The sequence below is a fragment of the Euleptes europaea genome, chromosome 1 (genome assembly GCF_029931775.1).
Source record: "Euleptes europaea isolate rEulEur1 chromosome 1, rEulEur1.hap1, whole genome shotgun sequence".
Classification (NCBI taxonomy): Eukaryota; Metazoa; Chordata; class Lepidosauria; order Squamata; family Sphaerodactylidae; genus Euleptes; species Euleptes europaea.
In genome coordinates, this window is record NC_079312.1 from 125,233,014 (window position 1) to 125,287,969 (window position 54,956).

At 45.1% G+C, this 54,956-nt stretch overlaps 3 protein-coding genes across 5 annotated transcripts; 2 read left to right on the plus strand and 1 right to left on the minus strand.

The window, feature by feature from the left end:
• Positions 1-3,243: 3,243 nt before the first annotated feature.
• On the plus strand, positions 3,244-6,291 carry SRSF2 (serine and arginine rich splicing factor 2). Of its 3 annotated transcripts, XR_008933412.1 has the most exons (4): positions 3,244-3,624; positions 4,088-4,406; positions 5,308-5,408; positions 5,871-6,291. XR_008933412.1 is itself a non-coding variant. In XM_056853518.1 (3 exons), exons 1-2 carry the CDS (start codon positions 3,263-3,265, stop codon positions 4,389-4,391), a joined length of 666 nt encoding a protein of 221 aa, XP_056709496.1. In that variant the 5' UTR covers positions 3,244-3,262; the 3' UTR covers positions 4,392-4,406; positions 5,308-5,714. The 3 variants fall into 3 exon arrangements, 2 of the variants coding, with proteins under 2 accessions (XP_056709496.1, XP_056709507.1); XM_056853518.1 differs by lacking the exon at positions 5,871-6,291 and having other exon boundaries at positions 5,308-5,714; XM_056853529.1 differs by lacking the exons at positions 5,308-5,408; positions 5,871-6,291 and adding an exon at positions 4,696-5,158 and having other exon boundaries at positions 4,088-4,398.
• A 635-nt stretch (positions 6,292-6,926) lies between these two features.
• METTL23 (methyltransferase 23, arginine) lies at positions 6,927-16,537 on the minus strand. Its single transcript, XM_056848331.1, has 6 exons — positions 16,412-16,537; positions 14,133-14,327; positions 10,563-10,667; positions 8,964-9,201; positions 7,521-7,605; positions 6,927-7,107 (listed from the first exon to the last, which is right to left on the minus strand). Exons 1-6 carry the CDS (start codon positions 16,535-16,537, stop codon positions 6,930-6,932), a joined length of 927 nt encoding a protein of 308 aa, XP_056704309.1. The 3' UTR covers positions 6,927-6,929.
• JMJD6 (jumonji domain containing 6, arginine demethylase and lysine hydroxylase) lies at positions 16,527-34,808 on the plus strand. The gene is made up of 7 exons (XM_056860883.1): positions 16,527-16,664; positions 21,708-22,096; positions 25,515-25,801; positions 29,636-29,771; positions 31,506-31,644; positions 32,718-32,845; positions 34,750-34,808. The coding sequence occupies exons 1-7, from the start codon at positions 16,536-16,538 to the stop codon at positions 34,784-34,786; spliced, it is 1,245 nt and encodes a 414-aa protein (XP_056716861.1). The 5' UTR covers positions 16,527-16,535; the 3' UTR covers positions 34,787-34,808.
• The last annotated feature ends 20,148 nt before the right edge of the window (positions 34,809-54,956 follow it).

Genomic DNA, 54,956 nt, shown 5'->3' on the forward strand with positions numbered 1-54,956 from the left:
TGCCAAAGGCTTCCTGGTAGGTGCATTAGGGATCCTCCAGGATGTTCAACCGGACCGGCACAAGTGGCACAGACACCAGCGTGGGAGTCAGGAATGGGCTGCTTGAGACTGCATGGCAGAGTGGAAGCAAATAAAAACAGGAATCAAATTCACTGATCCTACATGAGATTCTCAAAACAAGTGCAGCCCCTGTAGTCCACTCACCCCTCATTGTTTCTAGTGCAGCCCAACTCACAGATCTAACATTTTATTAACGTCTGATTCCAAATTCAGACTTGCTACAAACTGCCTTCATGCACCAACTGATAGCTTACATCAGTATCACAACCCAAAGGTGAGAAGAGATTCCTAGACCATTAAAGAAACATTGCTTTTCTTTTATCAAGTCCCAAAGTAAACCACTATACCAAGTGAAACTAAAGCAGTAGTCATGTTATTTACAAAAACATTCTTGCATTTCAGTAAATACTGTAACACAACAAAATTCATAACCATGTTCTCTTAACAATATGGGACTAATTAATGGCAGTTACATAAGATCCTTGGGGCAGGTGACATGTAGAGCAGAGATGATGCTTTAGGACTCTATAGATAGCACTGTCAAGTATTTGTCAAGTAGTACAAGCAGGTTTATTCATAAATCCCACTATGTTAAATGAGGCTCACTCCCAGTAAAGTAGTAGAAAAGAGCAAGAGTCCAGTAGCACCTTAAAGACTAACAAAAATATTTTCTGGCAGGGTATGAGCTTTATGCACAGTAAAGTGTGCATGTGATCAGCAGATGCAATTTTAAAATATATTTTATTTCAGGCTATTTGTATCCAATAAAAATATCAGTTTTGTATATCAGACTACCTAACTTCTGTCAGTGTTTACATCTGAAAATTTAAACTAGTTCTCCAGATTTTCTGAGGATGTGTATAGCATGCCCAGTACCTGTGGATTTAATGAGTGAGCCCAAGCAGTGTAGTCAGTGCCAGATTGGGATCTGGGAGAGCCAGTTTTGAATCACCACTCTTTCATGGAACTTCACTGGGTGATCTTGGGCTAGGCACTTTCTCAGTCTAACCTACCCCACAGGGTTGTTGTACATATAGATGTACATATGAAGCTGCCCTATACTGAACCAGACCTTTGGCCTATCAAGGTTGGTACTGTCAACTCAGACTAGCTGCAGCTCTCCAAGGTCTTTTATATCATCTACTACCTGATCATGTTATCTGAAAAACCCGGGATTAACCTAGGACCTTCTGCACGCCAAGCAGATACTCTAACACTGAGTCATGCCCACTCCTCTGTGTTGTTATAAAGATAAAATATTGGGAGGAAAATGTATTTGGATGGGAGACTACTGAGAAAGTTCAGGGTTGCTACACAGAGGCAGGCAAAGGCAAACCACCTCTGAACATCTCTTGCTTTGAAAACCCTAGAGGGACATCATAAGTCAGCTGCAACTTTACAGCAAAAAAACCTGAACAGGCCAATTGCTACAGCAATGTGAATTTTTCAAGGGTACACGCTTCGATTTCACAAGTACATAGGGTTCCCAGCTCCAGGTTGGGAAATACCTGGAGATTTTTAGGGCGGAGCCAGAGGAGGGCAGGGTTGGGCTTCAATGCCATAGAGTGCAGCTGGCAAAGCGTCCATTTTCTCTAGGGGAACTGATCTCTGTCGCCTGGAGATCAGTTGTAATAGCAGGAGATCTCCAGCTACTACCTGGAGGTTGGCAACCCCAACATTATCCAATGCATGTTTTGTGTCCATTTGGTTGGTACTAACAAATGGCACGACACAGATTTCATCCCTGTTTTGGGATTCTGTATTGCTCAACACTTCTCTTTTTCACATTATTGAAGAACTTGGTGTTATCCAGGACTTTTTTTGGGGTTTTTTGTATGTATCACTGCGAGATTTCAACCTGACAGGCCATTCAATTTTGTTCCTCGCCTTAGAATTTGGATGTAAATACACAGTATATTTGTTGTCTCATGTTAATCTGACTTTTGATGTTACAGTAAACTAACTTGAGTGACTATATTGTGAGCCCTACGTGCTGACACCATTGTCTAGAATCGCCAATTTCAGGATAGGTTTTTCTGTGAATATAGAGTAACTACCTGGAGGTTGGCAACCCCAACATTATCCAATGCATGTTTTGTGTCCATTTGGTTGGTACTAACAAATGGCACGACACAGATTCCATCCCTGTTGCGGGATTCTGTATGGCTCAACACTGCTCTTTATCATCCCCCCCCCATACTTAGAACTAAGTCCCACTGAGTTCAATGGGCCCCCCATACTTAGAACTAAGTCCCACTGAGTTCAATGGGGTGTACTCTGCAGCCAGTGCCAAGGATTGTAGAGCACAGGGTTGCCTCGTATCTTTTCAAAAGGTTCAGAAGAAGAAGGCCCGAAAGGCTAGGCCGCATTGGCATCCAAGGATAGCTTTATTGCAACCCCCCCTCCAGAGCAAGGCTTATCAGCCCACTGCACACCTCCCTCAGCCCGAAAGGCAGCGGCCGCATCACACAGCTCCAATGCGGCAGCTGGGGGGGGGGGGAAGTCGGCGCTCCGCCTGGCGCCTTTTCCACGCGGGCAACGTGCGCGCGTCAGACGTCGTGCGTGCCCGCCCTGTTCTCCCATTAGCTCTCTTTCCCCCCCCTCCTTCCTCGCGTCCTTCCTTGGCCGCCATTTTGAAGCCGCCGCCTCCATGTTCCGTTGCTTTCACGTCACACGACGCTGTCTAAAATAAAACACACATCCCGTATTTTAATAAACAAGGGCACGCGTTTCGAAGAATCGGGGACTATTCGAAACGAAACCGGCAGCTCCGCCGAGACGTGTGGCGAGGAAACGTGCCACACGATCGCTTCCGGGGTTTCGCGTAACGGTCTCCGGCTCTTCGAAGTCGACCGTTTATCTTTTCCACGGGCACCGGTTGCCGTTAGCGGCGCCTCTTGGTCTCAACCATTCTCTCGAGAACGCAAGCCTATTTTTCCTTCGACTTGGTTAAGAGGGGAGGGGGGGTCTCGCGGGTCACTTCCGGGTCAACGGGCGCCATTTTGTAGCGCTTTAAGAGGTTGGGGAAGGGCGGCGCCTCGTCCACTTGCTCGTGGCGGCGGTCGGAGGCGGCGGCGCTCCGGTGAGTCTCGGCCTCGCGCGTTAGACGCTCGCCCGGGGACGGGTCCGTGACCCGCAAGCGCCCAACCGCCGAGCTTCCCTTCGCGGCCCTGCTGCCCTCCGCCTCCTTTGGTGTCCCAGCATGAGTTACGGGCGGCCGCCGCCAGACGTGGAAGGCATGACCTCGCTGAAGGTGGACAACCTGACCTACCGCACCTCCCCGGACACGCTGCGCCGCGTCTTCGAGAAGTACGGCCGCGTGGGGGACGTGTACATCCCCCGGGACCGCTACACCAAGGAGAGCCGCGGCTTCGCCTTCGTGCGCTTCCACGACAAGCGCGACGCCGAGGACGCCATGGACGCCATGGACGGCGCCGTGCTCGACGGGCGGGAGCTCCGCGTGCAGATGGCCCGCTACGGCCGGCCCCCGGATTCCCACCACAGCCGCCGGGGGCCCCCGCCGCGCCGCTACGGGAGCGGGGGCTACGGGCGCCGCAGCAGGAGGTGAGCGCGGGCGGGGGGGGGGGCAGGCCTGGGCCGCAAGCCCCGCCGCCGTGTGAGAGGGAAGCCCGGGGGGGTGGGGTGGGGGGGCATGAAAGAGGCATAAAAGCGCATTTCGTGGCGAGGAGGCGGCGCGTGTCCCGTGACGGGAAGTTCAGAAGGGAAGGCGTGGGCCTCATTGCTAAACTTAAGGGGAAGGTCGGCGGGAAAGTAATTAGGCCACGTGATGCGGGAGAGGCAGGGGCCGAACGGGCCGCCTAAAGTTCCCTTTTTTTTTTTTGGCGCCTTAATTGAATCTCCGAAACACAATTGGAGTTTCTGGTTTATTTGTTATTCACCCCCCCCTTTTTTTTTGGCGCCTTAATTGAATCTCCGAAACGAAATTGGAGTTTCTGGTTTATTTGTTATTCACCCTTCTCTCTCTCTCTCTCTCTCTTTCCTCCCCCCCCCCCCAACCACCATGCAGCCCTAGAAGACGGCGCCGGAGCCGATCCCGAAGCAGGAGCCGATCCCGGTCCCGCAGCAGGTCGCGCTACAGCCGCTCCAAGTCCAGGTCCCGCACGCGGTCCCGGTCCCGCTCCACCTCCAAGTCCAGGTCTGCCAGGAGGTCGAAGTCCAAGTCCTCGTCGGTGTCGAGATCTCGCTCCCGGTCGAGGTCCCGGTCGAGGTCGAGAAGTCCCCCGCCTGTCTCAAAGAGGGAATCAAAGTCCAGGTCCCGTTCAAAGAGCCCCCCGAAGTCTCCAGAAGAAGAAGGAGCTGTGTCATCCTAGGAAAATGGTAATGTGGTTATTGGTCTACTATACTTGCATGCGTTGTTGTATTAGGTTAAGTGGGTATTAAATCCTCTTATGTAGTATCGTAGAGCAAGTAAATGGGCACTTGGTTAACTTCTCAAGAGGGCATTTAGTTTATGGCTACTAAAATAAATTTCCAAAGGGATTTTTGCCAAGGATATCTTTGTGTTTTGTTACAATTAATAGCTTGCTATTTAATAACTGTTTGAGACACAACCTATTTCTGAAAATGACTATTTCTTACTGTTCTTATCCAACATCTGCATTTTCCCCTTTAAAGCTGCGGTCTCCTGTTTGCTTAAAGAATATTGGCCAGTATTGCAGATTTTAACTGATTTGGCTGATTCTCCAGGGACCAGTTTCTGTGGGCGTGTATTGGAGCAGGTTTGTCTTTAAATGTTAAAGATACACTATCCTGTTAATGAAGTCCTGTGGTTACAATGTTCAACAGCGGCAACAAATAGTACGGAAGCCGGTATGCAAGTGATTATGGAAGCCAGTATCTTCTCCAGTGCAATTGTGGGCTTTTAAGGATATACAGGGTGGGGAAAATGGATAGTGTGTCTTTAACCTCAAATTGTTTGGTCCTGTTTTTTCAACGGAAGGGGGCCTAGAAGTCTTACAGATTGCGCAGCTACTAAGGACTCTAAAAAGCTTTGACTAAGAGCTAATGCGTAATCTAATCTGTATTGGGCTGGATTCAGATTAAGGGTGGTTTGATCATAGCCTGACATGGCGGGAGGTGGGACCTTGCACAATTGGTATAAAATTTTGTGAAAATAAGACCAGGCCAGTACTGCTAGGTATCTAAAAACAGCCACAAAGTACTGAAGACATGCAAGGTGTACCCTGGCTGAACTATTCCCTTTTCAAATCTAGATGCATCACATAGATGAAAACTCTACATAAAGGATGTCCTTGGAGGAGAAATGATCATAAGAACCACCAGTCCATTGGAGAGACACTTGGTACAAGCAACCAGCCATTGAAAAGGTTATTTTGTAACACTTTGTTTAACCTTTTTCTTTTCTTTGAGCCTCAGATGGCAGACTTTTACTTTTATGTGCCATTTTGTTGCTATTATTCAAATTTCTTGTAATTTAGTGAAGTGAGCGACTACAGATTTCATTATTGGCTTGGATATTTGAGGTAAAACTTTATTTTTGTTCATATAGTGCTGACTTGTTTGGAAATAAATTGGTAACTAACTTGCTGCCTCAAGTTTTAATATTAAGCAACCATGCAGCTATAATATGCTGATTAGCTTAATGCTGTCCAAATGTTCAATTTTTATCTTTTCTCAAAACTCTTGAAACTTTTAAATTCAAATGCATTTTGCAAACTTAGTTGAAATAGTGTCTTCAAGTCAAATATTAAACATTACAGGTTATTTTGAAAGATTTGCTTCATCAGACAAAATTCTAATCTCTTCTCTTATGTATTTTTGTGCACTAGGCGCAGTTGTGTAGCAGTTGAGTAATGCTGGTTAGCTGTTAAGGTGGCGTGTTGCAGTGCAGAGTGCTTGGCTGTTTCCTGTTTTCTCCTGATTGCTCCTGTAACGATGCCTTGTCGTGCAGAAACAAATGGCTGTCCAGTTAATTATAATTGCCTGACAACTGCACTTCCAGTCACCCGGGCCTTGCATAAAAATAACGGAGCATACAGTGAGCACATCTAGCTGGTGATATACACACCTTATTTTTTCCAGAATGGTAAATTAGACCATCTACATATGTGAACTTGCATATAAAAATGTAATGCTAAAGCATTTGATCCATTCCTCTGTAAGTACCAGTTTGGTGTTACCTTAAAACATTCTGTACTATAACCACTGTCTGTAGTTAATAAATCATTTTCTTGGTGTTCAGTTTTTGAACTTCAATGTCCTGTGTCAACTTACTTAGCTTCCACTTTCATGAATCTATCATGGCCCCAACCACTTAGTGATGCCTCTTGGTCAGTGAGTAAAGATTAAAAGTGGAAAATTAAAACTTCTAAACTGACTGAAAATGAATAAATATACTTTGTTCACAGAATTCACATTGTGGTAGGGACAGAGCCTTCAATTTTCAGGGGAGCGTCAACTGAAAAAAAGTCCTAATAAAACTACTTGTTAAGTGGACACTAGTCCACTTAACATTTGTTAAATGTTGGTGAGGTAGTTTTAATATGAGCACTTTAGTAGTAAGCCAATATTAAATAAGGTAAAGGTCCCCTGTGCAAGCACTGGGTCATTCCTGACCCATGGCGTGACGTCACATCGGTTTCCAAGGCAGACTTTGTTTACGGGGTGGTTTGCCAATGCCTTCCCCAGTCATCTTCCCTTTACCCCCAGCAAGCTGAGTAGTCCTTTTACTGACCTCAGAAGAGTGGAAGGCTGAGTCCATCTTGAGCCGGCTACCCGAACTCAGGTTGAGCAGAGCTTGAACTGCAGTACTGCAGCTTGCCATGAGGCTCTTCAAGCACATATTAAGCATACTCTTAATTCAAAGAAATACATGCAATTTTTATTTATCAAACTGTTACAGTGTGAGACATGGTGACTTTAGTAATAACCATCATTTCAATAGTGTGTCTTCCTGGAAGAAGAGAGAGTGCAAGTTGTTCCTTGTTGGCCTCAAATGACTGTAGTGGCACACAGCTGCTTTCCATTTCCCATTTGAAGAGTAATTCTTGGATAGACCAATCAGCACTGAAAAGACAATATTGTCAACAGTAGAGTACTTGTGTGTGTTTGCTTTTTATCGGCTAAAGCTTGGCTGCTGGTGAGCAAGTCTGCTTTAGACTGTCCTCTAAAAGATAAAAATCTAGAACCATGCCTTAGTCTAAGGGGAAAAATGTAACCTTGCAGTATCAGAGAGATGGAGAAAAAGTTGAAGTGATACAAATTTGCCCTTGGGGGCATGGCTCAGTGACAGAGCATCTAGTTGACATACATAAGGTTCCATGTTCAATCCCCTGGGGGAACCCAAACTGCTGCCAGTTAGAGAAAACAGTATTGACCTTGATAGGCCAATGATCCAACAATGCATAAGGCAGCTTCATGTCTGTTCATGTGATTGAAACAAGTTTCAATGAAAGGTGGGAAACTTGGCATAACCATACCTTCTAACTTGATAAGTAGTCCAGAATTGAGCATGTGGATTCTTTTCCATTAAGTAGTGCACAGTACTTATCACATCTTCAAAGTCTAAAATGCAAATTCATATTACATTTTTACTGCAATCAATGTAAAATTTTTGAAATACAATGGTCCTGCAAAGGAGAGGATACTTGCACAAATTTAGTACTCCACATCATGATTGTTATACCTTTTTATATGTTGTCCTGCTGTACTTAAACATCTATATATTGCAACTGTTGGGAGTTTTAGCCTATGCAGTTTTTTTGCCGTCAAGTCACAGCTGACTTACGGTAACCCCATAGGGTTTTCCAGGCAAGAGATGATCAGAGGTGGTTTGCCATTGCCTGAATCTGTGTAGTAACCCTGGTCTTCATAGAATCATAGTTGGAAGGTACCACCGGGGTCATCTAGTCCAACCCCCTGCACAATGCAGGAAATTCCAAACTACCTCCCCACACACCCCAAGTGATCCCTACTCCATGCCCAGAAGATGGCCAAGATGTCCTCCCTCTCATGAACTTCCTAAGGTCATAGAATCAGCATTGCTGACAGATGGCCATCTAGCCTCTACTTAAAAACCTCCAGGAAAGGAGCACATACCACCTCCAGAGGAAGCCTGTTCCACTGAGGAACCACTCTGTCAGAAAATTATTCCTAATGTCTAGATGGAAACTTTTGATTTCAACCCGTTGGTTCTGGTCCGACCTAGGGCAACACAAAGCAACTCGGCACCATCCTCTATATGACAGCCCTTCAAGTACTTGAAGATGGTTATCATATCCCCTCAGTCTTCTCTTCAGGCTAAACATACCCAGCTCCTTCAACCTTTCCTCATAGGACTTGGTCTTCAGAGGTCTCCCATCCAACTACTTGCCAGGGTCAAGGCTGAGTGGGTGACTGGCCCAAGGTCACCCAGCAAGTTTTGATGGCAGAGTGGGGATTCGAGCTGAGGTTTTTTCTGACCCCAGTCCAATACTTTTAGCTACTTGTAAAGCAGAACCAGAAACAAACTATGCAGACTTTGCAAACCATAACCTTTGAGAATGAAGCTGTGTTGAAGAGATACGTCTAGCACAGCATACACACAGCCAGCCTAAAAATGGATTGTCGTGGCTAGATGCTAGTGTTTGTATAACTAATGCCAATAAAGGCTTCATATTCGTTCAGATTGTCATGGCTTGGGAAGCCTTGGTTCAGACTTAGTATTAAATTCTATTTATCCAGGAGAGCAATCAAAATGTGCAATAGCTACATTTAATTCCTTGCAGGTCACTGGTATTAAAAACAATGCTACTTAACTCACTTTGGAAAGGAAGGGGAAAGAATATTTTCTATTCTTGCATTGCACTTCATATACATGGTTATCAGAAATACACGCAGCAGTAGATAAACACAAGCCCAATCAGTTCTAACTGCAACTATACCTTCTGGTTCAAAAAACACATCTGATGCCAAAATAATGTCTACTGGAGGCAAGGCCAATAGGGCAGGTGATACCTGACCCCAGGTGAGTCCTGTTACAAATACCCCAGAGAGATTATTCATCTCACAGCTTCGACGACAGTTGTCCAGACACTGAGGCAGCGCTGCATTATCTGACAGTATAATTTCAGCTCCACATTTTGCTGCCACTATTCCAGGAAGACTCACGCCTGCTCCAAGCTAAACAGAATAAAGTTGTTTTTAGCATACCATCTGTAATTTGCTTTAATTGAACCGAAGCATACAAAATTGAGTTTAATAAAGCGCCCAGTTTTTCTCTGGAGTACTACGGTAGATTAGCAGTTTGTTCATGGCATCTTAATGAAAGATCCATTGCATACCAGTTCTTAAGGCCTTCAGCATAAAGACCCTTTTTAACGATAGTTGTTCAATTTACAGTAATGGCTATGTTCTTAATTCAAAAAATAACTATAGACAGGTCTGTGCATTGTTTCAAGCTACTTCTAAGTATAGTTCTGCTGGAAAATTAGGGTGTGAAATAAATCACATGAGACATGTGCATCACACATATATAACACTCAAAAATACTCCTTAAAGTAGCTTACAGCATTTATTAACAATTATTAAGAAAATCAGAATTATAAAAATAACATGGTGATAAAATCGCAATAATAAAGAAGCAAGACTCCAGTAGTAAAATAACAATACAGCCAGAGAAACACGGCAGGAGAACTTAACCAAAAGTTTGGGAAAATAAAAGCTTTGCCTGGTACCCAGTACTACCAAGTTAGTCTCTGTGGAAACAGTTCCAAAACCACAGAAAAATAATTTCCCTAGTTCTCATGCCCCTTCTAAAAGTGATGATGAACTAAATATTGTCGAAGGCTTTCACGGTCAGAGTTCATTGGTTCTTGTAGGTTATCCGGGCTGTGTGACCGTGGTCTTGGTATTTTCTTTCCTGACGTTTCGCCAGCAGCTGTGGCAGGCATCTTCAGAGGAGTAACACTGAAAGACACTGTCCTTCAGTGTTACTCCTCTGAAGATGCCTGCCACAGCTGCTAGCGAAACGTCAGGAAAGAAAATACCAAGACCACGGTCACACAGCCCGGATAACCTACAAGAACCAACTGATGATGAACTGATCAGGGCCTATGAACTTGATCCTTATCAGGTAAATTCAAACTGGCCTGTAGGTTCGTACAGAACTCTATTTTCACCTTTATGGTGAAAGGTAAAGGTGCAAGCACCAGGTCATTACTGACCCATAGGGTGATGTCACATCACATTTACTAGGCAGACTATGTTTACGGGGTGGTTTGCCATTGGTAGGGTAGGGTTTATGTTCCCGCTTTTGTACTACAGGAAGACAGAATGACCTATAGATACCAGCTTTGTAATTCTCTGTGGAGCCTGACATTATCCAAAGTGCAAAATAGTAGTCTTAAAGATCTATCCCATAGTTACGAGCTTTGTCTTAAGTGCAGTTTTGCTGCAAAGTACTATGTGCAATTCTAAAGCCAACATGGTGTCATCAGGCCAATTAAAAAAAAAACTATTAGGGTAACTTCAAAAGTCCATACCTCCAAAATTCTCTTGTCACGGACTAATCTTCTGTGAAACCATACATACTGGGCCAGAACCACCGCACAAGGCCAAACATACATTCCATACTGGGGGTCAAGAACCTAAAGAAAGAAACTCTTGCTTTAAAACATGGTAGTGGTAAAAAATGTAATACATTTTCAAGTTTCTACCAGTTCCCTACCATTTTATATTGGGCTTACGGGCTGTAAGAAACCTAAATAACTTTAATGGTCCAGCTGGAGGTGTTTGTACTTTCTGCATAATACTGTAATTGAAAAGCAATAGCTTAACAGGTTAAGGAGACAAGGTGACTACAAAAGGCATTGTCCTTATTGCTCTCTGTACATTGGTGTGGGAGCAGGGGCATCTGTAGGTTCAGTGAGTCTTATTCCACAAGCCAGCTTTTCCTTCCGACTGGCCACCTTTAAGTCGATCGTGAAGTACCGGTGAATTTCATAGAACCTATAAAATGGGAATATATACAATAGAGCAGCCTTCCTATTTTATACTCTACTGTATATACTGTATTGTATATACTTCTTTTGTATATACTCCTATTGTATATACTCCTAACGCTGTTTAGGAAGGCTTTCATTTTGTTGAGATTGTGCTAGTTTTGCAGGATGGAAGAAGAAGAGTTGGTTTTTATATGCTGACTTTCTCTACCACTTAAGGAAGAATCAAACCTTCCCTTCCCCTCCCCACAACAGACACCCTGTGAGGTAGGTGGGGCTGAGAGAGCTCTAAGAGAGCTGTGACTAGCCCAAGGTCACCCAGCTGGCTTCATGTGCAGGGGTGGGGAAACAAATCCAGTTTACCAGATTAGCGTCCGCCGCTCATGTGCAGTGGGGAATCAAACCCAGTTCTCCACATGAGTCCACCACTCCAAACCACCGTTCTTAACCACGACACCCTACTGGAGTTATTCAGGTAGGCTTTTAACACTGTCAGCTAATGTTGAATTATCATTATTTGCTTCATTTGTACCCTGCCTTTCTTCCCAATGGGAAGAAAGTGGCTTACATCATTCTTCATTTTTATCCTCACAATGACAATCCCGCTAGGGGTGTTGAACCTGGCTCTCCCAGATCCTGATCCAAGACTCTAACCCAGGGGTGTCAAACATAAGGCCTGCGGGCCGGATCCAGCCCCTTGACAGTTCTTATCTAGCCCACAAGCCAGCCACTGGGTGGGGGGAGTCCCAATTTAGGCTGGCAAGGCATGGCCCAACCCAACCAAGTGACATTTATATCATACCCAACCCTCATAACAAATGAGTTTGACACCCCTGCTCTAACCACTACACCACACTGGTTCCAAGTAATTACATATTTTCTTATTTTTATGGATTTATAATTGTACATTGTTTTTATTATCACTGTGCTCGCTTCAGACTCCCTCAGCAGCAGGTCATAGTCCAGGGCTGCAGTACCCTTCAGTGTCTAGCCTGGCCTTAGTTAAGCCTCGATTACAGACAGGAGGAAGATTCTCAGCCACCTTTGAGTCACTTTTAAGAAGCTGTTCTGTCTGTCTGCACAGGTCTTAGGACAGGGGTGTCAAACATGCGGCCCGTGGGCGAAATCCGGCTCCTTGAGAGCTGTTCTACGGCCCATGAGCCAGCCTCGCCAACAGCCATCACCCCAGCCTTGATCCCTGAGTGTGTTAAGTGCCATCTAGTTGCTTCCGTCTCATGGTGACATCCTATTGTTAACAGCCTTGCTCCGGTCTTACAAACTGAGGGCAGTGGCTTCCTTTGTAGAGTCAATCCACCATAGGCAGATCATGAGAGGGTGGGCATCTTCTGGGCATGGAGTAGGGTTTGCTGGGGGCATGGGGGGGAAGGTAGTTGTGGGTTTCCTGCATTGTGCAAGGGCTTGGACTAGATGACCCTGGTGGTCCCTTCCAACTCTATGATTCTATGATCTCATGTTGGGTCTTCCTCTTTTTCTGCTGCCTTCCATTTTTCCTAGCATTATTGCCTTTTCCAGTGACTCTTGTCTTCTCGTAATGTGAGCAAAGTACAATAGCCTCAGTTTAGTAATTTACCTTCTAGGGATACTTCAGCCTTGATTTGATCTAGGACCCACTTATTTTTTTTGGCGGTCCACAATATCCGTAGCACTCTCTTCCAGAACCAGGAAGGAAGCCACAGCGGGCTCCGCAGCAGAGGCTGAAAGCCTTGCTGGGCCTGGGATCGGCAGCGATGGAGGGGGGGGAGTGACAGTGAGCTCCACAGCAGAGGCTGGGAACCACACTGGGCCTGGGATCTGCGGTAGCAATGGGTGGGAAGGAAGCCACAGCAGGCTCCACAGCAGAAGCTGGGAGCCTCGCTAGCCTGGGATCAGTGGCAATGGGGTGGGGGAGGAAGCTGAGGAGGAGGAAGCTGCAGCGGGCTCTGCAGCAGAGGCTGGGAGCCTCACTCTGCCAGGGATCATCATGGGCAGCAATGGGGGGGATATGGGCCCCCATTTGTCAATATATCTAATTCTCAACCTGGCCTGATCTGCGGTTACTTAAATCCACAGATCGGGGCCAGGTGGAGAGAATGAAGGTTTGCCTTTAAACTTGGGGGTCCCCAAGGTTTGCAGATAAATCTAAAATTCACCCTGCAAGTTCCTTGTGGGCCTCTGCTTTTACATAGCCAATTTTTGATGCTGATCATTTGGCCTTGATATAACACAACCAATGGTAGTGTTAACCATTGTTCATATAACTGCAATATTTCACTTCTAAGCAGATGTGGCAATTTTTGGTATTCTTTCTTGTGATCATACAGTCCTTGTTGAAATGTAATGAGTATTAACTCCAGCAACTGTATCCTACCTATACCTAATTTTAAAAGCAGAAAACAATTACTATGGAATTTTGTTTCTCTGCTAAATGTTGTACTTGCTGAACAAACCCATTTAAACAGGAAGAAACATTTGGGAGTGTGTGATCAGGAGAGGGGAACTCACATATGTATGCCTTATTTATGCAACTTGATCCAACATTTTTCTTTTATTGAAAAAAGAGTATATTTTTTTTAAATCAATTTATTTCTCAAATTAGTTGTTTAGTCAGTATTATGAAAATAAACTTTTTTGCTCATCAGAACATAATTAAAGGCTTTTTATTGAAGTTGAACACTAAAGCATCCCCATAACCCCAGGATGGTGTACTGGTTAAAGTGTTGGACTAGGATCTGGGAAAGCCAGGTTGGAATCTCCACACATGTGTCATGGAAGCTTGCTGGGCGACCTCAAGCTAATCACACGCTTTCAGCCTAGCCTACCTCACAGGGTTGTTGTAAGGATAAAACGGTGAGAATGATGGAAGCAGCTAAATAAAAAACAAAAATAAAAAAACGTATTCCTGTGTAATGTTCGAATATTTCTGTGAAAAGTTCAGACGTCCTCCATTTACTTTAAATCTATAGATCCCAGACCTCATTCCTTTTCCCTTGCACTGCACAATTCTAATTTCTGCTTATTTTAATTCCTTGCAGGGAAAGACCAACGCTAGGTTACAAACCAGAGCGAGAACACAAATAAATATTTTTTTAAAAAATAAAAACAGATCGGCACCTCAGGAATAAGCACCACCAGCTCTGGTTTCGGATGTTCTCTTTCGTGCTCCTCTTGCTCTTCCGCAAACCTGTATTTTCGTACAGTGAATTTGGGGGGCAACCCGCACATCAGAGCTCGTTTGGGGAAGGCTGCCGCTCCACACAGCTCCGCTGCGCTTCCTATGCGTTTGCATACCCTTTCGATGAAGCTTGACTGAGGTTGAACCGGACCATTCAAAGACGGGAACAGTTAGCGGCTTGTTCCCACCCACCCCCCGAACGCCCAACCACAGCCCGCTATAAAAACAGAGGCTGGGACTACAGCGAAGTGGTCTTTGACAAAGGCGCCGCGCTTGCTTTTTTTTTGGCACGCGCAACCCGTTTGCACAGTTCGGTGGGCGTTCCCTCTGCAGCTGAAAGCCATGTTGCTTAAAGGCGCCACGCGCTATTTAGCGGCTCAAAGAGAAAGACGGGGGGACAGGAAAAAAGCTGAAACCGCTAACAAAACAAACAAACAAACAAAAAACCACTCTCGTCACAACTATCCGCGATACGCGCATGCTCAGATTCTGTTTGGAAATCGCCCCACTTAAAACCCACTAGTAGAGAAGGGCAAGAGTCCAGTAGCACCTTAAAGACTGACACAAATATTTTCAGGCAGGGTGTAGGAGCTTTCGTGAGCCACAGCTCACTTCTTCAGATATGGCTAGAATGTGAATCCATCTGTCTTTAAGTAGAGGAGAGTGAATTCAGACAAGCATTAGTATGTAAATGTTAACAGTATGTAAATGATTTAAATATTAAAAACTGATTAGACACCGCTACGGAAGTCGGGTGAAGGGTCACTGTTATTGGTGGGTGGAGGGGGAAGGGTTTTTTTTTTTTTTAATATTAGAATTTTTATAACTAAGATTGTAATAAGATATATGGATACTCTTCCGAGTTTGTATTTTGTATTACATATTGATAATTTTTTTGTGTGTACTGTTTTTTGTTTATCTTTTTTTTCTTTGTTAGTTTTTTCTTTTTTTCTGTTAAATTTAATAAAAAATTATAATAAAAACAGTATGTAAATGTGAATAGAACACCTATTCACATTTACATACTGTTAACATTTACATACTAATGCTTGTCTGAATTCACTCTCCTCTACTTAAAGACAGATGGATTCACATTCCAGCTGTATCTGAAGAAGTGAGCTGTGGCTCACGAAAGCTCATACACCCTGCCAGAAAATATTATTAAAAATATTTGTGTTAGTCTTTAAGGTGCTACTGGACTCTTGCCCTTTTCTGCTACTGCAGACAGACTAACACGGCGACCCACTGGGAGTTAAAACCCACTGTGTGTTTAGCCGCGCTTAGCTCTACCTAAACAGCAGGAAAAGAGGAAGACCCAACCAGAGACGGACTGACTCAATAAAGGAAGCCACGGCCCTCAATTTGCAAGATCTGAGCAAGGCTGTCAAAGACAGGACATTGTGGAGGACTTTCATTCATAGAGTCGCCATGAGTCGGAAGCGACTTGACGCCACTTGACACACACATACACACAAACTGAAGCTGGGTGTAGGAAGGGCGCCACCTTTTGTTTTACAAAATTATGACAGAAGGAAAGAGCAAGAGTCCAGCAGCGCCTTAAAGACAGGGTATCAGCTTTCTGGCAGGGTATGAGCTTTCGGGAGCCACAGCTCACTTCTTCGGATGACAGTGCTTCTAAGCATAGCCAGAGCGCATCCGCCCGTCGCCCAAAATCACGCGCACTTTGGTAAAACAACGTCCCAGTGCACTTTGGCCCTTACATGCATTGAGGTGGGGCGCACGGCACAGGTTGTTTCCAAAATATAGGGCTCTTTTTATGAATAAAAACTAATAAAAATTATAAAAAAAATATAGGGCTATTTTAAAAAAAAAAAGTTAATGGCAAATTCCTTTCTTTCAGCCGTCACAAGCAACGTTTCGTATTGCTCGCTGGCCCACCCTCGGCCACATCTTGCGCGACAGCTACATGGCTAAAACGTGACCACAGTTGGGCGGCACCGGCAAGAGCCTGCCTTGGTTTTCCACATCCCACTGCCACCACGCAGCTCCTTCCGCGCCGACGTCTCAAGATGGCGGCGGCAAAGCCGTTCCTTCTGCCTCCCCCTATCCTTTCCCGTCAGTCCCCCCTTTTTTTTCCGCTCCCAGATTGACCAATGGGCTCCGGCGGTTCGCGGGCGGGTCAGGCGCAGCAGCCAATGGGAAGGGGCGAGCGTGGACGCGGGGGCGGTCGGCTGAAGGGAGGTAGCTAGCGGGTTGCCGTGCTGGAGGCGGCGTGGACGTGAAGCTTCTGGAAGGCCGCTCGCCCTCGCCTCTGGGGAGGCGTCCCGGGGGCGGACTCGCGCTCCGACGAGACGGGCGACGAAGGGGAAGACGCCGGGAGCATGAACCACAAGAGCAAGAAGCGCATCCGCGAAGCCAAGCGGAGCGCCCGCCCGGAGCTCAAGGACTCCCTGGACTGGACCCGGCACAACTACTGCGAGAGCTTCCCGCTGAGCCCGACGGCCTGCAAGGTGAGGCGGTTGGAAATGGCGCGCGAGGGGCGTGGGGGGGGGGAGGGGTGGCTAGCGCGCGCCAAGCGTGTGTGTGTGGGGGGGGGGACTGCTTAGAGCACGTGGGGCGGTTAAAGGCCGGATTCAGTGCTCCGACGGGTGGGCGTGAACATACGGAGGGACGTGGGAGAGATGCAGCTGCCCACAGTGGACTTCAGTCTCCTTACTGAGCAGCCTGTTCGCTTCATTCTCAAATATTTGCTATTTTATGTGAGACAGCAAGGTAGACTTCCCCTGACTATGGAAGATCCACTGATTTAGCAATTGGTAGTAATCTCTTTGACTGGGGAGGGGGCGTCCTGCACGAGAGTCGTTTACATCTTGGGATTAATTCACAGTGGGTCGCCGTGTTAGTCTGTCTGCAGTAGTAGAAAAGAGCAAGAGTCCAGTAGCATCTTAAAGACTAACACAAATATTTTCTGGCAGGGTGTATGAGCTTTCGTGAGCCTGTGGCTCACGAAAGCTCATACCCTGCCAGAAAATATTTGTGTAAGTCTTTAAGATGCTACTGGACTCTTGCTCTTTTCTACTATCTTGGGATTAATTTAACCTTGCGCGTCGGTACCAGGGTTGCAGTGAAGCTTCCCTTTACGTTTTTTTTAAAACGAATTTTGGCTGGCTAGCTTTGAACTTTCTGGGTTATATGGGCAAAAGGGGTTGTTAAAGTGATAACCGTCTGGGGTAACCGTTTGGTAAGTGATAACCGTCTGGGGGTTGTTAAAGTGATAACTGTCTGGGGTAAGTGATCATTTAAAAAAAAAAACCTGCAGAAGTGCTGCTACTATAGGGGAGGTTTGGGATGGGGAAGCTACTGGGGTCTTTGGGGGTCTCAAAACTCTGCATGGGGGCTTATTGTTGAGTTTTGAGAATTTGACTGGGGAAAACGTTCATTCAGAGAGCAGCAAATCCAAGGCAGCCCTGACCTGGATGGCCCAGGCTAGCCTGATCTCGTCAGATCTCGGAAGCTAAGCAGGGTCAGCCCTGGTTAGTCTTTGGATGGGAGACCACCTAGGAAGTCCACGGTTGCTGTGCAGAGGAAGGCACTGGCAAACCACCTCTGTTAGTCTCTTGCCATGAAACCCCCCCAAAAAGGGGTCGCCATAAGTCGGCTGCAACTTGACAGCACTTTATACACACACACACAAATCCAAGGCAAAACCTCCCATGCTTTTTCGCCCATTGTAAACCAAGACTGAGAATAAGATACTGAAGACAGGTGGAGAATATATTATTCTAGTTTACTGGGTCCTAGTTTTAGGTTGTGGTTGGTGAAGGTCAGGTACTGTGGAGGGGAGGGGAAGTATTTGGCCATCAAAGTTGTGGGAATCCATGATACCAGTGAAATGGGGCGAGGCTGCTGCCCTCAAGATAAATATATATATATTGGAGGTTTGATCGTTGCACAGAAAGAAATGAACCAATTTCACATCAGGACACTGCACTTCAGCACTGACAGAAATTACACTCGGAGCGGGTCAGAAGTGATAAGACGGGACCTGCTGGAAATTATGCGCTTTCTTCTCCATCTCTAAGGCAAGAAGATGAGTGATGGGAAAAGGATGTAATACTGTATATGTAGCATATAGTAATCATAACCATTTGGTCTTTGATTGCTAGAATATACCGTATATACTCGCGTATAAGCCGAGTTTTTCAGCCCAAAAAAAGGGCTGAAAAAGCCGGCCTCGGCTTATACGCGGGTCAATACGGTAGAGGAGGGAGGGAGGAGGGAACTTACCGCCGCCGACGCTGGGCCCGCGTCGTTTCCTGCCGCCGGGAGCGGCCTCCTGCAGCTGCGCGGAGGCTGCCACGGCCCCCGCCCGGCCGCGCCGCCACTTCCTGGGGCCTGGGGCGGCCTCCTGCGGCTGCGCAGAGGCTGCCCCGGCTCCCGCCCGGCCGCGCCGCCGCTTCCTGGGGCTGGGAGCGGCCTCCTGCGGCAGCGCAGAGGCTGCCCCGGCCCCCGGCCGCGCCGCCGCTTCCTGTGGCGGCCTCCTGCGGCAGCGCAGAGGCTGCCCCGGCCCCCGCCCGGCCGCGCCGCCGCTTCCTGGGGCCGGGAGCGGCCTCCTGCGGCTGCGCAGAGACTGCCCCGGCTCCCGCCCGGCCGCGCCGCCGCTTCCTGGGGCTGGGAGCGGCCTCCTGCGGCAGCGCAGAGGCTGCCCCGGCCCCCGGCCGCGCCGCCGCTTCCTGGGGCCGGGAGCGGCCTCCTGCGGCTGCGCAGAGACTGCCCCGGCCCCCGCCCGGCCGCGCCGCCGCATCCTGGGGCCTGGGGCGGCCTCCTGCAACTGCAGGGAGGCTGCCCCAGCCCCTGCCGGGTGCACCACCGCCGCTACCAGGGCCGCACCGCTTGCTCCCGGGAGCCCGTCAGGTAAGTCTGCAGGGGGGGGAGGGGTTATAAGCCGACCCTCGGCTTATACACGGGTGCCTAATTTTTCCCCATTTTTGGGGAGAAATTAGGCACCTCGGCTTATACGCGGGTCGGCTTATACACGGGTATATACGGTAAACCTGCCATTTTTGCGACATGGAGATCTGCAACATTTCTTGAAACCTCTCAGTGCAACAAGAGCCATAACCCCTTTGACCACATGAACGCTGCCTTTATACTGAATCAGACCATCAGTCCATCAAAGTGATTATTGTCTACTCTGACTGGCAGCAGCTGTCCATGGTCTCACATCACCCAGTATTTGTTCCTTTTAATGGGAGATGACAGGATTGAACCTGCGACCTTCTGTATGCCACACAGATGCTCTGTCCATTGAACCAAACCCATCCTCCCCTTAGAATAGGAAGAGAATAACTCAGAGGATTCACACTGGTACTCTTTTTTTGAATAACTTTTTTTCTCTCCTGTTGTGTGCCCTGACTACCTTGTATTTTGTTACTATTGGAGGTTAAAGCATTGGGATTCATGGTTTATTCTGGAGAATCGGGTTTGACTCCCCATGAGCAGCGGAGGATAATCTGGTGAACTAGATTTGTTTCCCCACTCCTACACATGAAGCCAGCTGGGTGACCTTGGGCTAGTCACACTCTCTCATCCCCACCTACCTCACAGGGTGTCTGTTGTGGGGAGGGGAAGGCAAGGTGATTGTAAGCCGGTTTGATTCTTCCTTAAGTGGTAGAGAAAGTTGACATATAAAAACCAACTATTATTATTATTATTCATTTAATGTCTTGTGTGCTTGCATTCCAATATAATGGGAGGTTACAGTGACAGTGTTAAAGGGGAGACATTATATCCCTAATCTGTGCAAGTTTTTCAAAATCAGTTATGGCCATTTCCTGCTCAAAATTATGCATGTAGAAGAAAATGTCCAGGGAGTGTGGACTTTACATGTGGCTTTTTTCTATTTATTTATGATACCGTACAAGACACATCTTTTCTAAATCCCAAAGTAGCTAGTTGAATTTTAAGGATGTATGGCGATAAAGTCAAATGTATTTGAAAAAGATTTAGAATGCTGTTTACTCCCTGTTCTGTTTAACCCAGGAGCATTGGTATTCTGAGGAGATTGCATAAGTCCCTTCTCTGTTGTCTTGGAAGACTAGAGTAGTGAAACAAAACAGAACTTGAGCTGTTGCAAGTATACTTGCCATGTAAGGGAAAACCTAAGTCTCATGTTGACAACCATGTCACTTTAAAAGTAGAAAGATGCCATATAAATAATTTACAGAAATGAGCTTCATTGTGCAATATAGAGTCTCCTGGGCAGTGGATAGTGCAAGAAAATGTTTGATTAGACTTCTTGTCTTGTTCTATTTATGTGTGTGTAACTCCACACTTTGCATGGGCTGCCTCTAAAACACAAATAGTAACTGTTTCAAGAACATGATTGGCTATAGAAATTATCCTAAGGCTGTGCTGTAGTCCTAGGCATACTTAGTTCAGAGGAAGTCTCATTGAACTGGTTGCCACTTATTTTTGAATACCTGTGCATTGTATGAAGCATCATGTGTTGCAGACACATTCCCAAATCAGAGTATTTAGGCCGCCTTTGGCTCTCTTCATGTGGCACTGCATACAAGTGGGGAAAAACCTGTCAGTGTGAGCTTAAATACAGAGTAAAACTTCCTGCATGCCACTTCAGACTGAGGCAATTTCCAATCAAGCCTTTTACTATCTACTTGGATAACAGTGGCCGGTTGTAAAAAAGATTTTGGATGCTTTCAGTAGCAGATTATCTTGTATTATTCCTCCGATTTCACCAGTTCAGTCACTGCATGTTTCAAGTGTTTCCAAAGCCAGTGTGAATCAATGTAGAATATGAATGTATGCCTTTTAATACATGGTTTCTTCCCTTGCAAAGTAGGTAGAATAACATTCAGCTTCAGGGTGGAGTATTTCAAAGTTCAGTGTACACAGAAGTGTTATTAAAATGGCAGTGCGTATCATTATTCCTCCAGTTCACAGGTTGATCTTGCATTTTGCTTGAAGGTGCCAGTTAATATAGGTACTAGACATTATAATGCTAGTACTTCAGTTATTACAATCTTTCTGCATTACATTAAGCACACAAGACTACTTTTTACTGGACCATCTACTCTTTCTAAAAGATTGGATGATCCAATAAAAAAGCTTTGAGTTGCACAGTATTTTTCCTCAGGAAGAAGTGTTAGTAGCATTTTTGTTTAAATTTGCCTTTGTGTTTCCTGGACAGATCTTTAGAACAGAGAAACTGAGTAGTTTAAAATATTGATTGATGTTTTGTTTTTTTGGTGACTGGTTTTGATTTTTCTGTGAGACTAACAATGCAATCCTGTGCGGTTACCCCAGCCTAACCTCACACAGAATTGAATTGGCATCTGCAATCCCATGCACACGTACCTTGGAACTAACCTCTTTCACAAAAATGGGACTGACCTCTGAGTAAACATGCATGACATTTATTTTATTTATATTCTTATATCCTGTTCTCCCCGGCAGAGCCGGGGACTAATACTCTGTTGTGGTACGTTGCATGTTCCCTTGATTTTAAGATACATCCTTCTCTCATCCGGCAGGACAATGTGGAAAGGGCAGATGCGCTTCACTTGTCGTTGGAAGAATTCATCGAGCGTTATGAAAAGCCTTACAAGCCCGTTGTCCTGTTGAATGCTCAGGTGGGATGGCCAGCTCAAGAGAAATGGACTCTGGAGCGCCTGAAGCGCAAGTACAGGAACCAGAAGTTCAAGTGTGGCGAAGACAATGACGGTTACTCTGTGAAGATGAAGATGAAATATTACATTGAGTACATGGAGACGACACAGGATGACAGTCCCCTTTATATATTTGATAGCAGCTACGGGGAACATCCTAAGCGCAGGAAACTCTTGGAGGACTACAGGGTGCCCAAATTCTTCACAGATGACCTGTTCAAATATGCAGGAGAGAAGAGGAGGCCACCATACAGGTAGGGCTAGAAATAGCAAAAAGGCTGTTAGACGGTGTGTGTTTTTTCAAAGTTGTATATAACCGATAAAGAGCATTTTGACCATTTTTCTTCATCCTGCATGTTCAGCATAAGTGAGCTGGAGTACTGGTGTTGCATTTTAATTCAAAAGTATTTAAAGGAATCTTCCAATTATTTCTACAGTTTGTTTGCTCATTGTGTTTTTGTACTAAAATAGTGGTCCACCATGGAGACATTCAGAAATAGCTGGCATGGGGATCTTAAGGCTTTTGGCCAGTTGCCTAGAGGTAGTCTAAATCATTCTTACAAGTCCTCAGTCATTCCTAACAAAAGCAATTGTTGATGACTACCGTGTACAGAGTTACTGAATCTCAGTATTGATAGCTTTAAGGTGCTTTCACGCCCCTCTAAACGTTTCTCTTTATTCTTTCCTTCTCCCTTCTGGTGTACATAATTTAATGTAGATATTATACCCAAGAGGACAGGACTGGTACATGTGCCAAAACCAATAAGCAATTCAGCTTTGTATCCTGGAAGAATGACTTGTAAACATGACCTTTCCTGTGTTTTACACCTTTGGGGCATATTCTGATCATTTGCTTACTTATCACTACTTGATTTGGCAGGATATCACCCCTGTTGTACTATTTGTGGTGATGTCTGCTGCTCTGCTTTATTTCATTTTTGATATTTTTTTAAAAATTGCCTACCAGCCAAGGCATTCAAATATCCTACTTTCCTTCTCTCTTTGCTGATGTGTTGTAGAGTTATTTTACTGCCTTGGATTGTGCTTTGTCACCCTAAGAAACCTCGAATTGGCTATGGTAGAATGAGTATAAAACTAATTCCAACACTTCACTGTGATTGTCTCTTGTGAAGCTGAAATGCAGCGTAGAGTGTAGTAATTAGAAGTCGCTTTCTGCACAAGAATTTTGGGACAGATCTGTTCCATGAGTTATCCTGCTTCAGTCTATTGCTGTTTTGGTTTATTTATGTGCTGCATATATGCTTTCCCTGTGCTTGAATCTGATCCATATCAACTTTCTAACTCAGAGTAGTTGGGCAGTCTCATTGTTGGCAAAAAACATACTTGCAGATACCTTACCACATGAAAGCATCACTTTATAAAAAGTTATGCTTCAGACAGTTCAAACAATGTTTGTTTGTTTTTAAACTTGATGAAGGGGCTGGGTTTGCCCCACACACACATCATTCGTTCTTGTAGGTTATCCGGGCTGTGTAACCGTGGTCTTGGAATTTTCTTTCCTGACGTTTCGCCAGCAACTGTGGCAGGCATCTTCAGAGGATTAACACTGAAGGACAGTGTCTCTCAGTGTCAAGCATGTAGGAAGAGTAATATATAGTCAGAAAGAGTAATATATAGTCAGTAATATATTGTCAGAAATATACTCTTCCTACACACTTGACACTGAGCAACACTGTCCTTCAGTGTTACTCCTCTGAAGATGCCTGCCACAGCTGCTGGCGAAAAGTCAGGAAAGAAAATTCCAAGACCACGGTTACACAGCCCGGATAACCTACAAGAACCAATGAACTCTGACCGTGAAAGCCTTCGACAACACATCATTCTATTCAGTGCTGTTAATTTGCTTTAGGGCCAAAACTAGACACTACAATGGGCAGTGGTTGGACCCATGGATGCCATTGCTGCTTAAGAGGTTAATTTGAGTCGTTTAAAAATGCCACACAAGGGCCTCCAGCACAGCAGGACCAAGCAATCTTATCTCCCTTGCCTTTTGAAGTGGTGGCTGTTTCAGCATTTTGAAAGGCTCCAGGTGGAGGAATAAGACGGGGCCTGCACTGCTGTGTGACCACATGATCAGGACTGGGTTCCTGTAGAATGGTTAAATGGCCTGAGTTCACCCCTAAAATGCTGTAACATCTAGTTTGGCCCTATGAGTGCTGGTAATTTCACAAAGGAATTGTATGATCAATTCTACCACTTTATAGTGCTGCATGTGTAGCTCAGGTCTAAGCTAGTGGCAATTGCTGCATACCATGCCAATGATTCCATTGATTTATTGTGTGAAATAGTATTTCCGTTTATTGTTGCTAATTGTGTAACCACACTCAGCTGTTGGGCTACTTAGCTAGAATCTCTATAATGTCATCCTTTGTCTTTTTTTCTAAATTAAAAAGTCCCGGTCTCTTAAGCCTTTTCCATCATAGAACAGATATGCGGTTGCCCTTTTCTGAACCTTCTTCACCTCTGTACTACTGCTGCTTCTGTTGCTTCTTAGACTAATAGATGGGCGTGGCAGCAGCAATACCAGTAGTGGAATAATTCTACAGCCAAAAAAAGAGGTTAGTTTTGAAAGAACAGGGAAGAAAAGCTTACAAGTATTTCCTATTCCCTTCTTGTCAAAAGTTGATTTTTTTTCTCAGTGCAGCCAGCATAAAATTGGCTGGAGAACTGCAGTGTGCATGCACGCACATACCCACTCACCACTTAACTTTAAGAACAGCAGTGGTGATTGCTCTAGTCTTGGATAACTCCACTTAGTGGGCTAATAAGGATTGTTTCAATAGGAGGGGAAGAAGAGTATTCTTTCTTCCTCCCATGCAAATTTAACTGTTTCTCAGCTCAGCCAGCATTAATGTGGCTGGAAAGTTATTCCACTGGTCCTACCACCCTATTTTCTCTCCTCTGTCATACCTCTGCTTATTTGAAGTGGCAAGAGGATGCTGCCATTGATCAGCTGGACATCTTCCTCTGATCAAATTCCACCTGGTTGAGGTGCGGTCATATCTCCAGCATCTTGCAGGGAAGAGATGGCCATGAAACAACTTTCTGTTATTTTCCTGTCTCCCTTCAGTGTTGTTTTTGTGTCTTTGTCATTTCATGGTTTGGCTGCCTTTCTGGTTTGGTTTCTGCTTTTGATATGTATTCTTTAGCTTTATTGTCAATTTACACTTCATTGCCAAAAGTTTTGTTGTTGTTTTTTTCATTTGAACAGGATTTGCACTTGTTAAAGGAAACTGCCTCAGCTTCTATAGCCTCCTTGACACTTTTGAACTCTGCTGGCATCCTTTCAGTCTTATTTCTACCCTTTTTTCATGAAGGGGCCATAGGTCAGTGACAGAGCATATAATTTGTATGTAGAAGGCCCCAGGTTTAGCTTCTTGGCACCTGTGGTTAAAAGGAAGTTGGCTAGCAGAGCTCGCCAAGACATCTCAAGACCTTCAAGAGCATCTGCCAGTTAAAGTAGGCAGAACAAGGCTAGATGAACCAATGGTTCCAACTCAGGATATAGTTGCCCCTTATACGCTTACATTTTGTTTCCATTGCCTTCTTAGCGTTAATACAAAATATGAAACAAATATTTCAGACCACTTTAGAGCTCGAAGAGAAGATAGTTGCATCTTCTGTAACATTACTGAATTCCCTCTTATGCAGATGGTTTGTGATGGGACCACCTCAATCAGGAACAGGCATTCACATTGACCCTCTAGGAACCAGTGCCTGGAATGCCTTAGTCCAAGGGCACAAGCGCTGGTGCCTCTTTCCGACTAGCACTCCAAGAGAGCTGATTAAAGTGACCCGTGAAGAAGGAGGGAACCAGCAAGATGAAGCCATCACATGGTTCAGAGTAATATATCCCAGAACCCAGCTTCCCACTTGGCCTCCTGAGTTCAAACCTTTGGAAATTGTGCAAAAACCAGGGGAAACCGTCTTTGTACCAGGTATGTGCAGTTGCTGACTTCTGTGTAGGTAAAATAAAGTTGTCGAAAAATGCACTTTTGGGAGGAGGGGGTGACCTCAAGCCTACTCGCACAGTTCTCATTTTTCAAAATGAAGTGATCCTAGGAATCCTAGGAATATCCTTTGTAGGATTTGATTACACTATCCCTGTGTATGTTTAAAGAGGAGGATGCACTGCGTATGAATGGCCGAGTAATTTTGAAATAAGGTAACAAACTTAGGAAGGAAGCTTAAGTGGAGGTGTAAGGAACCTTTAACAATTAAGGAGGAAAGCCCAGGAATAATGTCTTCTGTAGGATGCACCTTAGTTATCAGTAGCAGAGAGTTTGTCAGCGTATATATAAAAGAAAGATTGCACGCCAGGGTATTGCTTCAATTTTGTTCCTGGCTTTATTTTGGGGAAACCGTTTCTGCGTCCTGTTACACTTTCAAAACTTGCAGGTCCAACTGACAACTTTCAGTCTGAAAGTGTCCAGTACATGGGTAGAAGTTGAGGCAAAGCCCAAAGGGTGGATTCTGACAAGTAGGAGCAGAAGCAATTATAAAGCTGAACCTGTGTTTGGGTTCTAGTTTTGAGATAGGGGAGGCATGCAGAGAAGCAAGGGTAGTTGTCATTATTGTAGCAGCTACCCCACCAGGTGGCTCTGATGCTGCTACCTCCTTTCCCTTCTGGTTGTTGCACTGTTTCGTCTCCTCAACAAAGCCTGTTTAAGCTGCTATGGAGGAACCAAACTCATATCCGTGAGCTGGGATTAAGCTTAGTAGCCTGGTGTCTTGTGTGCTTGTGTGGCCTACACAGTTCAAGTAAGTGTGGTTAGGGAAGAAGATGATGGTGGTTTGTATTCAGATAATTCTACCCATTATACCACAGATTTCTGGCTTTTACATGTACAAATCTGTAAAATGAGCTGGATGTGTATAAAAAGACTGAAAATGGTTGAGCTGGTTTGTTCTGGTCTGTTGGCTGTTACAGTTGCAGGGACTTCATGCCCAGAAACTTTTTCTAGTCTGCTTTCCTGTCTTATGATTTTCAGTTGATGCTGTTTATCCTGTCTTTGCTCTTATAAATTTCTCTTCTCTGTACAAACCTGTTCATCTTGATCTTTATTTTTTTTTTAATTCCTTCAATGGTATGGCTTTATTGGCCAAAGCCTTAAGCCTAACTTCTCTAATTTAAATCGGGGGGGGGGGTCACCTTTTTCTCTTCCAAGCCCACCCTAACTATAAAAGTTTTTTAATTTTTGTTTTATGCTGAATTTCTAGATAAAAGATAAGAGGCCAAGGACTTAGTAATATTCAGATCCTTATCCCGCAGAAGAAAGAAAAATCATTGATCATTACTCATAAACTCATCCTCTAACGACAGGTTATCCTTCTCTCTTTATCTTCTCTAAATAAAGGGCATTCAAGGATTAAATGAGCCAGCCTGTCTTCCCCATGTTACAAAAGCACCAATGTCCTGAAAAAAAGACTTCTGAAAATTGGCCTTTTTTGTTTTTTATAAAAAAAACAAGGCTGCAGAAGGCAGTTTAGAAATGCATCTCTCATATTTGATATGGAGCCTCTTTAGAGCTTAGATAACAGGTTGAGCAGGTTATCAGAATTGGAACAATAATGAACGCTATTATTGCTTACGCCCGTCTGTATTTTTGGTTTAAAATGCTGTACTGAACCAAAAGGAACGATTGCTGGAGAGAATCTATATGTTGGCTATCCAGAGTGGTCACTGGAGTGGGACTGGCTGTTGCCATTGCAGCAAGGTGTCCATTGAATGGGCTGAAACAGTAAGATCAGAAATCAAAACCAGGCATTTATGCTTCCATCTTATGTACGCTGTATGAAACCCATTGTCTGTTCTCTCCTGCCTGATACTGATTAGATGCTAAGCTGTTAAAAAGCAGGAGAATCTCTTCGTTTTGTAAAACATTATAAGTGTATCTGAGTGTCAGCTTGTCATGCAGCTAGGTTTTTAAGTGATGTGTAGCCTGATCCTTTGCATGTTTTCTTGGGTGTGTAGAATTGGAGCCTGAGGAATGTAATCTCTACAAGTATATAGAATATGAGCTGGGAGGTAGTTTGTATGAACAGAATGTTTGAGCAAGCAGCAATTAGTCATCACTTACAGCTGTAGATCCATCAACTAGTTTCTAAAATGTCATTCTGTCCTTTCTCCCCCCCCCCTCCCACTTTTAAATTTGTGGTTCCGTTGCTTGGCTGGTCTGAATTATGTCAGATTGGTTTGGAGATAATATTTCTGTTCTTTGTGCAGCCCCATGTATGAGTTCTGTGTCTCTGTGGAATTAACTTTGACAATACTGGAGCTGGCAAGCTGATGATTGTTTCTCTTTTCCTTGAGGGGAGATCTTGTGTATATGAACATGCCTCAGGGAACTGGCTGAGCACCTTCCCATTCAGTTCTCTTCTGACCACTGCATTCTCAGCAGCTAGGGAAATGTTCTACATTTGTGTGTGTGTTTGTTTTTGAGATAGCTATGGCAACTCTTTCTCTTTAGGGTCCTTTCTTTTGATTTTTAATTCAGGTTTTGTTTTTAACGTAGTTGGAATCCCTTATTTTCTTTTCATGAAACGTTTTAAAAGCATGCAGTATTGTTTGAAAAGTAAACTTGAGGCAGTTTCTTGCTTCACTGTCAAGTTCATAACTAATTAGGTTATAACTGACCATGTTTTAGCGTCCTCCTTTCTGTACAAATAGCTATTGAGTTCTGATGTGCTGAAGTTCTCTAAACGAATTTTTACCAATTCAGTAATTCTTTTGTTCAACCTTTGTCGCTGCTTAATACTGCTTATCCAGGCATGAGACTCTTTCAGTTACATAGTAGATTAAGACATGGTCAAATTCTTTGCTTGTTAATTGCCAGCCTCTTGTTTTGACACAACTTCTCAATGTTTGACAGAAAAGTTTCCAGATAAGGAAATAAACAAAATCCACACAGATTTCTCTTGTGTCTATAACTGGACTGTTAAAGAACTGAAGATTATAACGACTCATGCCTTGGACTGATCTAATTCAAAAGTGATCATACTTAAAGTTTAAATTCACTTTCTAAAATAGTGTGACTACAACAGCAGCAAACAATGTGCTTTTTTTTTTAAGTGCAGCATAAAATGAAAGAAAAACCCCACTCCAAGTGCAGAAAAGCATTTAGCACATGCTAAAGGTTTTGGGGGAAGTCTTTTCCCACTTTGCATTGGGCTTTTGTAGAAGAAGAAGAGTTGGTTTTTATATGCCGTTTTTCTCTACCTTTAAAGAGTCTCAAACCGGTTTACAATCACCTTTCCTTCCCCTCCTCACAACAGACGGGAGGTAGGTAGGGCTGAGAGAGTTCAGAGAGAACTGTGACTAGCCCAGAGTCACCCAGCAGGCTTCATGTGTAGGAGTGGGGAAACAAACCCGGTTCTCTAGATTAGCGGCCACTGCTCTTAACCACTTCACCACACTGGTGTGGGTCTCTGTCCTGGGCTTTTGAGGGAGCAGCATTTCTCCCCTTCTTAATTTCTCTAGTATTTATGGAACGATTGCTAGAGAGAATCTATATGTTGGCTATCCAGAGTGGTCACTGGAGTGGGACTGGCTGTTGCCATTGCAGCAAGGTGTCCAAATGCATTTGTGACCATCCTCTTGAGGTGTTGCTAGAATGTGTTATGGACGGGTATCGCAGGTGTTGATTCCTTACCATTCATTGCAACTTCCAAAAAGGCTCTGCAGTGTTGCAGAACGCAAATTCAAAAACAGCATTATCAATATTCTCCCTTCTATTGATTGTCTATAACGTGTGATGGTGTTGCATTTGTAGGTGGCTGGTGGCATGTAGTTCTCAATCTTGACACAACCATTGCTGTCACACAGAACTTTGCCAGCTGTACAAACTTTCCTGTGGTGTGGCACAAGACAGTGAGGGGAAGGCCAAAATTATCAAGGAAATGGTACAGGTGAGAGATGCGGTCACTACTTAAGTGATTTCCAAATGCTGGCATCACAAGCCAGCTGTTGCTTTCCTGAGCATGACAGTGTATGTTAAAGGCAAGAGTGTTAAAAATTGTACATTTTGGAAAGACTGTTTGTGCACTGTCTGCCTCTTATAGCAAGCTCGTGTATGAGTGAGTGGAGTCCAGAAGGAAGGTTCGGCTTCTGGATTTCAAGACTTGCTAACATGACCCTGACCTGGATGGTCCAGTCTAGCCCGATCTCAGAAGCTGAGCAGGATTGGCCCTTGGATGGGAGACCACCAAGGAATACCAGGGTCGTTGCACAGAGGCAGGCAGTGGTAAACCACCTCTGTTCATCTCGTACTTTGAAAGCCCTATGAGGTGGCTATAAGTCAGCTGCAACTTGATGGCCCTTACCACCACACCATGGCCCAAATGTATGTATTTGAAAAGTATGGTTCAAATCGGAGGATATGTTTGAGAGGTTAATAAATAAACAAGAAACGAGAAATCATTAAATTAGGTGCTAGTTCAGTAGCTTACTGAAATGATGTTGGTGCTTTTGGTCATAATTTTTTCGCTCCACAATATATGCCTTTCTTTCTTTGTTTCCCCCTGTTCTTAGCCCGAGGTCTTGAACAATAAAACTTAAATAAGACCCATCTCTAAAAACACCTCCCTTCGACTCTTCTCTGCAGCCTCCAAAACATGAGCAACAAATAAGTACACTGAGGGTCAAAGTCCTCTAAGAGGCACTGAACCTTTTGCTTCAAAGATGCTTGAGAACTATATATGCATAGTTCTCTGCTCACAGTTTTTTCAATTTTCCTTTATTAGTAGCTTTCTCTTGCTGCACTTGGCCAACAAGAAGGCTAATTCCCAAAAGGATTCCATTTGTGACAGTTACACTGGAGCAGAATTCATTCACAATCCAGTTATTGACTGAATTTGGGTCGTATTTAGGCACCCTATCTGGAGCTGAAAGCCTCCAAATTATTTTATTGAGTTCCCAAGTTCCTTTGTTGATATTTATAAAACTGTATTTAATAGCTAGGCACTCTTTTTTTTCTTTCTTTTTTTTGCCGTCAGCTGACTTACGGTGACCCCCATAAGGTTTTCAAGGCAAGAAGTATTCAGAGGTGGTTTGAGCTAGGCACTTTAGGAAATGGTTATAACTTTGTGAGTGCTTGTTTAAGAGACCTTCAGTGTCAACCTATGCGAGTAACCATGTCCTACATTTTGATGGCCAAACAAAAAAATGGAACCAAAATCTGGCATGCAAATGGTCTAATAGTAGCTGAGGTCTTTGACTGTGTGCTTGGCTGTCAAAGCCACAATAAGGCTTATGCATCATAAGCACAGCCATCGTCGAAGAAGGCAACTCTCTCCCCTACCCTGTGTGTACTCACACACAGAGCAGCCCTCTGTGCCTGCTGAAATTGTGCTTCTGCAGGTTTAGTAGACCCAGGGAATGGTGGGGAGGGCAGCGTGGAGGGTCTTCATTGGGAGGGGAGAATTGGCAAAAATCATCCTTTACAAACTGAAAAGTTCTCATATTAGCAGAGCTGCTGTTATGCATGTGGGATGGCCATTTAGAATCCACACCGCTCTCCACGACAAATGCAACCTACCTAGTAGTATCTGTTCCAAACGCACAGTTTAGGACTTTTGCCCTTTGCCTACATAAGTGCTAATAACCATTCTTTGGTTTCTGTCTCTCCTCCCACCCTACCCCAGGGTCTTAAAACAGGAGCATCCTGAGCTGGCTGCTTTGGCAGATTCTGTTGACTTACAAGAATCAACCGGCATTGCTTCCGACAGTTCCAGTGACTCCTCTAGCTCGTCCAGCTCTAGTTCCTCAGATTCTGATTCAGAGGTAAGGGCTCTGACATAGCAGATATTTATTCAGAAGCTGCACCAGATTTATGCTGTCATTCTTTGATTGTGGTAGAGCTGGAGGCTAAATATTATGTTTTGTAATGCAGTGTGTTTTACACTGGATGTACACAAGTGTAAATGTTTGAGTCCTAAGAGACAAAGGTACTTTTTACACATCTGGAATAATGTACTTTCAATCTACTTTCAATGCACTTTGCAGCTGGATTTTACTGTGTGGAATGGCAAAATCCACTTGCAAACGATCGTTGAAGTGCATTGAAAGTGGGTTTAAAGTGTATTGTTCAGCATGTGTGAAAGCGCCCTTAGAGTGTAATCCTATGTGGAGTTACTCTAAGTCCATTGATTTCAGTAGACTGGAGTAACTCGGCATACAGTTGTATTTATAAATGTATATTTCCAAGTTCAGAGCCTCTGCAGGTAGTCCAGAAAGATTTGATGGTCAGTAGTATAAAATGCTATAAAAAGGGCTCGGAGAACTACAGAGTTCATTCTTGATCACTTGTCTGTGGGCATGTATTGTCCACTAGGGCAGTTTACTCCAATTCATGGCATGAATAAGTCTGTAAAGTCAGTCTCCTCCTTGAAGCTATGCAGCCACTTACTGCCAAGCTTAAAAATGGTGAACTGTAGAGTAGCCGAATCTTACCCAGATTTTGAGATCTTTTCTGCTATGGTCTCTGTGCCTTGGATCAGTGGTGGCAGTGCTAGGGGTGAGGCAAGAAAGTCATGCTGCACGGGCAAAAGTCATTCCCTCCACAAAAACACTCTGGAAGCTCCAAGCATGTGCTCTACTGTGCTTTAGCATCCCAGTTAGGTCAGGTATGAACTACTACCTATAAAGTACCTAACAGTTATGTCCTTGTAGACTGCTAAAGAGTCTGACGTATAAGGGAAGCCAGGCTGTAATTTTAACTATTCTAGATGTCTCCTGCAAACATTCTGTGAAGGAAAAAATACTCTTCCGATTCTGTAGCTACTGTTACTAGTCGCAGAACTAGTGATGGGAATTGCCATGTTTAGGATTTTATTATGATCTTTTCTTATGTTTAGGGTGATTCTAGCTCAGAGACAGAAGGAATGATGCATCGCAGGAAAAAGCGGCGGACTTGCAGCATGATGGGTAACGGTGATACAACCTCCCATGATGACTGTGTCAGCAAAGAACGCAGTTGTTCCAGGTGACCAGGGCTAAATATCTTTACCAAACAAATGAAGTTGTTGGTTTGCTCTATTGGGATGGGCCTTGTTGACAAAGAGGGTAGAGTAGTTACACTATCAGTAAAGCGGAAAAGCTTCTCTCTGTAACAACACTATGCCACATACAGCTCCTTCTCTATTTCCAGATGCTCTGAATGGACACTTTTTTCTGTTTATTAAAAGTATCAAGGAGGGATTTTTTTTCACTGCTTGAAACTATTCTAAACCTTTGCGCCCAATTCCTATCTTTACATTAGGAAGAACAGTTTAAATTAAAATCTGTAATGCTTTTGGAGTATAGGAGTGCTGCTTTCTAAACCAGATCAGATTTCTTGCTTTTAGAAGGGAGTTCTAGAGTTGGTGTTTGGAGGAATGGGAATTTAATGACAAATTACCAAATAGAAGATCTTTGAGTCTGAAGGTGGTCCCTTGTAACTGGGGGGGTTACCGCACTTTGTATTCTCAGCAATGTATTAAGAGTTTGAAAATGTTGTAAAAAACATCGCTTTAAAAGGGTTTTTGGATACCACGGCTTATAAATGGTTGGAAGATGCCTTCACAGCTAAAGGGGCCAAACAAAGTGCGAACAGTATTTTTTATAATGTTTTCAAACTCTTAATACATCGGTGGGAATACATAGAAAGTGCGAACAGTATTTTTTATAACATTTTCAAACTCTTAATACATCGGTGGGAATACATAGAAAGTGCGAACAGTATTTTTTATAACATTTTCAAACTCTTAATACATCGCTAAGAATACAAGTGCGGTAACCCCCATTGTTGCTTGAACTAACACATCTTTGGTCTAATGGCCTCTTTTTTATCAGAGGAGAAGACTTACTCTGTGTTGGTTCTTGTGGGTTATCTGGGCTGTGTAACTGTGGTCTTGGTATTTTCTTTCCTGACGTTTCGCCAGCAGCTGTGGCAGGCATCTTCAGAGGAGTAACACTGAAGAACAGTGTCTCTCAGTGTCAAGTGTGTAGGAAGAGTAATATATAGTCAGGAAGAGTAATATATAGTCAGTAATATATAGTCAGAAATATACTCTTCCTACACACTTGACACTGAGAGACAATGTCCTTCAGTGTTACTCCTCTGAAGATGCCTGCCACAGCTGCTGGCGAAACGTCAGGAAAGAAAATACCAAGACCACGGTTACACAGCCCGGATAACCCACAAGAACTAATGAACTCTGACCGTGAAAGCCTTCGACAATATTTTTACTCTGTGTTCTTTTTTTTTTCTTTTTCTTTTGTAGATTAGAGGATGTTTCCCAAGTGGCTGGTGGGTTGTAGCATGTAGCAAAAAGAACCAAAGTTTTTTTATCTCCCCCCCCCCAACCATTCTTAGAAACACCAGGTAAATCCTCAATGAAACCACTTTCTGATGGTGGATCCCAGTGATAAAGATTAGGAGTCACAGGTTTAAGACAAAGAGTGGATCTCTAGAGAGCTTTTTGTCCAGCTGATTGCCACATACAAACTGTTGCTTTATTCAGTCTCATACCATTAGTTGCTGTGGTCCAAACTCTAGTAAAATGGGGAATTAGTGGCTTAGGAATTTGCTGAAGTCCTTCCCCATAGTTTTTTTATACAGTACAGAAAATAGAACACTCCTTCATTACAGCACTGAAAATTAAAGGCTCTTTCACAGTTATGTATTTCAATGCTTTCCTCAAATGGCTACTTGTGTTCAGCTGTCTGTTTTTTCTCCTCCCCCACTCCCGGTCCCTGTTATTGCATCTCTATACTTAAATGTTGAAGAACATGGAACTATTTCTGAGATGCATCAGTTTATCTTTGGAAAACTCTGTACTGCCATCTTGCATAAAGGTTCTGCAAGAAACTTCTGACAGGCAGTTGTACTTTTTTTTTTTTTGACAGGATTAGGGAGTCTTGTGGAAGCCGAGCTCATCCCTGAAAGATAGCAAGACCCCATCTAAGCCTGCCAGCTGTCTTCTGTTCCTCCCATCTGCTGTGTGCTTGGAGATTTCTTGAGTCTTCACCACTCCTTTCCCCCATTCCCAATCCAAACTTCTACCTGTTGCCTAAGTCTGCCTCCTTGCTAATGAAAGGAGAGAACTCCAGAGATTCCCCTGTGTGCTCTTTTCTGCACCCCGTCAAACAAACATACCAAACATCCGAAGATAACGCTGCCCTCTCCAAGGCTATGCTGTGCTCACAGCTCTGTGCAGCTGGAAAATAGAGAGTAATTTATTAGCCAAATTTGTCTGAAAAAAATGAGCAGGCGGCTCCTGAAAGCCTGTGTCCTGCTCCATCATCGTCTTATGTTTACACTTTGAGTTTCACGCGCTACAACCGAAGTACAGACCCGCAGCCTTTCCCGTACGTGATGGGCCGTCAAGTACATCAAGCACACGGGGAAGTGAAAGAGACTAGCTTGGTTCTTTTCACCTGAAGTGACTCCTTCCGCTTTGTAAATTATCGTCTGTGAGAAGCCCCTTTTTTCAGGTTTTTCAACTTGTAGGTAACACCAACCAAGCATGAACTAATGAGATTGGTGTAAAAAAAAAAAAAAATCTCAACCAGCCATCTCACAGTGATTACATGTGCTTTCTGTTTTATTTGTGAAGTAAAATGGCTGGAATTTTGCAGTCAGTTTGGGAGCTTGCCCCAGAAAAAAAGTTGGAATTGGAGAAGCGATAGCTGCTAACTTACCTCTCCCTGTGGGAGTTCCTGGAAAATTATATGAAGATGGAAGGCTTTTTTAAAAATAAAGAGTGGGTGAACTTAGTAAATATAAATCCCCTTTTATGAAGTACCACTGCTCTGGAGCCTGGAACTGGCCTGTTGTATCTTCTGCTTTTAGTGGGGCAATTAATAGAGGTGTGTGTGTGTATGTGTTTTGCCTTGAGACTGGAAGTGGTTGTATGTATCTCAAGGCAACTGAATTCTAGGATATGCTAGTGCTTCAAGGGCATTCTTTGTCACCGGAGTTTGGTAATATCTTCTGAGATGGACCTTGTAACTCCACATTCAACTGTTATTCTGCCCCAGCTCTGAAGGTTTGCCAACAGCCTGTTTAAAAGACCCCCCCAATAACATATTGAGTAATTATCTAAACTTTATTACAGCTTGGGCATGTGATGCAGAAGGTGTGTTATTCAGTTCTCTTCTTCCCTTGTTTCTCACATTATCCAGATCCAAAGGCAAATCCACAGCTAACAACTCTCACCATCTTAAGCGGGTCTGACCTCCCTCACAGACACGCAGCATATCAGCCAGTTTGGGACCAGTCACAGGCTGACTTTTGGTCGGGTGAGAAATATATTTAGATCACAGCACGCGATATTCTTCCATGTTTCTAGAGTGTGCCAAAATGCCACCATGTCGTTAGCACAGGGATCCAAATGCCACTTTTGCCAGCCTTAACTCCATGCAAATGTAACAGTGATCTATTTTGGTAAATGCTGACGTTATGTGTTAGAAGGCACCTTTCGGTGCCCAAAAGCATATGTATTCCAAAACTCAGTGTTTCAAACAACGTCTGTAAAATGAAAATCATTTTTTTTAGAAATCAAGTAACACTTCCATTAATATGTTTGCACTGTACAACTGGGAATGCAGATGGGCAGCAGCAATGGGGCCACAGGGACGGAAGCACGAGAGGGTATGAAATGCTGCAGTCGCCTGACTAAAACACTCAGCTGTTTATACCTATTCAAAATGTTGGTCCAGTTAGTCCACTTCAGGTGATTCCAGCTGGAAACAGCTCTCTAACATCTTAGGCAGAGAACTTTCCCCAGTCCTGCTTGGTGATACCTTTTTAGCTGATGCTGGGAGTTATACCTGGGACCTGTAAGGAAAAAAAAACATTTGCTTTTACTCTGAGCTTTGGTTCCGTTTAACTACTGGAAGTTGTCTGTTTTTAAAATCATTTAGCAAAAACGGCTCATGTACAGTTAAAATATTTTTAGCAACAACAAGGGTTAAAAAATTGAACTTGCTGGGTTTGGTTTTTGTGTTTTTTACAAAAACTTAGATCCTAAGATTCTGTGTTGGATGCCATGTTGGGGCCTTTTTGCACTAGGTATGTGGGGAAATACATCCATTAGAATTCCTGATAAAAAGGGAACTGTGATAGTAGGATACAGATGAGTCAGTTCAGTCACATGCATTTGTATTGAACTTGTGTTGTAAATGTTCATCAGTTGTCAAATTAATCTGGGTGGAGATGGGGGTTAACCACTCAGGCTGAGCCTGAAGGACCTCCGGTATTTGTAGGATGTGCTGTATCTTTCTGTACTGAATCTGGTGAAAAGCAAATGTAGACAGCTTTTTTCTTTCAGTTTATATTGAAAACTGCAGGATGTTTGGCATTTCAGAGTGAAACCAATCATGGCTTTCCTTTTAACAATAGTAACCACAAGCAACTGATGCTGTAAGTGCTCAGGTGCAAATCAATGTCTTTTTAAACTGCTATCTTCAGCATTGTTGATGAGATCTGAACTTGTTCATTTTTTGGAAGCTGTTGCCTCTGATAACAAGGAATATTTTATATTTTTAATTTCCCATAATGATGGGCTCTCCCTGGTTTTTGTTCTTAAAAAATGTTTGTTATATTTATATTCCTGCAAATTATCGTGCTTAGAAGAACCCGTGCCCCTTTTTGCAGTATATGCTTGGTGTTGACAGTTTCATCGTTACCAGATGCCAGTTCTTGTGCCAAGTATTTTTCTTCTCTGTTGACCCAAAAGCTAGCCGTCTGTCATCGTGCTGGCCAAAAGTACATTGTTTCCTTTAGGACCAGATCTTCCCTGCCTATCTCATTGTGTTAGACATTCTGGTAAAGTAGGTGGATGCCTATTATTAAAATGGCTTGGAAGAGAGGCTAATGTGAATGGTGAGGAACAAAGCAGCTTCCTGTGCCTCACACTGGTCAGAGAGTAAAGGTTCTGGGTCTGTCCCCAGCTTTTCCAGCAGTCCAAGCAAACATAATTAACTAAATGTCTCTTTATCCTTTATGATACTGAGTAATTCCCTCTCAGGACTGTAGTGATTACAGTATCACTTGTAAGGCATTTTGCAGAAAAATTACAGTGGATTTTTGTGCACAAGGGTTAGCATTGTTAAAGTATGATAGGTGACTTTAAAGGTGGTATCCTGCTTCTGACCCTTCGTAAACCTCTAACTTTGAAGGCCAACTTAGCCATGGTAACAGGGGATGTGTGAACAAATTCCTCCCATATTTTTTTTTAAAGCTGTGAATAGCAGCTGAAGTGGGGGCTCAGATAGGAGTTGTGGGGAATGTTGGTTTAACCTTTTCCTCCCGTGCCATTTTGGCTGGTTTAACCTTTTCCTCCCATGTCATTTTTGCTATCTCAGTTGGCCTCCCAGTGCTGTTATTTGCCTTGCAATCACCATGTGAACACCTATATGTATCTAATCTAGGACTAATAAAAGCTGCAGGGGGCCCACTGAGATAGTGGTAATGGTATGTGAAGAATTGGTTAATCCCACCATCCCAAATGCCATAGACTTATCCAAATTGGCGGAGGAGGTGCAGGTGCTGTGGACAGTTTTGAAAAAAACACAGGATATCTCTTAATGGATCTCCATCATGTCTAGTTTGTCCTTGAGAGTTACTGTGAACAGCCAGGTTTATTACTAAGCGTTAAAGTTCTGCAAACTGGTACAGCTGGAGTTACATAGGTTCATAATGTATGCTGTCAAGTTAACGGCTAAAGCATGGGCTTGGATCCACTGGTAATTTTAGCAGAAAAAAGGCATTTCTGTCCAAAGCCTCTTTCCCTCCTTACCCCACCCACAGCCAAAAATGCCCCCTGAAATGCTGCTCCAGAAGGACCGGGGACCCCTGGGAACAACATAAACAGGAATCAGAGGTCTGCAGCAAAATTCAGTAATCGGTCATAGACACACACCACCATTGCCACCCCATCCATCTGCAAGAATCCTCCATTGGATCCATGCCACGGGGTGCTGTGGCATTCACTAGAACAGTGGCTTCTGTTGACAGTGGCTCAGTTTCTCATGTATGGATTTTAAGAGAATGCATGTTTTGCAGGTATTCTGTCTATGAAAAAATTCTCTGAAACTTTGTGATCACATCAAAGAAAGTTGGTTTTCTTAACTCTCCTTGCAGACTTCAGTCAAACTCGATACACCCTGTTTTCTGATCCACTTTAAGCAACAACCGCTGCTTATTTGGAGAAATGTACTAAAAAAAAACCTTTTCTTTCTTGAATTCCTAATGACCATGTCATTATGTTGAGAACTTTTACCTGTCAGGTCCTCGGAGCTGCATTCTTCCCTTTGTGAGGGAAGAAGTCTCTCTGGACTCTTATTTTAACATTCAACTGCCTGCTCCACTAAGTATCCATACAGTAGAGCCAGGGTTGCTCTGAATTGTTCTGTTTAGATAATAAATATGTTCCTTTTTATTTAAAATAAAGTCTGTTATTTTCCATTACCTCTCTTGTATTTTTGTTTCGTCTAAATAATGAGATGCATCTTTTTCCTTGTGTGCTTTATCAAAATTTCTGTGCAAGATACTGTTCGAACTGTTTTATACAGATTTCTTCCCATATTTACATGGGAGTAACACTGTAGGTTCAGTTAACGATGTGCAAATAACTGATTTCTGCAATCGTTAACATTTACAGTAATATTCTTGTGTAGCATCTTCAATCATTCATCATAGTTTTGAAATAAAGATGTTACTTGACAGATTCATAGAAGGCAGCCTGATGCATCATGGGAACTGTGGCACTCAACTCATCTACTTTGATTTGCCTCAGATAACTAAAGCAGGAGCTGCAAATTTCACGAATGGGCCATCACTTGACCAGATTAGCCATGTAGACTCAAAAATGACTAAGATATGAACACCCGCCCCACTTGGTGAGTGTTGCTACTCACTGTAGCACTAGATTGTATTTATGATGCGTAGTTAGTTGTCAAGTGAAATCCTGAAGCTGATAATGATGGATTGCTCCTTAGCATACAACAGGCAAAAAGAGAAAACTCTAGCTGTAAATTATCCACCCTGGAAATGGCCGAGGCTGAGATTCTGTGCGTGTACATGTGGGAGTAAATGCCACTGAACTCTGGAATTTACTTCCAAGTAAACTTGCATAGAAATGGGCGCTGTAAGGCTTTAAAATGAAGGCATGTTTATGATTTCTGTATGGGCATTTGCCAGAGAGAGGATTGAAAAATCACTACATACTTAGGCCTGTAAGCTGCTGGTATTTTTTGTCCAGACATTTCAGTCCCTGGAGTCAAGACATAAACACCTTTATAGTAAGGAAGTGACAAAGGAATCTGTGCCACTCTGCTCTAAATTCAGTGGGGAGAATGGTGGTATGAGAGCTCTAGAAGGAAAATGGTGGTATTTGGGAAAGTAGCTCTTTGGCAGTTTCTCCCGATGCTTAATTAAAAATTAACATGGGGGGGACTACAAAACCAGAACAATCAACTTACAGTTAGAAAAAAATGGAAACCCAAAGCATGCAGAGCAGCAAATAAGCACTGTGTCCATAGGCTACCATTTCCCAGACTCTAGGCATTAAACCGGAGCCAGTAAATGTTTTCATCTGGTGCTGGGAAATCCAAAGGTCCCAGGCAAACAACTGTGCAAAGAGTCTTATGGAAAACTGCATCAAAGAAAGGCCTGATCAGAAAATGAACAGAGCCGCCAAAGATTTATCTCAATTGATGGTCAGGTATGTATGTGAAAAGGTCTGGAGGCAAATCATCAGCAAATGATGTTTCAACAGTGAAAAGATGTGTTCCCTATAAGAGGTTCCAGTTAATCAAACTGCCGTATTCTATACCCGCTAAAAGCTTCCAAAATGACGTCAAAAGCAATCTCAAGCACATGGCGATAATCTAAATTGGGTGTGATCAGAACATGTTTAGTCATGGCTAATTCTTGATTCTTAAGGAATAGCCACAACTGCCGTACCAGCTGAAGTTAATAAAAAGCCACAATTCAAGTAGCACTCTCAAGTTGTGAACCTACTTGTTTTTTTTGGGGGGGGGGCAGCCTCCTCCATAGCAGGCTGATTGATCCCTGATTGGCCATATTAACCAAATGGACCATCTACCTGTTCATGTTCAAGGTGAGATTTTCTTCACTTGCAATAATGTTATTTTCCAAACTCCTTCAACCAGAGGGCTCAAGCTGAACAGGAGCAAGGATAGCTTTTAGAGGTAATTGTGATGACAGCCTGGGGCATCCCCTGATTCCAGAGATTAACCAGAGCAGGGTCGGGAAGCCAGCTAGATCCATTAGTATACCAAGGAAACCTTGGTATCTTGCCTCTACAGAGACTTCCAGAAGACATCAATCAAAACCTCACTAATGAATTACTAGTCCAGGCAAAGGGGGTAGTAGAGGCCTACCCTACTGCCCTATTTAACTCCATCCCAGTACAGAACAGGAGGTTACCGGTAAGTGTACGGCTTGCTACCTGTGTAGGTTAGTTATATGGTGTGGCAGTTCTGTGGCAGCCATGAAGTCCTCATCCACCTCAGTTAATTACAGTTTACAATGAACATTGGAAGTCCCCAATAACTTTTGATCTCTCCACATCGGCTATAAGACCAGCTCTAGGAGTCCCGGAGGACAATGAAGAAAGGTGATAGGAAGAAAGTAGATTCCTTTGAAATGTATTATTGGAGGAGAGTATTACTGGACTGCCAGAAAAACAAATCAGTGGGTTCTAGATCAAATCAAGCCTGAACTGACCCTAGAAGCTAAAATGACTAAACTGAGGCAGTCATACTTTGATCACATTATGAGAAGACAAGAGTCACTGGAAAAGACAATCATGTTAGGAAAAGTTGAAGGCAGCAGGAAAAGAGGAAGACCCAACAAGAGACAGATTGACTCTGCAAATGAATTTGCAACACCTGAGCAAAGCTGTTAAAGATAGGATGTTTTGATTCATAGATAGGGTCACCATGAGTCGGAAGCGACTTGACGGCACTTAACGCACACAGGAGTCCCGGTAAGCCGATTGAAGGGCAGTGTGGCCCAATAACCTAATTTCCAACCTGTCAGGTGATCCAAGCACAAGGCATAGATAACTTGAAGCCTGAGCTCTGTTGAATGAAGCATCTGGTGGGGGAATAACGGAAGCGCAATAGGTGATGATGTCTCCCCAGCTGCCAGGCTTAGCTTAAAGCTGCACAAAGATCTCAGGAGGGCAAAAGTGGGAGAAATCCCCCATCCCACATCATCCAACCTTATATCAGCGATACATGCAGGATTAGGTCCTAGACCAGGGGTGTTGAACTCATTTGTTACGAGGGCCGGATATGAAATAAAGGTCACTTGGTCAGGCTGGGCAATGCCTCAGCAGCCCAGATCAGGAATGGGGTGTGTGTGGCTTTCTCGGCTGGCAAACCTGCAGCGAGCTTGCCAGCCCAGACCTGGACGGGGTGTGTGGCTGGCTCGCAGGCCAAATAAGAGCTCTCAAGGCGATGGATCTGGCCCACGGGCCATATGTTTGACATCCCTGTCCTAGATGATAGTAGTTTCCCTATGGACTGATCTGATATTCAGCAGCAACACTTTTAGGTCTGAAGGCACATTAACATGGCTACCAGCGACCTATTTTTTGAGTGAAATAAAGCAGAATGGGATAGGCCTTAAGCACTGGACCCCTCTTTACCTTGCTTATCCTCTGACCACTGTCATATCTCCCTTTGCCCTCCCTCTATTGTTTGCCACTCATTGTTTGTTGCTGTCACCCATGATAGCTGTGGGAAAGCAGGATAGCGGTGCTTGCAATATTTCTTAGCTGCTTATTAGCAATTTTATTTGCCGGCCAACCACATGAAGAAACACCTTATGTATCAGTTATAGATACCATATGGGCCTTGTGTAAGCTATTGCTACCATATGGTAGTGTCTGGATTCCTGAACCTGAATGAAAGCTCACACATGCACACATTCTGTTTTGTACCTTCAGACTTTTTTATCAGCCTAATTCACCATTCTTCCTCTTTTTGCTTCTCAATTCCTTCTGCTATCAAATAAACTCTTATCAAGTTGGATTTGATGGCAGTGAAGCTCTGTCCCTTCTCCATATGGCTTGAACCTTTATGGTGGAGTACCACAAAAATCTAGGGGCTTTTTATAGTACAGCAAATAATCAATTGACTTGCAGAGTATTATGTAAGAGTTTGATTTACCGTGGCTGTCTGACATATCTGTGATGCAGACATGCACAGCTGTGGTGTTGATGTCGGCATTGGGGCTGGAGAAGTGTGTTTAGCTGCCCTGTAGCGCTGAGTTTTTTTTTATGCAGCTAGGTAGTATAATAGAAGTTATAGGCTCTGCAATGAAATCCCCTCTTCAAAGATATGTTGCGGAGCCGCCTTCTTCCAGTAGAGGGAAGCAAACTCTACAAAAGTAAAAAGCCAATTATTTAATGTCAGTGGAGGCTGTTTATCTCTAAACTTGCACATGCTTCTTTAACTGGTGGGTTTCATCTGAAACAGTACCATGAGTCTGAACACAGTAGGCCACATTGCTGGCAACTTGAGACATGAATGAGTTTTAGGTGAAAATGGGGTATGGGAGAGGGGGGAAGGGGATCTATACAGCCAATTATTTCAATTAGATTCCTCACAACCAAGACTCCAGGTTCTTTTTACAAAAAAATAATAATTAAAATTAATCTTCAGAGTGATTCCCAGCTAATATTGGACAGTTTTCTGTCCGTTGCAGGGCCCCAAAGCTTTCACAAGGGATTCTACATCCCTGTCACAACCAAAATCTGGTTTTCTACCCCTTGCCTTGATACCTAAGTATCCATATTAACAGTCTGTTCATGAATGTGTCAGCTGTCTTCTAGCATGCTTCCTGTTCAGCTATGTCAAATGAAATTCACACCATCTAGAAAGCTTAATTTACAATTGCCAGGTTTGTTGGTTTTTAATCTGTTGAAATGAGACTGGAAGGCCAGACCTTTGTAAGGAATTTAGGCAATTAGAAGGTACAGACATTTGCACTAACTTTTCTGATCGTTTTTCTAAGCTGAAAAGCCTTAGTAACTGCTCTGGAACAAAAATACTGTCAACTGATGTCCCCCAAATGTCTATTTCAAATCCCTTCCCTTTTGAGTTGTGATTGGAGCCCAGCTCTGGTCATTCTCCCTTTGAAATATAAAGCTGCGTGGAAGAAAAGATTAAGTACTGGAGCTGTTTTGTTCCAAAAATACAATTATCTGCATGCTACTGATCACTGCCTTGATAGGATTGCCTGTATTCTAGCTACAACCCCAGGGATGTTTCTCTTGTCCAGACCACTGGTGGATTTCCTTGGTCCCTGTATCCCAGGAAAGGAATAAAAGCCATTTCAGTGTGTGGATTTATAAACCTTGAACCACAATCCAACGACACTGCTTCGATTTATGGCAGGTGCATTTGACTTCAATTTAATGGGCTAAATCAAAAGAATGTGACACCCCTTTTACTTACCTTCCTCCTCTGTTACCCTAAGCAGGCAGTCTCCGCTTAAGGTGAGGAAATTAGCTGGATACAGAGCAGGGGGGCGGGGGTAACTAGGATCATTAACCTATGTATACCAGGATCTTCCGGTGTGGGGGAAACTCAAAATAAACAGGCAGTTGGCACAGAAATGAGTTTTATTAGAAGTAAAAATAAAATAAACATAATTGTCAGGCTGCTATCTCGGTTTCGTTATTGCCTCTGTCTCTGTGCTGTATTGTCTGCCCCCCAAGGTCGCATACCTAGGCCTGGGAACTCAGCTCCTGGGAAACTGTATTCATGCGTGTAATCTCCCGCCTTTCCTGCCTTATAATATCTCCCAGCTAGTGAGCCTCTCATAGCTGTCATTTTATTCGTTTGCACTGTATGCCTATTTGATCAGTAAAAGCCATCTGTTTGGACTCTATATGACTTTGTGGTGATTTCTGGTTCTGTGGGCCAAGGGCTGACATTATGACAGCTATCTCTCATCTTCACCGTTCTCCTAGCCAGGCTGGAGCCCAGGGGGGTTCGCCTGCCACTTGGATGGGAGCTGTGCAGCTCTCCAGGTGATCTACTACCCTGGAGCCCTTCTCAGAGGACCCTACTCTGTTACAAGACTTAATCGCTGAACTTTTCCGGACGACCCGAGAGGTTTGCCGCTTGAGGGGACTGGTACAGGCGCAGTGGCAATCTCTTACAGGACGTCTCTGGATGTTAACATCGGAGGATACTGATGCTCGTTTAGATCTTCAGGACTTGGATCAATTACTGGACGATGCCCGATTGGCGACTGAGGATTTACAAATATTAACTGGACTTTTGGATAATCTTATTTCTCGACAAACTCTTTCTACCATGGCGGGAGCCCCGCCGGAGGGTTTTTCCCTGATCCCGGATGCGGCCAGCTGCCAGGCTGAGGCCAAGCGAGTCGCTATTAGCACCGCTCTTCTCCTTGTGGAATGTACAAAGGACACCCCGGTAGCCACCTTGGCTCAAGTTTTGACCCCGACGTTTGGAGCCGAGGCATCCGCACTGGCGGTTCGAGTACAACCTCTGCTGGGCGGGGAACCTGACCCCATACTCTTGCTCCTCGAGACAGAACTTTTGCCGCGCATTACGGCAGAGACTGCCCTAAGACTTGAGAACGCCAAAGTTCTTGCGGATCAGCAAGCCGCCGAAGCGGCTAGGGTCGCAAGAGAGAGAGAGGCGGCGGAAGCAGCCAGGGCGGCTGCAGCAAGGATTAGGAATCAGGCGAACGTGGACACGCGCCCCAAGGACTATGTACTGGGACTATCAGGTCTAACTTTTTCCCCGGCGTTTGTCCCGTCGCGTGCGACCCAACGCGCACGCCGTTTGGCTGACCGACGTCGAGACTCAGATGAGTCTGAAGACGAGGATTTATATGGGGATAGCTCTCAATGGGCCACGAGCTTCCGAACCAGTAAGCCTCATCTTACTGGTGGCCCAAGTGAGGAGGTTCATCTTTTACGAGCCCAGAATCGGGAGCTCTCCGACCGTGTTGATCAACTCCAGGAAGTAATGGAACTTATGCTTCAAGAGAACAGGCAATTACAACAAACCCTGATAGCTCAGAGACAGCCCGTTCCGATACCGGGTCAGGGGGTACCCGTACAACCACCCGCTAATGTGCCTGCTCCACCCTTACCTCCTGGAGCTCCTGTTGCTCCTCCGCCCGGACCACCCGTGCAACCACCTGCTAATGTGCCTGCTCCACCCTTGCCTCCTGGAGCTCCTGTTGCTCCTCCGCCCGGACCACCCGTGCAACCGGGTCAACCCGCGCCCGGCCCTTGGAAGCAACTCAAATTGAGGACTACGTATGACGGATCTCTTGAAACTTTGCCTTGTTTCTTGCATCAAGTGGACAGTTATATGCGAGAACAAGGTCAACTTTTCCCCACGGAAGATAGCCGGGTGCGGTACGTAGCTTCCCTCCTGACAGGCAAAGCGGCTGACTGGATGGTCCTCCAGTTTGACACCCGCTCTCGTGCGATTCGTTCCCTCAACAACTTCATGACTGCCCTGAGAAGGAGGTTTGAGGACCCCTTCCTGGGGGAAAGAGCCAAAACGGAACTCTTACAATTAAAACAAGGCTCTGCTACAGTTCGGGAATTTGCCGATGAATTTCAGCGACTGGCAAGTAAAATTGTAGGTTGGCCCGAGACCACCCTAATCCATCATTTCAGGGAAGCCTTGCATCCTGACATTCTGAACTGGTCTTACATGCGGGGCGATCCCGATACCCTCGAAGGCTGGATCCTATTAGCTGAGGAAGTGGAAAGCCGCCGCCGCTTTATTTCTCTCGTCCGTCAAAAGCACAAGGAGAAGGGCACCCAAAAGCCTCAACCCAAGGCACCACTGCTCATCCCACGAAATCCCCCACGTCCGCTCCAGGAACGTGAAGCCCGATTTCAGAGGGGTGCCTGTCTTACATGCGGAGAAATGGGCCACTTTGCAGCCGTTTGCCCACGCCGCCAGGAATTATTTCGTCCCAGCACGACAACCCGCGCCCGAGGTCGTCCACCACGCAGAGGCACCGCGGCCACCCGCAGCGCAGCTCCGGGAAGGCCCACACCCTCTGCACTCCATGCCGGGGACCCAGCCTCCATGCCTGCTTCCAACGACCCCGCCGGGTCTCGGATTACAAGTGCCCCATTGGGGGACAGCTTTCCCTCTTCGGATGAGGAAAACCCTTGGATTTCTCCAGCCTTAAACCTGGAATCTCCCCTCGACTTGTCAAAAAACGGCTCCGGTCTGTGGTGAATGGAGCATCTCCACAGACCTCTCAGGATCTTCCTATCAAACCGAATGCTCCTACCAAAATCAAAGAAGTGGACTCCACCGTCTACGTGGATGCAGTTTTACAACAACTTAACGGAGGTCCACAAATCCCCGTCAAAGCACTAATTGACTCCGGTTGCTGTCGCACTCTCATAAGCGAAGCCACGTTTGCTGCACTCAGAGCCGACTCAGAGGCTTTACCCGCCCCCGTCCAATTTGCTCAAATGGACGGGAGCCAATTCCAGGGGGGTCCAGTTGATCACCGCACCATAGGGGTGGCAATGGGAATTGGTTCCCACTGGGAACAAATAGACTTCACTATAGCCCCTATCCGATTTGAAGTGGTCTTGGGAATTAACTGGATTAAAGGACATAGTCCCAGTATTGATTGGGAAACAAACACTATCTCTTTCGCTAGTCCCACCTGCGACCAGCATCGGCAAAACTTTGCTCTGCCATTTCCGCCCGTTCCAGCATTAACCTCTACTGCCCCAGTACCACCGGCTCTACCCGCTGTATACCGGGACTTTGAAGATGTCTTCGACCTTAGGGAATGTGATGCCTTACCCCCCCACCGGGCCTCAGACTGTGCGATTGAAGTAGTAAAGGACTGCACATTAACCAAAAGTAAGATTTACCCTATGAGCGCTTCCGAGCGCACTGTCCTCCGGGACTTTTTGGACAAAAACCTCGCCAGAGGGTTCATTCGCCCTTCGAATGCCCCAAACTCGGCCCCCGCGTTTTTCGTCCGGAAAAAAGAGGGCGACCTTCGCCTGTGCATTGACTTCAGAAAGCTCAATGCGGTTACCCAGACCAACGCCTATCCTATCCCATTAATATCGGATATTTTGGGACAATTACAGGAAGGCCGTGTGTTCTCTAAATTAGACTTGGTGGAAGCCTACTACCGAGTCCGTATCCGCGAAGGAGATGAACACCTCACTGCCTTCTCTAGCTGTTTCGGAATGTATGAATTCCTTGTAATGCCATTCGGATTAAAAGGGGCCCCGGGGGTCTTCATGCAACTCATCAATGAAATCCTACATGACCTTCTATATCGTGGGGTGGTGGTCTACTTAGATGACATTCTCATTTATTCGAAAACTGTGGACGAGCATGTGACTCTGGTCAGGGAAGTTCTACAACGCCTGCGTAACCATCAACTGTTCGCTAAACTAGCTAAGTGTGAATTTCACCAAAGCAAACTCACGTTTTTGGGATACATCATCTCCCACCAAGGTCTTCGCATGGACCCCGCCAAAGTCCAAGCCGTCCTCGATTGGACTCCCCCCACCAACCGTAAACAAGTACAGCAATTTCTGGGATTTGCAAACTTCTATCGGGGATTCATCCCTAACTTCGCCCAAGTGGCTCTACCCATTACGGACCTGCTGAAAACTAAAGGAAAAGTAAGCTCGGCTGCCTTGCCCTCCGCAAAAATCCTATGGACTGAGCAATGCCAAGCCGCCTTTCTGGCCCTCAAACGCCTCTTCACTTCGGAGCCGGTGCTACGGCACCCAGACCCAAATCAAATGTTCATTGTGCAAGTCGATGCTTCCGATGTAGCCATGGGAGGGGCTCTCCTCCAGCAAGGACCGGACGGTCTTCTTCACCCTTGCGCTTACTTTTCAAAAAAATTTGCGCACGCTCAATTAAACTGGCCCATCTGGGAGAAAGAGGCCTCTGCAGTTCATCATGCACTGACTTTATGGCGGCAATTCTTGGAAGGGTCTAAAGTACCCTTTGAAGTTTGGACCGATCACAAAAATCTAGCTGCCCTCACGGGGTCCCATAAGCTATCGGCGAAACAACAACGGTGGGCGGAGTTCTTTGCTCAGTTCCGTTTCACCCTGAAGCACGTCCCTGGGAAGCAGAACGTTCTCGCGGATGCCCTCTCCCGTTTACCACAATATCCGGTAAAACTCGAAAGACCCACCAACTCTCTGTTCACCCCTATGCAACGTGGGGCCCTACCTATGCTGGCTGTGCAAACCCGATCCCAGCATCAGCACACCTTCCCTAACTCGCAAGCTCCGCCAGCCCAACCGGCTGCCCAGCCGCCACCGCAACAGACCGGAGTTCCCGCCCCTCCTACCCCTCCGACCGCTCAGCCGCCTGCAGTCTGCGCGCCGCCGCACGTAAGCACTAGCCCTATAACTGTTTCTCAGATCTCCATGACCGACGGGGGGGCTCCCTCCAAAATCCCCATCTCCGAATCCTTTTTAACTGTCCTTCGGGACCAGTGCCTTTTAGAACGTTCCGCTCATACCCTACCTCCTGGTGTTTTGGAACAAGGGGGGTCCTGGTACAAAGACTCAAAATTGTATGTACCCAAAGCTCTCCGGAAGGACGTTTTACATTTAGCTCATGGAGCCAAAACAGCTGGGCACTTTGGGTTTCTGAAGACCCTTCACTTATTGCGCAGACAGTTCTGGTGGGGGGGAATGCGTTCCGACATTGACTCCTTCATCCGCAGCTGTCCCGTTTGTGCCGCTGCGAAACGATCGCAGGGCAAACCCCCGGGACTGCTACAACCTCTTGAAACGCCCAGCAGACCTTGGGAAGTGATTGCTATGGACTTCATGACTGATCTCCCTCTCAGTGGGGGTAAAACTGTGTTGTGGGTTGTTACTGATTTGTTTTCTAAGCAAATACATTTGATTCCATGCGCAGGGATCCCCTCTGCTCAGAAACTGGCCCGCCTCTTCGTGACGCATATCTTTCGTTTACATTCGTTTCCGCGTAAAATAATTTGTGACCGCGGAAGTGGTTTCGTTTCTAAGTTTTGGAAAGCTTTCCTCAAGTTGGTGGGGGTGGAACAGGGATTGTCTAGTGCATACCATCCTCAAACTGATGGTCAAACTGAACGTGTCAATGCTGTACTTGAATGTTATTTGCGTTGTTATGTTAACTACCACCAGGATAACTGGGTGGAACTGTTACCTTTAGCAGAATATGCCTACAATAATGCCATGCATCAATCCACAGGTTTTAGCCCGTTTTTTGCTGTGTATGGACAAGATTTCAGTCCCATCGCTCCTACAGATGATGTAGAGGGGGAGGGGAACCCCGACATTGCCTCCTGGGCACACGCCCTCCGTACCACTTGGCCCTGGCTCGTTAGCAACCTCGACCGAGCCAAACGTAAATACAAAGCGCAAGCTGACAAACATCGCTCCCCCGGGGTGATCTGCAAGTGGGTGCTTTGGTTTACCTTTCCACCAAAAATCTCCGTTCCACCCAACCGTGCCATAAGCTCAGCGCCAAATTCATTGGCCCTTTCCCCATTACTCGGGTCATAAACCCTGTCACAGTGGAATTGGCTCTCCCCAAATCCTTGAGGCGTGTGCATCCTGTTTTCCACATAAGCCTCCTCAAACCCCATGTTGCTTCTCCACGGTGGCATCCGGACCCACCGCCTGCGCAACCCATCATGGTGGGGGGGGAAGAACACTTCGAAGTCTCCAAGATCCTTGACTCCCGTATTCACCATGGCAATCTGCAATATCTAGTTCGTTGGAAACATTTCCCCCCTGCCTATGACGAATGGGTGCGCGCACGGGATGTCTCCGCCCCCGACCTCGTCGACGCCTTTCACATTGCTTACCCGGACAGGCCAGCCCCCTTGCGAACTGGGAGGGGGCCTTGAGGGGAGCAGAATGTCAGGCTGCTATCTCGGTTTCGTTATTGCCTCTGTCTCTGTGCTGTATTGTCTGCCCCCCAAGGTCGCATACCTAGGCCTGGGAACTCAGCTCCTGGGAAACTGTATTCATGCGTGTAATCTCCCGCCTTTCCTGCCTTATAATATCTCCCAGCTAGTGAGCCTCTCATAGCTGTCATTTTATTCGTTTGCACTGTATGCCTATTTGATCAGTAAAAGCCATCTGTTTGGACTCTATATGACTTTGTGGTGATTTCTGGTTCTGTGGGCCAAGGGCTGACAATAATGCAATAAAACATCAAGCATGCAAAACAACACAAGAGCTAACCAGAGAAAATGGGTGGGTGGGTAGCATTTAGGAAAGGTTGATAATTACCAGTCCTAAAAGGTCTGCGGAAGCAGCACATGGAGAACAAAAACTGCCAGCATTTCCGGAAGCAAAGAGGACCCACACACAAGTGGGGATGTGTGGCACAGATCCAAAGACACACACACGCATGTGGGGGCCAAAGGACCTGGTTTTATACCCCAAAATGGGTCCTCCTGAGGTAATATGAGGTATTATGTCAGGGAAGCCAGCGATCAAAAGAGTGGATTGCTTTTACGGTACCTATCTGCTACCGACCAGATAGGTAGGATAGCTCTGATGGTTCGTAAATGTAACTGCCTGGACCATTTGAATGCAGATTTGGTGGGAAATGGTCTGCCTGAGTGCTGAGTAAAGCACCTGGAGGTGACAGAATGGGATCTAACTAGCCCTTTTCTTGTAAAGACAGCTGCCAACCCCTTTCCTACCCAGGCTTGAAAACAACAAAATGGATACCAAAAACTTCTCGTTTTGGGGGAGCAGTGCCCTGCTGTGATGCCAACTTTAGAAGCCCCCTTGCCTCCATGATGTCTTTGACAGGAGGAGTGGTCCAATTGCTAATATGGGGTACAAACCCAGTTCCACAATACATTTGGGGTTTGTCTGAGGGCTTGTTTGGCATTGTGAACCTAAAGGAAAACACACCTCCAACTGAAGGCACTATGGGGGATGAGAACTGTGCCCCCTATTTGCAAAGGAAGACAAAGCGCCACCAGTGTGTGCCATCAGCCAAACAGATACTGGGCGTTGTAAGCATTAGTATGACAGGATACTCTTGAGATGGCAGCTGGCATCTTGCATATGAACTGCTGATTCCAGCTCCCTTAGGACACTGCAAGTAGTTCCTGACACAGAGACTTTTAACCAGCTGACACACCGGGCAGACAGCTGGGTAGTCATGTGGCTAGCCTGACCCCCCTTTTTGTGCTCTTTAGAGATTCAGCAAGTCCCATCGCCTGTAGGATTGCTGCCTCAGTCCAAAACCTTTTACCCACTATCTCAAATAGTTACTATTTCCCACTATTCCAAACAAAACTAGATGGCGTCAGCATGGAATAGAGACTCTGCTTTCTATTGGGCAATGAAACTGGGCTCATTTGCACATCTCCATTGAAAATGTGGGGATTGTGCTGTTAACGTTAAGGGTGCGTGTGGATGAAAGTCCGGGGTCTTTCTAAAAGTTCTGTGCAGTGCTATTTGCTTTGTCTGGTTTACGGCTCTATGACTTCTCTTTGGCTACTGTGCCAGGATCCAAACAAGCATCAGAAGCTGTGCAGATATGCGGCTGGGTGCAGATATGCGGCTGGGGGGTGGAATTCTCTAGGCCTTGATATTCTGCCTGCTTCAGTCAGTAGCATCAATCTCCTTTCAAAATTTAGAATGGGGTGGGTGGGTAAAAGCTCTGCTCTCTCTTCTCTGGAAACAATAAAAGCAGGCCGCCTGTTACCACCACCCCTTTTCAAGGCTACTCAAACCATCGGTGTCTGGTTGTATATCAGCCTGGTCATTATTCAAGCCCCAACAACAAATAATGGTTGTACTGTCAGGATGTTATGCATTCTCTCTTTTTTTCTTTTCTAGCTGACACAGGAGGGGGAGCTCTTGGACTAATCGTTCCTGTTTGTACAGGAGAGCACAATAGCCCCAGGAGACAAGCTTGGCATGCGCTCTTTAATTTCCCTTTCCTGCCTTAAGTCTTCTGCACAGGCTGTGGGACAAGTCAAATAATGCTCATCTCCTATGAAAGTGCTTTTACCTTTTTGGGGGAGGGGGGAGGATAAAAAGCAGTCATAGCGAAGAAATACATTTTAGTTCTAGGTGGCAATTGGCAACCATCAGTACAAACCTAACAGGGTTTAATTACTGCTTAGTACTCTCACCGTGAAAACGGACTCTGCTTGAGATGTCTTCTGTTGCTTTGGGCTTCTTTTCATGTATATTTAGGGGGTCATTCGTCCCACCTTGCTGTTGTAGGTCAGTGGCCTGTTTCCTACCAGTGCACTCAAAGTCTGAAACTTTCCTCTGGCCTAAGGAGCCTTTCTTCAACCTCCTCTGGTGAAAAATTCGGGGGAAGGCTTCAAACTGCGCTGAGTGCAGAGGGTAAGAAAGAGCATCATTTATATAGTGCTCTGAATGGACAAAGTATTTTATAGATCTTGTTCATTCTCACGACAATCCCGTGAATCAGGTGTTTCATAGTCCGAATGTATGAATGAATAAGGCTTTGACCAGAGAGATGGATTGATCCAAGGTCACCCATTTGTTCCAAGCAAACAACTGAGGCTCATATGCAGGTAGGCTTCTTCTCTATGCCAATTCCATGCTTGGTCAGACACTGCATGCACTGATCAAATGCACAGCTATGTTGTGATGCATGTCAGGAAGCAAGTCATCTAACAGGATACCCATTTGTGCTGCACCATTCAGATGGGGGAGCACATTCCCATTTTTTTTGCAGTACGAATAGAAATGTTCACCATCACTGTTGTTGTTTTTTTGCCATCAAGTCACAGCTGATTTATGGCAACCCCTGGTGGGGTTTTCAAGGCAAGAGACATTCAGAGGTGGTTTGCCATTGCCTGCCTCTGCATTATAAACCTGTTATTCTTTAGAGGTCTCCCATCCAAATACTAGCCAGGGCCGACCCTGCTTAGCTTCCAAGATCTGACGAGATCAGGCTAGCCTGGGCTATCCAGGCCATAGTGGACAGTTAATTTAATGTAATTCTTTGTTGCACAGATCTATAAATTAGAAGAAGAGTTGGTTTTTATGTGCCGACTTTCTCTACCACTTAAGGAAGAATCAAACTGGCTTACAATCACCTTCCCCTCCCCACAACAGACACCCTGTGAGGTAGGTGGGGCTGAGAGAGTGTGACTAGCCCAAGGTCACCCAGCTGGCTTCATGTGTAGGAGTGGGGAAATCAACCTGGTTCACCAGATTAGAGTCCACCACTCGTGGAAGACTTGGGATTCAAACCTGGTTCTCCAGATTAGACTTCACTGTTCTTAACCACTACACCATGCTGGCTCGCATGCTGAACTGGCAGTTTCCACCAATTCCCCCCTCAGACCACCCCCCTGTCTTTGCTCAGGGTTCCCTGTTTCCCAGAAGCAGCAATTTGAGGTAGGGAAGAGAGGAGAAGCAGAAATGTTCTAACCCACTGATGGAAAATCTGGTCAGAATCCGACCCTATTTCTGGATTCAGAATTGAATTAAAATCCTATTTTTAATCTATAGGCTTACCGAGCCTGATAAATACGGACTCACTGGTTCTGAAGCCAAGTCCATCAGCGATGAACAGAACCATTTTGATTGTGTGAAGTGAACGTTCATTTTATGGGGAGAGAGAAATAAATGCATATATGGCTGAAATGATGAGGGAAGGTAGGACTGACGCATACTTATTAATTAATCTGATAGGCTGAGGTAGTAGAGTCTGTACAAGCATGCAGGTGCTGAGTGATTCAGAGGGCTGGTGCAATGGGTGGAGTGTTGGACTAGGACCTGGGACGACCGAGTTCAAATCCTTTACTCAAACAGGGAAGACTCTGCCTGGTGACGGTGGGCCTGTCACACAATCTCTCAGCCTAGTCAGCCTCACAAGGTTGTTGGGATGATTAAGTGGAGGAGGGATAGGGTTGCCAGGTCCCTCTTTGCCACCAATGGGAGGTTTTTGGGGTGGAGCCTGAGGAGGGTGGGGTTTGGGGAGGGGAGGGACTTCAATGCCATAGAGTCCAATTACCAAAGCAGCCATTTTCTCCAGGTGAACTGATC

Excerpts from the sequence above, each read along its gene's own strand:
- JMJD6 (XM_056860883.1), top strand. The coding sequence starts at position 16,536 with ATGAACCACAAGAGCAAGAAGCGCATCCGCGAAGCCAAGCGGAGCGCC. Across the intron at positions 16,665-21,707 it reads TGAGCCCGACGGCCTGCAAG|GACAATGTGGAAAGGGCAGA; the intron begins GTGAGGCGGTTG and ends CTCATCCGGCAG. Across the intron at positions 22,097-25,514 it reads AAGAGGAGGCCACCATACAG|ATGGTTTGTGATGGGACCAC; the intron begins GTAGGGCTAGAA and ends CCTCTTATGCAG.
- METTL23 (XM_056848331.1), bottom strand. The coding sequence starts at position 16,537 with ATGCTCCCGGCGTCTTCCCCTTCGTCGCCCGTCTCGTCGGAGCGCGAG. Across the intron at positions 14,328-16,411 it reads TCCACGCCGCCTCCAGCACG|TCAAGCTTCATCGAAAGGGT; the intron begins GCAACCCGCTAG and ends GTTCAACCTCAG. Across the intron at positions 9,202-10,562 it reads GTGACAAGAGAATTTTGGAG|CTTGGAGCAGGCGTGAGTCT; the intron begins GTATGGACTTTT and ends TATTCTGTTTAG.
- SRSF2 (XM_056853518.1), top strand. The coding sequence starts at position 3,263 with ATGAGTTACGGGCGGCCGCCGCCAGACGTGGAAGGCATGACCTCGCTG. Across the intron at positions 3,625-4,087 it reads TACGGGCGCCGCAGCAGGAG|CCCTAGAAGACGGCGCCGGA; the intron begins GTGAGCGCGGGC and ends ACCACCATGCAG.